General features: G+C 37.5%; 1 protein-coding gene across 4 annotated transcripts; it reads right to left on the reverse strand.

Moving 5' to 3' along the window:
- Positions 1–955: 955 nt before the first annotated feature.
- Positions 956–58996, reverse strand: CYRIA (CYFIP related Rac1 interactor A). 4 transcript variants are annotated; one of them, XM_061989702.1, is made up of 13 exons: positions 58852–58996; positions 41756–41806; positions 39904–39969; positions 21962–22041; positions 11520–11641; positions 10522–10627; positions 9455–9591; positions 9292–9369; positions 8399–8515; positions 8224–8303; positions 6872–6998; positions 4269–4339; positions 956–3021 (listed from the first exon to the last, which is right to left on the reverse strand). In XM_061989702.1, exons 4-13 carry the CDS (start codon positions 22029–22031, stop codon positions 2958–2960), a joined length of 972 nt encoding a protein of 323 aa, XP_061845686.1. In that variant the 5' UTR covers positions 22032–22041; positions 39904–39969; positions 41756–41806; positions 58852–58996; the 3' UTR covers positions 956–2957. The 4 variants fall into 4 exon arrangements, with proteins under 4 accessions (XP_061845686.1, XP_061845687.1, XP_061845688.1 ...); XM_061989703.1 differs by lacking the exon at positions 39904–39969; XM_061989704.1 differs by lacking the exon at positions 21962–22041.
- Positions 58997–72089: the final 13093 nt, after the last annotated feature.

Consider the following 72089-nt stretch of genomic DNA (forward strand, 5'->3'; position numbering starts at 1 on the left):
GGTGAAATATAACACAGAAAGCAACACTGAGAAGACTTTTTTGTTGGTTTGTACATTTTAGTAGATATGGAAAACATGAGATAATTTATCTGAGTGATGCGGTCTATAACATATCGGGAAATACAATCTTAGTAACTATCCTTCATGACAGCCACCTCTTATCAGCGGAAAGTTTAGAAGTCAAATTATGTTTCAAACCCATCCATTTGTTTGTAGAAACAAATTCTAGTCTTTCAAATTCATACCACCCTAAAATAATATTTTCCTCCACCACAAAACAAGGAAATTTTTTAGGGCTCTTCTGACCTAAACTAGTCCCACTCATTCATGTATAATCTGAAATGCTGTCATTACAAGGCTCAAATACTTAAACTACAAACATGTATTCTCACCTAATGAGGAGCCAAAATAAGAAGAAACACTGACAAAGTGGAGATCAATACCTGTGACACTTAGTCTATATACCTCTTCTTCTGAGAGCAATTTATTTGCACTTATCTTAAGATTAAATGAATCATCCACTGGTGACCTTACTGATGATATATACAACTGGGAATGGCCTCTGTAGCCTAGAAGGACTAATGGGAAGATAAAGAAGTCACATATGGGATTTTTGCCTTCTACACTGTAAAGCAGCATCAACAATCTTCCCAGATCAAAATGCCAGACTTGTGCCAAGAATTGTCAGGAATACTTAGGAATTGTTTAAGTGATGTGAGGTTACGTTGTTGGGGCATACAGGTAAACATTTTAATCTATGATTCTGTGATTTTAAATGCTTTTTAAATAAATTGGTTACATAAAGGTGAGCTTACTATATCTCAGATCCAAAACTTTAAATGAGATATTTTTCAAGCTGTTTATGTTGTCTCTAAATATAGACAGTCTCATTGCTTACTGTACCAAACTTTTTATTATTTCAAACAGACTTCTGTACAAAAACATCAAAGTAGGCAAAGAAATTCAGTGACTTCAGCAAACAGCACATGACAACGCACAGAATACTTTAAGGTTCACATTTTTATTATACAAGTGACAAATAGCTTTCCTCTGGGCTACTTAAAGATAAGACTTCATTGTTTGACAAAGAATCGCAAGTAAGCATGTATTAACTTCAGTTACCAGAATGACCTGTCATCCACCTAGATTACCTAACTGGAAGTGACTATGAGCAAAGCAGGACCTTCCCTTACATATATTTTTAGGTGTCTCTCCTTGTAAACAGTGAATTTACTACTGTGAATAAGCAGTGATTCCTGCTTCCAGAAAACCAAAATAACCCCCTAGTGTGATTTCTAACTTCCTGACAACAACATAGCAAACCGCAGCTACAACTGCAGATGTGTGGCATGAAAGCTGGAGTTGTGGTGCTGTCCAGTATCACAACACTTGTGTACAATTTTGGCATCTGTGGGTTCTGATCAGGCTTGGGGAACCTCATAGTGGTTGGCCTGCTCAGAAATTAAGGTAATCCCTACTCCAAAGAATTTATGATATTACTACTGCTTAAGAAATGAGTTCAATGACTCAATGTGTCACAGCCAAGTTTCAGCAACCAAATGTATCTTCAAAGTCTTAAGGTAATGTTTTCACAAGTGATATGCGTGAAAATCCTAATGGAGGCACACAAACCCTGATTCACATACACAGGAATTAGCAAATACAAATCTGAGTCTGTGCACAGCATTGGAATTTTCACACATACATGCAAGCAAAATACACAAAATTGAACACATTTTCAGAACATGACCTTTGCAAGAATATGTACAGCAACTGCTGACCACCCAGAAGACACACTTAACAGAGCATGAGCACTTTACTGTTTTTGGCAAAGTATTTATATTTCCATTTAGTGAAAAAATTACTTGAAAGTAAGAACAAACAACTCAGCAAGGAACAAAACTCCTTGAAGCATTAATCACATCTCAAAAACCAATGAAGAGCAGTCAGCTGATATATATTTCTGTGTTGATTCTGAATCACCTAATGAATAATACTATCAAGGAACTTGATGGAGTGCCTAAGAACAGCTCAGGTCTTAATTATATCAACTCTAGTTTGATGAGGCTAATTTGACAGTAGGGAAGTTTGCTGCTACAGAAGAGAGTTCTGCTTTAGACTGGCTTATATCAGCAAAAAAATTACTTACTGGGTATAGCTGTCTGAGAGATAATGTTCATCATGATATATTTACACTGACAAACCCCTTCTAGTTAAGTCAAAGCATTAGTATTTTATCTTTCCTTTCTAAATCTAATATAATCTTAGAGATTTTTCAAAATCTAGCAATGGTCTTAAAAACTGTTAATTTAGACCGAATCTGAAAAAGGATATTAATTTCCTCAACTGATGAAAGGTACAGGTTACACTTAATAAAAATGAAAAATTACCTCTTTGCAATATATTTTTGGGTGTCAGTCACCACATAATCCTTAAAAATTAGGTGGAGCTCCACTTATTACAGGAAAGACAATGTATTTTATGACAGTAATGAACATTAAGGTATTCTATTCACACAAGTTTGAGTAGATCCTAAAACTAACTGAAAAACTGTGCACACGTTCTCAAAACATACCCAATGAATTTTACTTTCTCTTATATGAACTTTCTCCTTTAAAGTTTCTTTTCTGTAGTATCTTTGACGTTTCAGTTTACTTCCATTATGTCTTTACTACTACTTACTTCTCTATTAGAGAAGGTGTTTAAGGATTAAAATGCACAGAAAAATTGTAGCTGAAGTATCTAAGTAAAAAAGGATTTTTAAAAGATAAAGGCTAGCATAAAAACTTAGGCTGCACTATATAAAGTCAGTCAGGTTATAAACAGATTCATATATTTTGGCAATGTGAAGAAAATGGTTATGTAAATACACACAAGTATTAACATCAAACTGTATTAAATTATGTAAACATACACATCTTCTGTGATCAATACAAACTTCTACTCGTCTCTGAATCCTACTGCAGCATAGCTCGAATTTGTTTTGAAGTAGATTCATCGTTCAGGTGTTTTGTAGTGAACCTAGAAGTTACAAGTTAAATCAACATTATTTTATAAAATAAATAGGTATAAGAAAAGTCTGAAAACTGCAGTGCTTGTATTTGAGATCAGTGCAATTCAGTTACGCCAGGGAGCAATTTACATGTTCCTTTAGTCATCAATCACTGGAATTGAACTGCTAATACTCTGGTGCTTTTTATACAATGGTAGAATCTTCTAAATACCCCTTGCAATAAATTATTCCCTGTTACTAGGCAGAAAATTGTGGCTACATCCTGGATAAATAGTTTGCCATCTGTCTATGACATTTTTGTAATTTTGGGCCAACATTGTATCTTGTTTTTCCAGCTCAAAGCCTAAATAGTAAAAAAATAAAATCATAGAAAGACATAAGAAATGGGTAAATGCTAAAAGGATTTAGGAATCCAGATTGAGTTTTGGCATAATCTATAAACCTAATTTTAAGCAGCTTTCTTAAATGTCCCAGGAATACTGAAGAGCTATACTGTGGGATTTTTTTCCCACTTAAGCCCATATATTCTCCACTGCTTATGTTCACAGGGAGATCAATTACCACATAAGCTGAAAATATTCTTGATACTCATAGAATTTAACTTCACATCAATTTTACTTCAAAAGACATGAGAAACAAATATGGAGGTGGCTATGGCTGCAGTTCTTGCTCTCTGCAAGCATTCAACAGCAAGAGAATTCAATATAGCTCTGAAAAACTTGGTACTAAGACACCTTTCCCAGCTTCCGACAAGTGTCAGACTACTGCACCTTGCTTCCCAAGATAGAACATTAAACATTTAGCTACAGGACTGGGATTCAGATTGGTGGCTTCAGGTTGTATTATGTAGCAAAACTGTGAAAAAAGTCTTATTACAAGGAAGACAAAAGTAATCAAGAGTTTGAAAAATCCAAATTCTACTCTTCCCTTCTAAAATGTTGTGGCTGTTGAGGTATTTTACATAAAAAAACTTTAGCTTAGATATATTGTTAACCTTTGATGTATCATTTACTTTTTAGATGGCTAAGTTTTAGATAGTAAAACAAACCCTAAGTGTCTCTGAAGAGGGACATTATGACTGCCAATATTAGTAGTCATCGCTTATCAAGAAATGAGTATTATTTAAGGAAACCCAAATTATGAAGGCAAACTTGACAATTTTTTTATAAATCAAAATTCTAAGGTGAGAAGTCTTAAATATAAAGACCTTGGGAGAAAAACAAAGAGGAGTTTGTTACAGCTGAACCAAACATACCTGAGAGCATTCAGAAGTCCTTCCACAGTGTCAGGTGGTTGTTCTTTTAAAACTTTTATGCATCCCTTCATCTGGGAATAGAAGCATGCCACTATTGAATAATAATATATGAATTGCACTAGCTGAAAACAAGGAAAAATTTCACCACAGATGGACAAGTTGCTTTTCCTACTGAGTGTTAACACTGCTTTATTTGATACAATAAAAGATTGTAACTTACTAAAAGTTAAAACCCTAACCTTTGATAAAACAACATCTACTTTAATAAGCTTTTGTTGATAATAAACTACATGTTTATATTTTATCTGGCACATGATTTCTTCACTTCTAACTTTAAAAATAGCAAAATTGGCTGATACAAACACACAAAAAAAATCTCAGGCTCATGTCATTGCCATTAGCAACTATCAGAAGAGATGTTTCAACTTTGTCTTATTTTTATGCTTAAAAACAAGAAGTGATTTCTAGTATTCAGTTTTCAATCGTAAACCTAACTCTTAGTAACTTATGACTTGTTTCGTAGCTAGTGGTTATGAATTTAATCTAAGAAGTCCATACTGTTGATTTTAAACATCACACTGAACAACTATCTTTACGGAGCCTGCAAAAAAAAACCAGGATGAAACTCTGTCCAAATTTATAAAAGGGGAAAAGAAGCAGGAAAGCAGAAGTAGAACTCATTTGACCCACTATGCAGACTCCCTATCTAGTCAATAGTGAGAAATAAGAAAGTCCTCTAACCTATTCAGAATATACCTCAATATGTAATGAATCATGCTCCAGAAGTATCTATTTCTTCCCACAGCAATGAAGATATCTAGCAACCATCCAGAAGTTAGTCTACATTAATTCCAACTTATTTAAAATGACAGATAAAAGATATGGCATAGTTTGAACCTTCAAAGTCATCTTACAGTGCTAAATCTACATGTCATTATATTCTTGGCAGCTAAAGAGCAACTTTGCCTTTTTATTAAGTGGACAACAAGTCAGTGTCCATGTACTTGCCAATATAAATTATTTGAAAACCTTAGCTTGGCCTCCTGAACAATGTCCAGCATAAGTCACTGATCATTGCTCAGTTGGCTCAATTCTACCTGAAAGTAAAACTAGCTTTGCAAATAGCATATCAGAGGAAATTTTCAGGGGAGTAGTACATGTTTTGAAGTGGCCCAGTTACCTTTCCTGAACTAGAGAAATTCAAGACTATATTCACACCACTCGGTACAGATTTATGTGCCCCATCAGATCAGATAAACTCAAAGGGGAAAATTCAAACTATTCTTCTCCATTTTTGTTAGAATCAGAAACCCTAAAACAGTAAAAAACCCCAGCTGTTAAGATGTGTAAGCTAGGAGCCTGTAATCAGCAGTCTGAAACACAGTCTCAAGTCTTGAAAGAGCAAGGAAAGGGCAATTTGTTCTACTGTCACTGATATTTTCTTGAAATAGCTCCCAAGAAGTGATTAGTTTGGTGAAAACAATAATTTTTTTATAGTAAAGCAAGCTCCTCATCGGAAATATTAGAAGACTTTTTTTTTTTTTTAAATTAGAGAAGAATCACTAATTAGGCAATTAAGGTTTAGGACCATGGACTCATTTTAAAAGATGGAGTCATACATCTCCTGCCTCTCATTTTTGTCTAGCTAACCTTCCTGTAAGATTACAGGTCTTTATGGTAAATGTGACAAACAAAGTACACACATCGTGTATTTGGTCCTGTCAAAATTTCACTTGTCTCTGCAAGAAAGAGACTGAATTAGCAGTCAGGAAGTCTGCATTCAATTGCTGCGCTCTATCTGCTGCACGACCTTGAGCTAATCAGTTCACCTCTTTGTGACATATCTTTCCCTGTGTAAAACAGAGTCAACGAGGAGATGTACTAAAATACTGATATATGCAAATGAAAAATGCTAACGCACAATAATATATTTTTTCTTTTGAAGTAGGCTTTCTTCTAAAGGGAAAGAGCATCTTTTTTCATGAATTACTGCTTATTTCTGCTGAAGCATGCAGTGCATGACATCAAGGTTTGTAAAAACAGGTTGAAAAAATATGAGTACTTTTTTTTGTGCATGCTTGCAATATCTCAGATGAAAAAATAAAGTTGATTTCCCCATGACTGGTCATACCGAAGCTACAGCTGAAGACTCATTATCAATGTTAAAACAGTAACATTTCAGTTCTGCTACTACACATCCCAGACAAAGCAGAGAACATGTCAAATATCTGCTTACTTACAACAGCACTACTGTCAAAGATGAACTTTTTAGCATAACTAAAGTATATGATTAGCATAACTAAATATAACCCTAGAACTTATTCCAGAGTAGGTGTAATATGAACTGTAACCATACAGTTAGCAGGAAAGTGTAGCTAAGACAAATGTGTATCTGTGTCTGGAAGAAAAGATAAAGAAAAGAAAACCCTGATCCTTATTTTAATTTCAAACAAGCTGAGATATTAAAGTACATAGGTAAAGATAAATTTAACCTTGTGGCATTCAAATGTAATTAAAATGACTTCTACAAAGTCTTAAGCATGTCCTGAAAAAAGCTACAGACTACTATTCTAAAACCTACAGAGTATTAAAGTCACTCTTACATCAATCTTTGATGTCTTTGAGAAAGCTCCCACAGGATGAACATGATCATACAGAATAATAACTCCCACCATTACTCGCATGCAGAACATGAGAGTCTCTTCACTGGTGAACCTACTTCTGTACTCTCTGGAAAAGAAAACAAAAGAAATAAACAGTCTTGACTTTTTATTGGGTGATTTTGCAAACTAGACTGACTGCATGCAGTCTGAACTAAAATAGTCTTTTAAGGCTAAAGATGCATCTTAGTAAGATTTTAAAGAACTCTGAATTGCGTAACTTCCTGTCAATTTACAAAAACAGTTAGAAAGCAAATAGAGATATATAAGTCCCTTTTAATGCCCCTTCACAGTTTAGATCCTCAATTCAGCAAAATGTCTACGATGATGACTGCAAAGAAGGCTTCCACAGTTCATTAAATATGATGGGAGACTGATCGTACTTCTGTTTAATCTTAGAAATACAGCATATCAGGACCTCAAAGGCAAGCTACTCTTTTTGCTTAAATTCCTACCAGTTAAGTTCTAGGTGGATCATAAGTCATTGCATTCTCTATTTCTGATCATCTTCTAGTAGATGACTTGCCAAAAAAATGAGTTAACACATAAGGTTACTTCTCAATTACTACACCTGTGATGTCCTGGGATCGCAAGATGAGTCCCACCTCCTGCTTACACTCCTCAAGGATAAACGAACATAGTAACGTCAGGAGTTCTTTACATGTCACCATGAACACACAACCCTAAGACAGGATGACTACCATGACTTGAATGTGTTTTCCACTCAAGGAGAACTAACTTCTAACCTCAAAAATACTCAATGAAATGCATAGCTGAACAATAGTAACACCATTGGCTATACCTACACTAGCAGAACACAACTGTACAGGTTCCATATAGCTGCACTTTCTCAAATCCAGAAAAAGAATCTACTAAAATGACCCTCAAAATTGTCCCTGTGTATCATTTGTGAAAGCATCCCTTAGAAAAGCCAAAATCTTGCCCTTAAATCCACTAATTACTGAACAATATGGGCAGTCAAGACAGTAGTTGGCCTATGGTCCTGGTTAGACATTGAAACTTATGTGCTTAAGATTTCACTTGGTACAGGCTGACCATGTAAGATTGCCTAAAAAAACTGCAATGCTTATTCACTGAAAATATCATAAAGGGGTTGAAATAAGAGGCAAAGCTTTTTCATACTATGTCATACTTTGTATACAAAAGTGCTAACAACTTAAGGCAAACCTACAGTAATTCATTTGGAAAAAAAGATATCTTTACTTCAGGTGGCTACTTAAAATACCATAACAAATCTTTCATACAAGAAAAACAAGACTTAAAATAAAACTTACGGTGTTTCCAACATGACTTTACATACACTGGCCATAGTACTTAGACAGTCCGTCGTATTTTCAATTGGTAACGTTTTGTTCTAGAAGGGTTAAAAATAGCCAATGTTAAATAAATCATCCAGTAAAATTAAAATCAAGAGTGTTTACATTAGACGTTTTCTACCCCATTACCTACTTCTGATACAAAATGCGTAGTTGCATTACTGAGAGTTTTCAGCATTGGTGTGGCTTCTGCATAGAACAGGGACATCCTATTGGCCATTTCATTGTTCACTTCATTCTCAATGTCTAGCTGATGAGAACATGAGAGAAAATAGTCAGTAGAACTCTTTAAAAATCTTGTCAGCAGAAAGAAAAAGATAACAGACATGCCAGCAAGTTAGACTGTTGCATTCCCTCTACTCTGCCCTGGTGAAGCCTCATCTGAAGTCCTGTGTCCAGTTCTGGGCTCCCCAGCTCAAGAGGGACAGAGAACTTCGATGACTCCAGTGCAGGGCCACCAGGATGATCAGAGGACTGGAACATCTTCCTTATGAGGAAAGGCTGTGGGAACTGCGGCTGTTTAGTCTAGAGAAGTGGAGACTGAGGGGGATCTCATTAATATTTACAAATATCTAAATGGTGGATGTCAGGAAGTCGGGGCTTCATTATGTTGTATCTAGTGACAGGATAATGGAAAGAAGATAGAACACAAAAATTTTCCATTTAAACATAAGGAAAAGCTACTTTACTGTGAAGGTAAGGGAGCCCTGGCACAGGCTGCCCAGAGGGGTTGTGGAGTCTCCTTCCCTGGAGGTCTTCAAAACCTGCTTGGACGTGTTCCTGTGTGACCTGATCTAGGTGGACCTGCTTTATCAGGGGCTTGGACTAGGTGATCTCTAAAGGTCCCTTTCAACCTATGATTCTATGATTAATAGTTCCACTTTAGTCAGTTCATCCGGACTGCTGATTAACTCTCAGTGTGAAGGAGAGAACATGACAGCTAACAAATCAAAACACTACCACAAATGAATAAATCCATACTGATAAATACCTTGGTGAGTAGCTGATCGTATTTTATTGACTTACATGCATGTTGTTTATTCTATTACGACTTATTGTCCGCCTATAATAGCTGAAGTCATTCTGAATTGCTGGGTTTCTCATCTTTGAGGAAAACAAATAGGAAATAATCAGTTTTGGTTCAAAATACATGGAAAACAAATAGCATGTATTGAAAGACTTTATTAACCTTAAGTTCATCAAAACGAAGAGTAAAATGTAAGATTTCTGCGAACTCTTTTGCTAGAGCCTGTTCTCGCTCCAGGTGCTGAGTTGGAGTATAAGGTGGGCATGTCAAGGATTCCAATAAGCTCTGCAGGGCTTTCTCTGAATAAAAATCAGAAGCACAAATTCTATTCAGTTCACATTATGACGAAGTTTTAAGTCAGTATCTAAATATACTTTGTTTGAAGGGAAGGAACCCTCCAAACATGCAGCATCCTAACAGAATTTTTTTTTTCTTACTATTCTAAAGCAAGAAACATTAGACAGACACCTGCCTCTTCAAGCTGTCTGTCACTTTCTCTCCATCTTGTACCACCTGTCTCTCTTTCCTTGTTATCACCCTTTACCTGGTATCAGTATGGAAAATTCTGAGGAAAGAGTTTTTCCTGAATTCAGATATTCAGCTCTTTCATCTTCCCCAATTAGCCATCAGCTCAGTATAGAGATTATTCCGGCATCTCTGATACTAAAAGTGTACTCTTAGGCATTGACAGCAGTGTAATTCAGGTCCTGCGGCTACAATTACCAGTATAACTCAAAAAGTGAAAGACTTAGTAAGCAGGATGTTGTTGAAGAATTCCCCTGCACTGGGAGCTCTCCCACTTCATACATGCATTTTTGCACACTGGTTCTCTTTCCAAGTCTTAAATCAAAGAGTAATTACATCAGTTTTGGTGTTTGTAAGGATAACAAAGTCAGTGTAAATCATGCCTAACTTTGAATTTTCACCCTGTGAAAGTTTATTCACATCCACCTCCCCGTTATCCACGCTTTTTAAAAGTAAAAAATAATGGTTTACATTCCTTTTAAAACTCTGAAGGATTCAAATTGCGAAAAAATAAATTGCACTAGTATAATATGGCCTAGTGAAGTGCAGAAGAGTGGCAGGCATCAGAGAAAACACTTTATGCAGGTTTATCACATTCTTTGCTTGTACTCTATTCAGATAATACAGACTTAACCGTGGAAGACGAAACTTCCAACGTCTTTATATATAAAGTAGCCTAATAGACATACTAAAACAGGGCTCACCTAATCTGAGTGAAAACTCATAAAAGCGCTTCAGCCTTACAACCAGAGGGCAGACTGAATTCCATGCTTTTTCTTGCAACTGGATATCATTAGGATTTTGTATTGCCTGCAATTAAAATATTATCGTAAAGAACTGTGATATATCAGTAACATGCAAAGGTGACTTGGAATTTTTCCACTACATTATTTTAGAAAGTACTGTAAAATATAGAACAATTATGAGAAATTACAAGAACAAGAAATTAGTAAATCCAAAAACTCCTATGCTTTCCACTTTCCCTCTCCCCCTATAACGTACTGATTTAACATTATCCATTCCAATGCACCACTAACATCCAGAAATATATTTTAATACATTCTTTGGGGGACAAAACTATTGTAGAAACATCAGGTAAGACCTTTTATATGACTATTGTTTGCAGAAATAGCTTTTTAAAAATTTTGATGCTTTTGAAACCATCAACATATTCAGGTTCTTAAGTAACCAAAAGCTCATACTAACAGTAACTGCAAAATTAATGCAGGAAAAGGCTTGGTCAAGCTGAGAAAAAATTAAATTACAGCTCAGAATTGTACTTTGGGACAAGAATAAGATGCTTGTGAAGTGTATGTAAGGTTACAATTTACTGTTGTTCATTATTTTCAACTTTTTTTACAGTGTATTTCTGACATCTGAATATTACTTCTTCCATGCCTCTAACTTTGACTTCTACCATGAGATATATGAAATAAGGTACATGAAATGTTGTTTCTTAAAAGTGAAAAATACTTACTAATTATTAATAATAAGATTAAAAGAACTTGCAACAGTCATCTAATAGTTTCACATTAGAGCTTTATATTTAACATTACATATAATCTGTAACATATTTTCTAATTACAAATTTAATGAAGATTTCCCTATCACAAGAATGTGCTTCGATATGGAAGAGAAAACAGAACACACTTAAGTTTTGCTTCATTTTCCAAAGAACTATCATTAACATTTACAAACATACATCTCTAATTTCTTGTCCAGCTCCTTTGTAAGCCTGAAGGTCTGCAAGCATACTTTCCGAGTCCTGTAAAACAGCACTGATCTGATTCCATACCTCCCTCTCTCCGTCTGTGGGCTGTGCATCTGAGAAATAGAAAAGCAAAATGCACAAAGTCAAAAGGTAGCTGCAATATATATGGCAAGATTACTCATTTCTACTTAACAACATTATATCCAGCTTGACTACATGATACTCTATTCTGATATGTTTTCTTAAAATACACAATTATAGTCTGCAGCCATTCTAAGATCAAAGTTTCTGCTTTCTGTATCAGGGAAGAAAAAACAGTACAGTTTTTGTATGCTCTGGCTCATAATTCCTATTCTCAAAATACAGCATTTTCAAGTGAAGCACTGTCATAAAGCAACGTTATTAGAAAATAGGATAATGCAATGCCTCGGTCCTTCAGTAAAAATGTCCCTCTCTTCTCCACAGCTTGGTTACAAAGAAGTGTTCACTTTTCTTGCAGCTTGGGGATAAAATCAGACCTTTTAGTGAATGTAGCAGTGGGTATTACACCATTTTGCCTTTCCTCTAGGCTTAACTAGGGTAATTTATTTCTCCCTTTGTTAAACACAGATGCAGTACTGTTAAAAATAAATATTTTTCTTTTGTATGCCAGAGATTATTTCTACTACTAAAATAAATCAAGTTCTGTCAACGATCAGTTTTCATGGTGGGAGTGACCTGCAGACCTTTATTGTTCTGAGAAATGAAATTTGGATGAAGATCAATTTTTCCATTCAAATCCCATCCGATGGGACTTTAGGAACAGTGTGACACCAGGGAATGGTGCTACCCCTAGAACACAGACATGTTAAACACAGAGCCAACAGGCAGCGACTGAAGACTGGAAGACCCATATACAGAATTTTAGTTAGTATTTCTAAAAACAATTACATTATCCCAGCAGAGCCCTACACAGGTGCATCTTTCTATTTTAGTATTTAAAATTAGATTGTAAAGATAGATTTGTATTTTTTCTAAAAGAAAAACACACTTGAAGGTGAATCTTAGGACGTAAGAACTACTTGTTTTAATTAAAAGCACTGAAACACCTTCAGTTCAAAACAATGATTAGGAAGACGTACGCTAGTAGATAAGAAAGATAAAACCCATTTTTTCTATTTAATCTTCTCAGACTCCCTAAGAAGTAACACAGTTTTCCACCCATGTATCAGGAAAAGACTAATTTAACCACTCTTCATTAGAAGCAAATGAACCAGTGTCTCCATGACATTTCAGGTTAATAAAAATTTGTTTCAACGTGTTATCTATGGATCTTGCATGAAAAAGACACAAATGGCTGAGATTAACACGTCTGTTGTTCTGAAGGAATTAATACTTAAAATCTTTCTTATATTCCTATATGAGTCCCATGAGACTGGGCACATGAAAGAATATCAATTTGACTTTGCTTTTATTGTAGAAGTTTTCTTTGATCTGATTTAAAAGACAGAACAAGTTGAAGTGAACATAAGCTGGGCTTTCTTAGATGGGTTTTATATACAAAATATGTCACATAACTGAAAAATTTCACTATCCTTCAAAAAGCGATTTCCAAAGAGGAAAAAAAAACCCATCCCAAACTGGAAAATCCCAGCTGAGATATGGTTTATGAACTGACCTATTAGTCACATTCAGTTTACACTGTTACTGACTGGTTCTTTTCCCCAAGCTGCAAGAAATCTCAGGTATACACCTTAAGGGGTCTGTCACCTTGTGGTAAAGAAACAAGCAAGTAAACATTCTTGAGTTTAACAAAGAGAGCAGTAATTTTGCAAAACATTTAAATACTGTAGAACAACAGAGTAGGGGGAAGGTATGAGTCACCTATAAATCATTATCTCTACTTTAACAGTTAAACAAAAGTTAATTAAGATAACATTTTCAGTGACTACTAAGACACAAAAGAGGGTAATGTATTTGTACAGTTCATGAATGTAAAATTAGCAGGTTCAGGTCATCTGAAGCACGGGTTGGTTAACAAGGTATTTCTGTTACTATTTATGAAGTGTTAGCCTCTACTAGAAATGTGAACACTAAGTATTGCTTGGCATTTGGAACTTAAAAATGGCCTTTAGTAACACCCTTTATTGTTAAGTCTTTCTTCAGATTTTCCCAACTCATCTTTTGGAAGCTTGGAGAAGGCTGAATATTTGAAACCCATTGGGCTTTCTGTAGTATCCCAGCACCTGGGAAAGTAGAAGTAGGAGGAAGGTAGGTGCGTAAAAGATGGAAAGAAAAGGAAGGGAGAGGAAGAGGGCTGCAAAGGCTACAAAGCAACAGGCTTAGCTTGCTTTTGCAGAAGCAGTTTATGCTTATGCTGAAAGTGTTTAGCTTAAAAATAAAGGTAGGGAGGATGACTAAGGCTTTTTTAAAACAAAACAAACATGCATCTTATTTATGAAATATATGTTATGCAAACAGATGTTCTGATAACACCATGGCCATGTTTCAAAAAGGGATTTTACACAAAAATTTTTCCAAAAATGGTCAGCTAAAGTACTGTAATTGATCACTTTGAAAAATATTTCATCTGCTGTCAACAACAGTAAGAACAGCAACAACAACTAAAAGGAATACAGACTTTTTCATGACTGATTTTGGCTTCCAAAATTGGGTTACAATACCAAAGCTTGTTTCTCTGTTCTAAGTGGAAAAAAAAATGCCACTCTTGAATCATAGTGTGGAATCACTGCTTGGCAGTCCTCACCTCTTCTCCCCATACCACCAGTAAACCAACATGCACTTAAGAAATTTGAGCCAATTTGTAAATAAAACCATAACCACTGACTAATCCACATTCAATGCAAGCCCTCTCAAGTCACTGCATTTCAAGTCTGAGGTTCTACAGTACCCATGATTAACATTCAGAGTATGTTGTCTTTAAAAAGGCAAAACAGGAGACTCGCCACCCTTTGCCCAACTGTTTCTAGTGTGAATCCCAAACCTGACCACTACATGAATCCTCTATCAGGTTAATTCAAGAGTCAGATCAGGCTTGACTCTTCCACATACAGATTCTACTAGTAAACTTTAATTTAGAAAGCAAGAATATTCGCTGTGAAGAGAAATGTAATTCCATCGGCTCCACCAGAAATAACCAGGAGATAAATCATCTATTACATGAACAAATACTTTCTTTCATCTTTACACATGGTCTAGTTCTTGTTTAGGATGGGGCTTCAGATTTTATAAAAAAGGGAGGAAAGCTGGACTCACTATAATCCATCCCATTTGCAGATGCATTAAATATTTCAGGTGTATCGTGAGGTGTGAAGGTGGGATCATTCCTTAGATATTTTTCCTTAGGAAAACACCACTCAATTGTTTTTAAAAAAAATAAAATCCTAACAGTGCAACGTAACCACCTCATTCTTCATCAAGTGTGCAGTAGAAAAAACATAGAAACTGCTACATAGGTAAGACATTAGTACTCATAGGATAAGTATAAATATAAAAAGAATAAATATGAAGCCTTTACAAATATAAAATCAAGTATAACAATATCTAGATAGTTATTTTTTATGAAGAGATAACAAGACAGTACTAAAAAAAGTGTTTCCAACCCACACATTTATTCTCTATCTGAAATGCAGACCAAAATCACAGAACTTTCTTTCACCCTCCAGCCAAACTGGTTGCCGGTTAAGAGAATTCCCACTGACACTGGTCAGTGCTTGCATTTGAGTGAATGTGGAATATTTGCGAAAAAAACAAGATACCCTTCTGGCCTTGACAGCCTGTCTTACAGACTCTGCTTTCAGCTTTTTGTCCTGTCCACTGCTGAAGGTGGTCAATAACTCCTCCAGTCACCAACAGCAAGTAAGATAGCAGTTACACAGATTTTACTGTATAATGCTGAAGTCTTATTTCAGTTTGTCAGCATGATAATTTTTCCTACTCCAATCTGAGGGAAAAAAAAATAGATGAAGAGATAGCTGATGTCCTTAAAAAAGACAAATAACACATTTTAGAGGTATCTATACTCCCGCTATACTCCATAAATTAAAAAGAACAATATTAGGTAGAATCAGTACTCTATCCAGTCTACACTGGATTTTTGAATTTCATCCTTTCTAAATTAACTAGAATAAACTGAAGGTCCCTAAGTTAACACTTGCTGAGGGCACAGTACTGTGCCAGGGATGCCAGTACCAGGGCAGCCTCCAAAACATGGGAGCTGAGTTTAACCTCCTGCAGGCTGGACAGAGATCGTATCTCCAGCTTTGCTGCCTTTGGAGGAAGGATATTAATTAATGTCCTGTTATAAGTGGACAGTTGCTCTGCTGCCAGACGTGTTCTAATAACAGACACTTTTAATCACATATAAGCAATGACAATGATTCTTTCTGGGGTGGGCAGGGTGGAATCTTATAAAAGAAGCATCACAGAACCAGAGAGAATGGTAGGGGTTGTAAGGGACCTTTAGAGATCATCTAGTCCAACCCCCTGTTAAAGCAGGTCCACCTAGATCAGGTAAACACAGGAATGTATTCAGGTGGGTTTTGAAGACCTCCAAGGAAGGAGACTCCCTGGGCAGCCTGTGCCAAGTCTCTCTCATCTGAACAGTAAAATAGCTTTTCCTTAGGTTTAATGGAACTTTTTTGTGTTCCAACTTCTTTACATTACCTCTTGTCCTGTCATTACATACAACAGAAAAAAGCCTCCTGACATCCATCCTTTAGATATTCGTAAATATTAATGAGATCCCCCCCTCAGTCTCCTCTGCTCTAAAGTCCCAGTTCCTGTACCCTTTCCTGATAAGAAAGATGCTCCAGTCCCCTGATCATCTTAGTGTCCTTGATTCTTAAAATTAAATTAGGATCAGGTAATATGCCCACATAGCTAACCGGGAAAAAAAAGGTTACGAATAGAGAGTTTGGTCTTATAAAAGGCATTTGTATTTGAGGAGAGGATGAGACTGAAGGTGTCACTTAAAGATATCTCCTCCCAGTAACTGTTAATCTTTAGTCTTTTTAGGTTTAAAAGAAACTGTTAGCTCAACCTCCAAAATATTCCCAAGAATTCGTGTGCAATCATTTCTTTACTTTGCTTTAAAAAGGCCCTCCATGGGCAGCAGTAATTTCACGACAGATTTTCTGCAAAAAAGAGCACTCATAAGCTGCTATGGAAAGAGCTTCAAATACCTAAAATTCATTTACCTGTGACTAATTTAAATAAGGTCAACATCCAAAGAACAGAACAGTTCTTTTAAGTAACAGAATCAATTTCAGTAGAATTTGTCCTGTGGGCTTGTGAAATCCTGAAATCCACAGACTCTCAAGATTTGCCATACACTCATTCTTCCTAACATTATTTTTGAGTTGAGAGCTAAGAAGGAATTAAAGTGAAGTGGTATATAATAAAATCCAATGCACAGCAGTTTGATTAAAAATACCTACACTGAGATACAAGTGTAAAACAGCAGTACAGTTCACTGTCTGGGAATGAGAAGATTCTTTTTCTTTATGTAAACCTTTCAGCAACCCTTAAAAAAGAATAATGTACATAGTTGGTGTATCACATCAAAAAGAAGGTTTTTTCACCTGTATAGGTGAACCCTATTCTCCATATCACCTGCAGAAGTTAGCACATCTCCCATTTGTTCCTGTTTACTTTCAAGGCCACACTAAATGGACCTACAAATTGCTTTTCCTTGCACAGATACAGAGTAACTGTCTAACTTAAAATGATTAAGTGAGAGCATGCAGAATTGCTTTTGCTATATGATATCAACTGAAATTGATGCTGGATTAAAGCTTTTGCAGGTATGACCATGGAGTTACAAGAGCTGGCTCCCAGTTTGGAATAGAGAATAATGACAGTAAAAGGTGTCGTAAGAATCACAACTGATTATATTTTGACAGGTGCAAAAAAAGAGGGAAAAAGAGCAGATTGTAGACAATTTTTTTCTTTTGTAGCCTAAAGTTTTCTAGGGAAAAAAAGAAAATGGCTATTAAAAAAAGTCAAAGAACTGGAAGTTGTAATTTTGAAACTTCCGTTTCTTTCATGGTTCTTTCCCACTTTCAAATATAGCACAAGGCAGAATTAAAAAAAAAAAAAAACACAATATAGAAAAATTAAGCTTTCCCACCTAATTCAAAGTATTCCTGTCTCTACTTGTCCATTTTTCAAGACCTCAGGAACTGTACAGAAGAAGTGTATTTGAGGGACTACAGTTAAATATTAAAAAATCAGGTTGGTGAAAAAATATATAAGAGAAAAGTGAAAAGCAGACAACTGATAAAAAGAAAGCTGTAATTAAATGTATTGTAAACTAATCAAATATCCATAATCAAATTTTTCAAATGACACAAGATTGTCCTCCTCATTTTTTTGATCAAAAGAGAATTCTGCTCTGGACAACAATAATTCCAAGACAATAAACTCCTTTCTGTTGCACAGAACAACTCATCCTTACAACATATTGCCTAAAAAAAGGTGTATTAATTAAAGATAATAAGGGAAAACAATACAATAAAGCCCCACTATGCTGACCTTACCATGTAGCTTCATGACTGACATTAATATATCTAAATCTGTGCAACTTCTTGCCACCCTCTCCTGCATTTCTGTTTCCATTCATGTGCCACTGCTGGGGCTGTTCCAAGCCATGCTATCACCCACAGCACTCCGATCAATCAGGAAGAGTACTTCTGTAGGTGGGAGATAGCACTAAGGTGGTGCCTAGGTGAGTTTTTTTTAAACAGATAATTCTTAACAAGTTCATTTTCCTATACTACTATCATGAAGGATGGGCACAATCACGTGTTTCTACATTTCAATTCTAGCATAAGGATGTAAGACTACATGTCAAAGCATCACCCATGGGATGAACAGCTTTGGAGCTGCTCAGATTAAGACAACTGTTAAATGGACTTAACATGTTAATGTCCTTTTACCACTTTCTTTATACAATTACTGTTGCCCATAAAACCCTCTGATTTTTGAGGCATGGAGACAGATTGTATCTGTTCTTTTCCTGCATGCAAGGAAAAAGGCTGTTCCTGTTTTTTTTTTAAAATAGTATTTGTATGGCACATTGTAGGCTTAGCAGGAAGAAGTATTGTCACACATCCTCCTTTCAGGTACAATATACACCAAATGAAGAGCAGCAAAAAATGAGAGTATTCCAAAACTCTGTAAACATTAAGTAGTGCTGACAGTTTTACTTTCAGGTTTCAGCTCACCACTAATGAAAAAGTGCACAGAAACTAGAAAATACTATGCTGATGCAAATAACAAAATACAGTGAACACAGCAACTGAACTTCACCATCATCCTCTAAATGGCCAACTGTAGTGACCATTTCCATCCATGAACTCAAACTGAAAAACTCAGGCCACAGGAAATCTAACATCCAGGGAGCAGGCAAGCAGGCTCTTATCTGTGTCCACTAAGGGTGTCCTTTTGCATCATTCGATGGCCAATTAAAGGAGAACAAAGGATACAAATAGAGGTGTCTTCAATCACATCTCTTCTACATAATATAAGATTTCCTGCCATAAAAGCCTCCAGGACTTAATTTCACAAGTAAAACATTTTAACCTTTCACTCATGAGTGTCAAACTTACTGAAATTTGGAGATGACAGTTTTGTTCCTCTCTAGGTAGATGTGCCTGACTAGGATGCCCATGCGCCCTAACCACTGGTCACGTGCCATAGGAGAGGGTTCTTCATCCTGTTCAGTTCTTGGCAATGCACTTATGGGGAAATAAAACCAAACCAAAACTCCACATCTTTGCTGCCAAGGCAATAAAACCACCAAGGCTTCCCACTGCCAGACCACCTGTTTTCGACTAAGTCTGCAGCCCAGATCAGGAGAACTCTGTTACCATTCAGGACATGATGGGGCTGATTAAACCTGGAAGCTTAGAGCCCCTGTGTTCTGGTTCAGCAAGGAGCAGCTTTTGGCTTAGTAACAGGGGGAGCGGGTTGCAGTGAAGACCCGGTAAAGAGTTTGCGGACCCTCCCCCGGCTCCTGGGTTCACACCCACCTCCGGCCTGGCTGGGCCAATCTGGCGCCTCTGCGATCACTATTTAGGGGACGGGAATTTGAAATGCGAGTCAGGAGGTGTAAGAGGGATACAAGATGGAGGCGACCACGCGGACCCTTCGGCCAGAGAAGGAGGAAGGAAGGAGAAGCAGTAGACCGGAGACCCTTCTGCAGGCCGTGGCGAGAATGCAAGCTGTGCCCCTGAAACTTATGGAGATCCGTGGCAGGACTGAGAGCCACCAGCAGCTCCATGTGAGTGAGCCCGGACGGGCGAGGGACTGTGTGGGGAGACGGCCATGGCCCAGGCCGTGTTGGAGAGCCTGCACGTCGCAGAGCAGCCCCACACGAGAGGCAGAGAGGAGCTGCAGCCTTTGGAATGGGTGCACGTCGGAGCAGCCCGTGCAGGGCTGCCATGTGTGTGAGCTACCCCACGGACTTGCAGGGAGGACTGGTGTGGAGTTGGCCCGTCCTGAGGAGGGACAAACGGCAGAAGCTATTGGGAGCAGACTGACTGAGACCCCCACTGCCTGCCCCTCCGAACCGTTCAGGGAGGGGCAAGGTAAAAACCCCGGGATCAGGGCTCTGAGCCCGGGAAGAGGGGAGGTGTGGCGGGAAGGTGTTCTTAAAAAGGCTGGTTGGACTCTTCATTGACGTATTCCTCTGTGTTGTTTCGTTTTGGTTATGTTTTGGGTTTTGGGGGTATGTTTTAGTTGATGTTGCATTAAATTGTTTTCTGTTTTCTTCCCCAAACCGAGTAGCCTGGTCTGTTTTGTCCTGAACCTTAAGCGGCAATTAAGCCCTCCCTGCCCTTGAGCAATTCTCAGCCTCTTCGGTACTTGAGGCTAATCGTGGTCTTTGTTCCCTGATGGGCCTAAACCACGACACCCTGAAAACCTTACTAGCAGTTTAGCAAAATGACAGAGTACTACCAAAGCCATTGAAAGTTTTGATTAAAAAAAAAAAAAAGTTACATGGTGGTCTGGATAAGAGTTTTACATCCTGGATTTACAATCAAATCCTCAAATGCTACAGATCAAAGAGGAAAAATACACGGCTTGCAGTACTTTCTCCTAAATTCAAACCACCCATGAACATTTTTTCATTATTAAAACTGATTCTCCATAATGAGGTAAGTTCTAAATGAGAAATGCTAAGTTATAGGCACACATTCTAGCTCTCATCCAAGAAAACATGTTTGACCAACTTAATGAGATTTAATGAGATTTAAGTATCTGTTTAAATGACATTTTGAACAAGTGCTTCAGACAATAAATGATTCAAGAAAAGAGTTTCAAGGTGACAAAATGTCTAATCACCTGAAATTCTCTCTGAAATCATACTACAAAATAAAGTTATTGTAAAAATACTGGCTTCTTTCAAAACTGTTTTTCTTTTAGAATAAAAGTATTGAGAGACAAAATATCACACACTGTTATTAGCATTTTAAATAAAACACATTGCATCTAAGTAGTGAAGTAAGATTAATTCCATATTTAAGAATCTGATGACCAATTTTCAGGGCAATGTCCAGAAGTACATGCAAGGGAATTGTAATCAGCAACAGTAAAATAGCTTGGAATCAGGTATAGATGTGACAAGGAAGTTAGAATGCGAAACATTGTTTTGCAAACTGATAACCATGCAATTAAGAGAGATGCAATCAAGCACATACACTTTAACCACTTCACTACTTTTTTAGAAATAATAATAATCCCAGTTAAATCATCACTGACCCAGGCAAAAATAGTGCCATCTCCACTGCTTATACTTTTTCAGTTTTATATTTCCAATATGTTATTTCCATTCATACAAACATCATAATATTTTTTACCCCTTATTTGTTAAAGCAAGCTGAAGTCAGGTTCATTCTTACATAAACTTAAAAACGCTTCATAAAGGTTTTGAAACTAATTCAAAGTAAGGTTTTACTTTTGTATCTATCTTTCTGCCCCCTTCTCTGCTCAGAATGAATTTAAGTAACTTCATATGGTTTTCTAAATATTAAAAAAGCAATAATCAACTGAAGTGTAACTTGATTTGTTTGCAAATCCCTTTTGAATTGCTTTATGATGCATAAGCGCATGCAGTTTATTAGGAAATAATAAGCAAAGAATGCAAGCCAGGCAAGAAGCTTTGCTCACTTTCAAAGTCAAGGAAAAAATTTGGCCCCTGATCAAGCTCTGTGCAAGTGAGAACTTTTAAAAGATTTCCCATTTGGTTCCTGAAAAATAGAAAAGGAAGAGAAAAGGAGTTCTGAGTGAACAAATTCTTTCAGAGACAAGGACTTGGACAGATTGATTGTGCTGGAAAATACACACTACAAGTAATCAGATTTTAAGTTTTCCTCAGTTCGCTGTCAAGGGAAAGATTCTCTCATTATCTTGTAATTGTTTGAACTTACTTTCAAAATCCAGGAAAAAATGTGGATAGTTTTCAATTTCCCTGGTAAGGACCTTAAGAAGATTACCCATCCCAGCAAACCTAGTAAATGCAACAAAATCGTAAACAGTTATATACGTAAACTTAGATTATTACAACTAAGGGCTTGACACAGTCTGCATCATCATATTTTGAACATTTTGATGGTCAATTCTGTGATATTTAGGGCAAGAGAACGGGGACCTTGGATAAATACAGACATAATTCTATTCAACAAATTTGAATTTAAAGATCAGTATAATACCACAGAGCACAGACAGAGCTTTATGAGTTTGCTTAGCAAGAGAAGCAAACTCGGAACTGTATTTTTATTTGTAAATCTTCTAAATTGATGCACTCAAGACTACTGGTTCCAGGGTAAAAACTGAGGTCTTAACCCTTGGTTTGGATACTTTGGCAAAAATCAATTTTATTTTATAAAAATAACTCCATGTAAGGAAAAAATTAATGTGATTGTTTCTCATCAGTAAGATTTTATAAAATATTACTATAAAAATCTATCAGAAAGAAAAGCTAAAAAGCTTGTGCTCTTTAACTTTTAAAAATGTATGTATGCATTTTTTAGGGAAAAAAAAAAGAAAGGGGTTCAAAATCTTTTTATCTGTCATTCTCATCTTTTGTGATCTTGGAAAATTTTGCATTTCAAGTTATGAAAAACTCCCAAAAGGGAAAGTGACTAGTTGTCAAGAAATAGCAGATCTCTATGTATGAGAAAAAGGAAGCAGATTTGAAAAAAAAGTTTTTTACTAGTGTAGTACTTATGAAGATACATTCTTCTAAAACTATGTAAAAATACAAATTTCTTGGGCAAATTTAAACTTCTTCTCAGAAGAGAGAAAAATTAAACCATGAAAAACGCATATGAAGAGGTCTGCCAGCAGGGTTGCAGAAAAATGTAATTTTAGATTTAAAACTCAGACTGGAAGCTATTATAAATATCTTCAGTACTCTAAACCATGGATCTTGGGACTCACATCTGATGCTCATCTATTTTTCAGTTTATTTTTATTCCCACTTAACAAATCAGACCACAAAAAAAATATTCTAAGCATGTACCTGTCTGATATTCCATATGAGGAGACTAAAGGTTTTTTTAAAAATTCTCCCCCAAGTATTACAGAAGAAAAAGGATGAAACCTCCTAATTTCTAGATGTACATAAGGGTTACATTTCTATATCAGGAAAATCTAGGAATGTACTGTAAGGCTTGGAGATTTCAAAGCAGCCACAGTCATTCCATAAAATTATATAAATATCATCAATAATCCCTTCGCAGCACACAGCTTCATATAAAACAGGTTTTTGTTAGACAAATCACTTTGTTTTGCATTAAACACTTCAAAATTTTCTCTCTAGAACAAATCCAGTGAGCAGACTGTCAAGCCCTTTACAGTTAGCAACATCTTGCACATACAATATTGAAACATGAAGAAATCTTTTCCATTATTCATAAAGTTATGTCCATTTCTCTGCAGGAAAAAAAAATTACAGTTTGACTTTCAGAACAAGATCTACAACTCTTATGAACTGAGTCTAACTTTCTGATTAGTCTACAACCATGCAAACAGGGCAAAATAGATTTTATACAATATTAAAACGTGTATTTTCAATAATATAACATTTCCATCATGCTAGTATAATACATTTTATCAGCATTAGGTAAGAGAAACAAGGTAATGTACATACACTTATTTTCCTTTTCATAACCGTGAAAGAAACAAATTATATTTTTACAAAATACCATCACAATCTAAATTGATTCAGTTTGGACTCTTCACTTGCAACTCATTTTAATCTGTATCTTACCTCATTGCCTTCAATCTTCAGAGAGTATCCAAACATTTCTTCTACTGACAAAGTTAGCACTGCATCCAGACACTGGGTTAGCTGATAGCATGCTTGGAAAAATGAGGAAGCCTTTTTGCCAAAAACCTGAGGATATGTTCCCTCATTTGCATTGAGCAGCTTCAGGTCATGTGCCCAAGCTCTGCTTTCTGATCGCTCTTACAGAAAGAAGCACAACACATCACAACTCTAGAGATTTCTGATTTTTTCCCTGAACTTCTACTGTATTTCTTAGCTTCCTTTTCATTTTATTCTCCTCTCCTTCATTCTCTTTGTAGGAACTGATTCAGCTATTTAGGCCACAAGTATGAAACAAGAACTTTGCCCATAAACTTTATATCCATTTTCATGGTCATCTGCATTTTTCAGTGATCTTGAAGGCACTGGTTTGATTTCCAATGTATATCAATCCCCAAAATAGTGACATTCAACACCAATATCTATACGACACAGTTCAGACAGCTACTAAAACATGCTTTACTTCTTCATAATCTAAAGCAATTTCTTTATAGCTTCCTAAAAAACACAAAACTAAAAGCAAGATCCAGTTCCAAGAAACTTTCACTTTTAACTGTAACTAATCATTCAACACTAAGTTTTTAACTCTGTATTAAAAAGTCAACCTTCACCTTAATGGAAGTGCTAATAAACATTGTTTCTTGTCTCAAATGGAATAATTTTATTCTGTATAGCCTGCTGCTTCCCAGTACTTGTATCTTCCAAACTGTTTTTCCCTGAAAATGCTAGTAATGTATTTGGAACCTCAGGAACTGAAAGTGACTTCCAGGGCAATTGTTCATGAGGATTTTAAAGTAACTAATGGCATAAATTCTGAGCAGATCAGTATATAAACTGTGGTTACAAAAGAAATTAAAATAAAGAGCTGATACACAGAAGCAAATCAGGAAGGCTTACCTTCCATACTCAATGCATATATAAAAATATCTTTCCCATCACTTCTAAATGATAGCAGCTTTGCTTTAGTGTCAAAATCCCTTAAAATCCCAACTTTTTAGCAGTACTTAAAAATGATGACATGTTGACATGTTTGCATTTTCATGTTTTTTTCTGTTTTCCAAACCCTTAAACTTATCCTGAGATTACATAAGCATATAGAAAAAATTTTCTAAGCTACTGCTTGCTGAGAGTTTAAAGCTCATTACTAAATTTTTCTACTCAGCATTTAATTAGTGCATTTAGCATTTTGTGGTTTATATCACATTATCTAGTAGCACATTTTAAAATGCTGAGTTTTGAACAACACTGACTCATTTTATAATACATCACTTTGTTACTGAAATGTCGTTAATTTAGTTTTGGCATTCTAAAGCCATTATCTAGGATGAGAAAATAAATTCCTTCTCCCGCATTAAACTAATCAGTTTATTTTTGAACTGTGATAAACAAAATACTATCTCTCTAAAACATATAAAAATGCAACTCTAAAATCTGTCATGGACTTTATATGCATATACTGAAAAAATATATATATATATTTTTTTAATACTGAAATCCAGTTTTGAAAATTTAGTAAATGTTCATAAACTGGGTATTATCAACTAATTATTGCATGTCCAAAGCTAAGTATCATGTTATTTAGCTGTTCTTTAAAATATTTGTTTACACACTGTTATAAGCAATTACATAATTTTGAAGTGTGGTGTTTCGTACTGCTTTGAGATGATAGCTACAGTACTATATAAATTGCTAGACAAGTATTAATTTATTTCTTCTTCCTTTACGGGACTAATTTAATCAGTACCAACTCAAACCCATCAGTGCCCTGTAGCTGCACTGAAGGTGTAACAGACAGACAAAGCAATTAAACCTTATGTCAGTGAAAAACGACATATTCATCAGCTCCTCTTTGCTGCTCATCAGTGCTCCTTTGCCAGAGACTGTTTCTGAAATCTGACTGCTTACATAAACAGTCTAAAAGTCTTTTGTCAAAATGAGCTGGATCAGCAAATATCTACTGGTTAAACTCATTTAGATAATCCTAACAAAGCAGGGCTGGGAGCATTCTCCTGAGCAGCTCCATTGGGACTTTCAGGAGAAATAGAGGCTCCCAAGTTCAGGAGTGGCAATGAATAAGAATCATAAATTCTAATGGTACATCTACGTGGGTAGACAGGCAGATGCCTGTCATCTGCAGTCAGAGAGAACTGTCATCTGCAGTCTGAGAGAACTGTACCATACTGAGCATGTTGGCATCATTACAACAGCAGAACTGATCTTACTATGTGAATGATTAACTGTAGTATCAAAAACCATCAAAATCTGAACTCAACATCTCTCAGATCAAAAGTATGGTTCTAAATGGTTCTGATATTTACCTATGAAGTTTGCTGAGCTGCTTGTAAGGAACTAGTAGAAGTGCAAGACTGAAAACAGTTTTTTATTCTACTGAGGAATAAAATAAAAATTAATAAAGATTAAAAAAATGCAGAAGTTTCTTAACAATGGTAGCCTACTTTTCTGCAAGAAACCCTCTGTTTCACTATTTTTTGTATGGGAGCAGGAGGAAGATATAAAAACTCACATCAATTGCATTTGCCAACTCTACTATCCATATTTTTTACTTTATTCCTACGCAATAATTTAAAAATCACCTAATCTCTGAAAGTATTTGTGTAAGACTAGCCGCAAGAAAACTGGAATGCTGCAATGCTCAGAATCATCCATGGAGTAAATGTACAGGCAGAGACTGGAGCACTTTCGCATGGGTATCCCCTCCACATCCCCTCCTTGCCCCTCTCACCATCAGCACCCATTGATTGGAGTTCTGCAAGGCTTAGGCAACACAATGGGTTTTAACATAGGTAAGAAATTGGGAATACTAGTGCTCAAGGAAGGCTTTTGATTTATGTTCACAACAATGTCAATAAAATCATTGGAGTTAGGGATGGGGTTACCTAGAGCTATCCAGACCCCAACCAGGAATGACAGCAAGGCATCCAAATTCCAGTGGGCCACTCCAGGTACAGTGGTCTAAATATATCCAACGATGGTGCCAAATACAATGAAGGAATTGTGCTCTGTTTTACACAGCTCTCTAATATTACTTGCATAACTGTATTTTACCTATTGCTTTCCCTTCTGCATTTTGGCAATTTATTAGCCTTGCTTCTACAGAGCACCTTATATTTATACCCAAACTCCACAGCAGGGAGGGGTTTTTATAATCTCTCCAATTTTATTATAGTTGATAATATTTTCACTGATACAGAAGTATCGTTATCTTCAGGTTTTTTATGTTTAAATTTTACAAAAGTTGCATCAATGAGAAATAAAACAATTGATTTTTTATAGTATCAGTCGTGCAAATAGATATGAGTTTAAAAAAGCAGTATCCGTCTATGGACATTATTTTAGAAATACGCATTAATACTGTATTGTTAAAAAAAGGTTTAAAATAAAGTGTTTGAGATGCTGTTGGCAAACAAAACAAAAACCAAAGATGTTTCACAGTGAAGTACTTACAGTGTTCTCTAGCAAGGTACAAATAAAGGGAAAACACATCTAGGTTCTTTTCATAAGGCAAGGTGTATATATATATATATATAAATAAAAATTTATATTGTAGGAAAAAAAAGTATTTGCAATGTTGGATATTAAAAACTATATTTATAAGACCTTCATAACCTACTCATATAAAAAGATGCACCAAGAAGCAACCTACAGACACAAGCAAAGAATAAACATTGCCACACATATGTTATGCAGGTGAAGCACAAGAAGACAAAAAACTCCTCCAACAAAACTCAAACCCAAAAAACATAGACGTAAAGATGTGAAAATTGGAATAAGAAAATAAAGTTGCTCAAGGTGAAAGTGATCTAAGATAAAAGAATCATTCCTGCTTTGAACAATTTTATTACAATTCCTAGATAAGCAACACTTCAAGCCAAGACCTTTTGCTGTTAACTGATATGCAGAATGCAGGACACAACTAAAATCTAAAAAAAAAGGTGAGGCAAGTCAAATAGAGTTAAATAGTTCCCAATGACAAATACATTTTTCAGTAATAATAAAATGTTAGAAGAGTTGGCCAACAACACTAGTATCTATAGCCCCAAGGACTAAAGAGCTTGGCTTGTAGTTTCACTGAACTCAAAAGGTAAAAAAAGAAGAAAGGATTACCTCAGATGAACTTACAAATTACTCAATGGGAGATTTTTCTACATACCAACACTCACACCTGAACACACTTTGACTAGAGCTCCTATACATTTTCAAAGTGCATAATGTCAGAAGTCATCAAGAAAAGATGAAAACCCAGCAACCAAAATATCTGATTCAGATTCACAGCTCACAATTAAAAAAAATAACCTCCCAAAAAATTTAGAATAAAAGACAATTAATTTATTAGAATAAGATTATATCTGAAATTAAGAAAACACTCTTGGACTTTGATCTTTCCACCTGAGTGTATAGTAACTACAGTAATGCTATTTGAATATGGCATGGCATGCACCGATGCTTATACATAGAACAGGCACACAATTTCCTTGTACACAATAAATGAAGCCTCTATCAATTAACTCTGTTAGGTAAGCAAAGCAGGTTACCAAACGAATACACACAGGAAGGAGATGCCCTCACTAGAAGAGCAGCGACATCCTCTTCTGCTTGAAATTTCCTTGTCCTTGCCCTCTCTCACCAAAACCACAACAAAAAGGGAAACAAAACACTTTGGAACACACTCAATTTTGGAAATCTAAGGATTGAAGAATTTGAAATGGTTTTCTGGTTTCCACAACTTTTAATAAAGAAGTAAAAAAAAAAAAAATCTATTATTGACCATATACATTTTTACATATGGACTCAGAAACAGGACTATCAGATGAAATATCACAAATAGAAAAAAATATTGCTGCTCCTTTCTGTCTGTTAATATCTGACTATGCCACAGAGTATTTTTGCATGATGCCCATGGAAAATCCAGTGCAAGTGTCTGAAAAACCCAAAGATAAAAATTCTAATATTCATGTTCTTTGTGCAACTATAGTAAAGACTTTCCCCAGTGTGATTTTATTTTCAAGATATTTCTTGTGCTAGTTGATATTGGGAGTAAGTCTTGGCATGTTACCTTTGTTCTTTATTTTACTACTCTTTTTAATAATGAAATTCCAAAACAGTACATCTAATCTCGGTCAAGTCAGACATAAAGCCTACAGTGACTGGATTTTTTAATGCATATTTGCTAGGAATCTACTGTGAATGTGTCAGTATGTAGGACATAAGGCATTTTGCTAGCTAAATTTGGATTTCTGATTTGGAGGCTAATAATCTGTCAGATATGGATCAGAAGTTTTCTTTACAAGTGTTCTTTTCTGGAAAAAGGGAGAGAAGTCAAACAATATCTTAAAATATTAAGCAGACAATTCTGATTAAAGAAACATTAACATTATTGGAATTAAGACAGCTGTGGCTGACTATGTATCAAGAGCTCAAGATTAGAGGAATTAAAGATGAAATGTGGATCTTCATAGTGATTAGTTCAAAACACTTTCATTTATGTACAATTGGTCTTACTTAATATCTTATTACACTAAAGACAATCAATTCGTGTTACGAAGCTGTTGATAGAAATAATAAAGAGTTCAACTAGGAAAAAAAACTTTCAAACACTTTAAACAGACTGGAAGATAATATATATTTAAAATTTCAGAAAAAGGTAACAGAAAAAAACTTAAGAGTCCCTGGGTGAAGGCAAAGGAGAAAAGAACACATCATCCAAAACAGTAATGTGAGAGACTACTTAATCCCAAGAAGATGATAAAGAAGGATTTGCTGAACTATGGAGATATTCGAGTAACATAATCAGGCAAAAAGTTTCAGGAGCTTCAGGCATGTATCCTTACAAGTTCCTGGAATGATAAACGTTCTTTCTAGAACACAGAGGAGTTTGCCAGGAGAATGGGTATTTCAGACTTGTTCAATAATTACAGGGAGAATTAACTGAATCTAAGGATGGAAATACAGGAGAAGTTAATCAAAAGCAGCAGAGGTTACTAAACAAGGAGAAAAAAGCAAACTAAAGATCAAAAAAGTAGTTTCAGTAATCTGAGATATCTGAAAAAAATAGGTCTCTTGGAAAGTTGATTTACAGGATAAGAGAGTGCAGGAAACTCAACAATTAAGAAAATACACAAGTTAGCCCAGTAAACAAAACAGATATAGAAATCTGCCTGTATAAGTATATGGAAAAATTTAATGAAGTACAGAAACATATAAAGATGGAGTTTTGACAAATGACTGGATATGAGAAAAGAGAATATGTTACTTAGTACTGCAAATTTGCTGCAACACTGAAAACCTGAGAAAGTAGTTGTCAGTGGCTTACTGGCAAAAAAGAAGATGGTAGTTTTGAACAGTATCTGGTATCCATTGTACAGATCTAGTTTTATTCAATACTTTTAATTGGTGACAGAGAAGAAGAAAGTATCTTTAAAAATATGCACTAATATAAAAGGGAACTAAAATATTCTGGAAAACAGGATAATTCAAAGCCACTCCAATAAAGTGAAGACACTATCCAGAAGAAATCTAGTAAATACAAATGTAAAATACTAAAAAAAAAACCAGTCCTGCAAATGCAAATGGATTAGTAAGCAGAAAGATGGAGGGGAAAAAAAATAAATAATTATATCGGACTATAAATTCAACACAGAGCGGGTAAGAATGCTGCTAAACTCCAGAATTTTTCAAAGACTGCTCTCACAGTCAAGGGACAAGGGGACTAAGTATCAAACAGGAACATAATTTCTTCAGAAGATTAGTCTCAACTGTAACTAAGCAGAAAAGCATAAATTCCAATAAAACACCTCCTTATTTTCTTAATTAGTTTTGTGTCATTTTTTAATCCCTTCTGGTATTATTTTATTAACTCCTATTCTTTCACATTAGACACTCAATTCATTAAAACATACAGGCGCAGACTGGGTCTAGGGCACTGGGTCTAGGGCACTCTTCTGCAAAACAGCCTGCCTTGTAAATTCCATTTAGTTAATGGGCAAGCATATTAGCCCTCTTAATGATATCAAGAGATTCTTAATTTTGCATTGTGCCTAATACTTTAAGTGCACTCCCTAGTAAATCTGTTTTCAAATACCATTTTACTTATGCTGGAATGCAAAACAAGGTTTTGTGCCCGAATGTGAGCTACAACTTTTTGGGGTCTATTAACAAGTCTGCTGTTTGCCTAAGGTTTCAAACAAGGATGGAGCACTTCAAATAGTGTTGAATTAAAACCCTTCTTTTAATTAAAAATTGGATTTCTAGTTTTTCTAAACGAAAATTAAAATAACATGCTGACCCTGACAGGCTTCACAATAATTAACTCAAATGAAGCTACTGCTAATTTAGCAATGAAATTCGCACAATAACGTTTTATTAAGACAATAACGCTGATGCACAGTGGTGAGCTTGTGCCCTGCTCATACTTTACTATAAAACCTATTTTTTGGCTGACGAATGTGGATGGCGATTAATCACAAGCCCATTAGACACCGCTCGCTCCCCTCCCTATTGCAAGGCGCAGAAGCCCTGCGAGGGCCACGATACGATGACGGGAGGACGTCATCCCTTTTCCACGGCGCACTCGCGGACACCGCACCGGCACGGTCCCGCTCCCCGAGGAGATCCCGCAAGGCGGCCCGCACAGGCGCGCGGCCCGGGCGGTACGGGGCGGGGCGGGGGCGCCCTCTACTGCCCCACGGCCTCCCGCGCGTAGCCACCGCAGCCCGTGGGCCGGGAACGGGCGAGCCGGGGAATGAGCCGACGCGACACCGCAGGAAAACTTACGGCCTAAGTCAAAAAAAACCGGTTAACTCATCAAAACGCCAACTCCCCTTAGCGACTAAGTTAAAGGCTGAGCCTAGAGCTGGCCTGACAGTCATCGGCGCTGACTCGCTCTGCAGGAGACACACGCATCCAGTGGGCCCTTTGCAGGGGCTACAGCTCGCCTATCAGTGGCGACGCGGTCCTCCTCTCTTTTCAAACTAAAACCAAACTAATCTAGATAATATTTTTAATAACCTCATTGCAGAACAAGTACCTATATTTAAAAAAAAAATAGATTGCATTCATTTTCCTCCCACTGAAATTCACGATTTGGTTAAAAATAATTGTAAGTGCATCTAAGACTATGAAAACTGTTACTTCTACTGAAACGTTAAACAGAGAGCAAAGTCCTGAGGCTGGTGAACGTTCTTTGCAAGGCATCCCAGCTCTGCATCTAACACATGCTCCATCAGCCCCTGCCAGTAGTCCTGTTTTCTCCATTTTTATGGAGAAAGAAAATAACATCTTTATTTACACTTGTCATAGAATCATAGTTTTGATTAGCATTTTCTCTTTTGAAGTTACAAAGCAAACTACAATTGAGAAAGAAAAAACCCGGTCTTCCCTTTGTAGTCCTCAACTAAAACTCAGGTACATGGGACAAGATACGCTAACTTTAAAATGCCAGTCATCCACAACAAAAAAAAGGAGGGATGTAGTTACATTCAAGATTTTCTCACTGCCTTTGTTGAATACTCTCATTTGAAGGCAAATCATGCTTTTAGAAGTGGAAACTACGGCAAATACACTATATTTAGGTTTAGAGCAAAAATTATTAAGTTTTATCTTTGCATAAAAATGATCCAAGAACTTTCTCTCACTTTGAATTGTAACTAACTCTCCATTCACACTTAGAAGTGACCCAACTCACTTGTTAAATGAAATTCATCCTTGCAAAGACAAACATTCATTAGTTTCTAAGAAAAATTCAAATTATTAACAGCTATTTAAATAGTTCACTTGAAAATATTTTTAGAACCTTGCTGAAAATCTGGAGTTATGTAAAGACTACACATGAACATACACAAATGCACATGACACAAGTACATATATCCATGTACATAGACAGCTGCAAAGCAGCCTGTTTAACTCAGGCCTGAGAATTAGTTGCTTGTTACAAGAAAAAAAAAATAGATACATCAAGATCAAAAACTGTAACAAAATGAAGACTAATTTACTAAACCAAAGTTTTGCTGACTCAAGTCCATCTACTCTACCTATCCAGAGATACAAGCAGTTGTACAACAGCGCAGTGTATAGGTATGAGAAGAATAACTTTGTGTGATTTCAGCACTAATGGAGTTGTAAAACTCTTGGTCCTCTTAGGTCACAACTTGGATGATGTGAGTTCCTTGGAAGATAGAATGAGGCAGAAAAATCCACTATTACTCTCAATTTTATGATAATCAAATGTACGACAGATTTTCTGAAAAATGTTGTTACTTAAGCCAACAAAGGTCTTTCAGACTTCATCATCAATAGAGTCAGCGTGTAACACAACACTGAAACGTGTCTTAATTATATGTTCTTTCTTCTCTTCTGTGCCAATCATTATTTTAGTTGCAATTTATTCAACTAACTTACTAGTAAAGCCAATGTAACTGAAAACTTCAGAAAAGCCTAAGAGATTAAGTAAAAAACTCTCAGTGAAGGAAGATTATCAGGGTTGATGGGAAGTAGTGGAAATCTACTCAAGGAAAAAAAGTTCAAAGAACACAGTTTAAAGACTGAAAAGGCATGGAAAGACCTAAATACGTTTCAGTACTGCAAACCTTTTCCATAAAAAAAATCATTAAAACTGTAGAAGATAGCATTCTCTTCTTATGGAAGGGTTTGTTTGGGAAGGACTGGCTGATTCATCAGAAGGCTGTGCTGCCATTCACTGAGATTTCAACTGGCTTGAGAGTTGGGCAGAGAGGAACCTCATGAGGTTCAACAAGGACAAGTGCAGAGTCCACTTGGGGAGGAAAAACCCCACCACCAGTACAGGATGAGGATAGACCTGCTGGAAAGCAGCTCCACAGTGAGAGACCTGGGAGTCCTGATTGATAATAAACTAACCATGAGCCAGCAATGTGCCCTTGTGGCCAAGAAGGCCAATGGCATCCTGGGATGCATCAAGAAGAGTGTGGCCAGCAGGTCAAGGGAGGTTCTTCTCCCTCTCTACTCTGCCCTGGTGAGGCCTCATCTGGAGTCCTGTGTCCAGTTCTGGGCTACTCAGCTCAAGGGGGACATGGAACTTCTTGACAGAGTCCTGCACAGGGCCACCAAGATGATCAGGGGACTGCAGCATCTTCCTTGTAATGAAAGACTGTGGGATCTGGGACTGTTCAGTCTGGAGGAGACTGAGGGGGGAAGTCATTAATACTTCCAAGTATTTAAAAGGTGTATGTCAAGGGGATGGGGCAGCACTTTTTTCTGTAGGGTTCAGTGACGAGACTAGGGGTAATGGACAAAAGCTGGAACACAGAAAGTTTTACTTATACGTAAGGAAACACTTCTTTCCTCTGAGGGTGATAGAGCCCTGGCACAGGCTGCCCAGGGAAGATGTGGAGTCACCTTCTCTGGTGGTTTTCAAAACCTGCCTGGACACATTCCTGTGTGACCTGTGACCTGATCAAGGTGAACCTGCTTGAGCAGGGGCTGGAGTGAATGATCTCTCGAGGTCCCTTCCAATGCCTACCATTGTATGATTTGGTGTGATACTGTCTTGTGGTGTTTTTTTTTTCTTTTAAATAAAGAAAAAAACAAGAAAAAAACCCCACAGATATATACAATATAAACTATGTAAACACATACACTGATCTCAGATTAAAAGTTTCTATTTTTATACGTTTGAATTTTACAAATACACCAAGCTATTAATACTATGATCCAAACTATTTAACAAAGTGTCTTTATGAAAAGAATATATTCAAGTAATAATAATTATAAAGGACAGTGGTGGAAAAGACATTTGGCATCTATCTTATCTTTCTGGTCTTCTAAAGAATTATTATTTTGAGTCTTAAAAGTCCAACTAAAGCAGTACCATGCCCAGTTCTATACTCCCCTTTTGTGTATACCCTCCACAGTCATCCAAGAAGAGGCACTAACTACTTTCAGTCAGATGTTCTTCAATTAATTTCTGGAAGAATCAGCTTGTTCTAGTTTTTCCATCCATAAAGGCTGAAGAAAAGCATTTCCTAAACCACCAAAATGATCACCACACTACCAATTACATTTCATTAGTCTCAAGAACTAGTACAAGACCATGACTGTTGTTTAATCTTTCCAATAAAATTAAATATGCAAGTTAGAAGATCTTATTTTCATATAAGTAATTTATAATTCTCTAATTAACGATTCCTACATTTTAACCCACTTCATACAAAAACTGAATTGGCTATCAGCAGCTTCCTAAAATAGCACTGATGGTGTGTTTGAAAACACACTAAGATCATCATATTTTAGTCAGGAGGAAAACTCCAGCAAAAAGATAGCTATCTGCCACCTGATTTGGTTTGGAAAAAAACCTGCAGTAATGCTGCTGTCCACTAAGTGGCAATATGAACCCATACACCTAAATTTGACAAAAAGTAATCAGTAACAGGGCCTTTTACTTCCTACAGACATTGATAAAAGACACTTTCTTTGGATGAATCGTTTTATCGAAGGTTGGCATAAATTTAGGCATTGTTGCAAACAGTCAAATGTATTAGTAAACCAGTGTTACCATTATTACTTTTCACATCAAGACATTTGCAAATATTTAGCAGGAAGGACTGGTTAGAAATAAAGCTATTTTGATAGACATATTAAAGTAATCAAAATATTTCATTGATACAAGCCCAATTTAGACACATAAAGCAATAATGTTATTTTAAAAGTAACTGAAGTTTCACAAGTGCTGTACATCAACAATTCTAGTATTTCCTGTTATGAAGTGTAAAAGTACCAAAAGTCACAGTAAATGTTTACTTTAGATAAAACTTCAAAAAAAAAGCAAGTCTAATACATGGGATGAACTGATGCTACCTAAAGCTAGAGGGCACTAAAAAAAACCTACAATACTTAGGAAAGCAGGAAAAGTACTGCATTTCACTAATTATTTAAGGATTCATTTTCAAAATGTTACTTAAGTATTAATGTCTGTGAATACAGATTTTTGAGAAATGTTTATGGAAAAAATCATTTAGGAATTGTATAAATACAAGAAAGAAGTATGAGAACAGAACTGTCATTTTAAAGTATTTATTTTTTCACCCTATTCTTCTTGTTTGTCTCTGATCTTTTACCACTGTCAATTTCTTCATACCTTAACAGCTACTGAAAATAAAAGGGGAAAAAAAAAGAGTACTATTTTATATGGGAGTATAGGAAAATGAAGTTAACAAAGCATATATTTTAAGCTTGTGAGGTGTCCTACACATGCAACTCAAAATTCTGGGCATATTTCAATGCTACAAGGATGAAGATATCCCTTTTTTTTTTTTTTTAAGTGATATTTTTCCCCCACTGGTCACAGAGAAATTGCATTAGAACATAATCTTTTTTTCCTCTACATCCGCCTACGACAAACATTTGCTGCAAGTCAGCGACTCCAAAACCAAATTGTTTACAATTAACTGAAAAAGCCATTAAAAAAATTGTTTCTTTGTTCCAGTTGGAAAGAGAGACAGCCAGCTGTGTGGCTTGTTGATGGAGCTCTTTTCTGACCCCTGAGTGTAGGAAGAACTGGAGCTGAGGAAGGAAGTCAGCAAGTTGTATAAATGAAGGTGAACATTGTGAAAAAAATGTGCAATTTTTTCATGAAAGAAAAATCTATTTGAAAAAAAAAATAAAAGCCTTACTTTTTGCTACTGTTGAAAAATTAAGAGCCTTTGTTCCTGAAGAATTCAATACAGCCTGTGTCTTTTGCAACTTTTGAAAAATTCTACCCTTAATTTCAAGAACTTCTTGAAGGTTCACTGCTGTAAATTAGCAAACACTTCATCATTAACACCTGCTGGGAAACATTCCTCCTTTAAGGATGCAAAATTCAGGAATAGCATTTTAGTTTTAGGCTCCAACTGAGTCACAGTCTATTACTACAGACAAAAATCAGGCCTAAAGCTGAATTCCAGATTGAAGAGTAGACCCATTTTACTTTCAAACACACATCTGGCCAACAATGCAAAGCATCCAACTATCCTTATCACAGTACCTTTTTTCACATTTCTTCCTGAAACACATTTAAGCGTTATATCTGTAAAACACCTGGCAATGAACCAATGTTTGATGTTGCTCTCCCTTAATCACTAACTTCATCTTATCAGCTCACACTGGTTTTGGTAGAAAATGATGCCTAATTCTTGCCTACCAGTTACTATTTTAAAGACATTTACCAAAGACCTGAATAATATCATCATAGTTCATCTTTCGACTTCTGTTTACTATCATTTAAGTAAGAAACTTTCCTATGTATTCTTAGAAATAGGAAATTGAAAACTAGTTTGGTCACTTCCCACACCATGTCCTCCTGCCTCTTAAGGTCATTTAAAATTCAACATGAATAGATTCCTGTACACATGCATATGTACACACAAAACCATTTCTGCAAACATATATAGAAGTCTGATAAGAAAAAAATCCTATTCTGAAGAATTAAAACAATATTTCACGTCTTTTTTAAAAATAGTTGCATAGGATACTGGTCATTTTAAAAACAGGCCACATGACTCAACCTTTCTCTCTGCGCTAAGAGAAATGAAAAATCTGACCATGTAAGACTTTCAACACAGCTCAAATGGCTCACACATACAGGTGAAAATAATTCCTTCTGCTGCATTTCTACTTAGAAATTACTATTGGCCCGTCACCATCATATTAAGATTTTATTCTCAGAACCTTTTCTTTTAGAAGAAATTTACTAGATGCTTCTGCAAGCTGTATTTTGTCAGTCTTCTGAAAGACTAAATCTTTAAAGTCATTAAAGGCATATTGAATAGCTTAATTTTGAAAAAATAATTTATAATAGTATCTGTATAGAAGGTCTCTAATAGCAAACAGTTAGGACTTCAAAAAATTATTAAGTAAAAAAAATACTGATTTTTTTTTTTCCTACCAGTTGTAGTTCCTCTCTGTTTATTATTTGCTACTAATGAAATAAATAAAAGCAGTGAACACTGTAGTAATATTAACTTTCTATGGACTAAATTTAAAAGAATCCATAATTTAGCAAATGTTTCCTCATTTTACACTCCTTGTTTCTCATAATTTCCTCTTTCTTCTGACATGTTAAAGTGTTCATCTACATTATAACCATTTTTATTTTTCCTTTTCATTTTACTTGACCTGTCTCTATGGTCTCCTTTCAGCTCATCTCAATACCACCCATTAGGGTGGATAAGCCCATGCAGTGCACTCACTTTTGTGATCCTCTCCAGCTCGCATAATTGTCCATCATTTAGAAAGTAGGCTGGGCCTTAAATTTTAGTTGAAATGCTGTCTTTATAAAATTGGACAAGTATGTCATATACATAATTCCTATTTTGAATTCCATACTACTGTAACAAAACAGAAGGCTAGAAGGCCTTTTAAAAGAGAAAATTAGGTGCAAAAATAAAATACACAAAGTAGCTTCACTGGTTAAGTATACAGTTCTCACAAGTATCATATCAGTAGTTTACAAGGCAGAGAAGACTAATTTCCTGTACTGCAGAAATTGTCAAAGCTATGATTATAGCCTTTTATCTTCATAAGTCTTTCCTTCCACCCCTCACATACATTTGCTCCCTTGGACCTGGGTTTGTTTGTCCATACAGTGAAATGAAACAGAAATATTGCCATCTTACAACTATGCCCGTTCTGCGTTCACTGGAATCCTTTGTGGCCTTAAATAATTTCTACACCTTCCTCTGCAGGTGGCTTTATTTATTTTAACAAAACATCCACGTGATCAGCAAACACCTTTACTTTGATAGACAGCCACTGAGATCCCAGAGTTCACTTCGGTACTGCAAACTTGTTCTGACAGAAAGCCAGTTGGGCTGCTGTCATGCTGGCCTTGTTTTTACCTGCAACAAATTTAAGTTTTTGTGGTCATTTGCCCACAGCATTGCTTGTTGGATGCCTCTCACAGTAGCTGAGTTAATGACATCAAGCACTGTTACTAAAGTAGGGTAAGCTTAAAGAATCCTCTCTGTACTCCACAGTTTGCATCTCTCAGAGAAACCACTGGATAAAAGCTACCATCTCACACTGACATATTTACCACAATAAAGTAAGATGTTATTCCCTTTCAAATGTTAAGTGTAACATGCTGCAACCATCCAGCTCAAATGTCAGATGCGTTTCACATTTCCCAGCAGTCCAGAAAGGGCTGGCAAACAGCAGCATGTTTGGAACAGAACTACCACCACAGTCAGTGTTTGCAACTTGTAGCCCTGGAATCCCGACTCGGTGCTGGTTACAACTCAGCTGCATGTTAAGTGTGAACTAAGATCTCTCTTCTGTTCCCTATAATCTATGTGGTAAGCACGAGGAGCCAAATTGGCATGACCTCTAGGATTTCACTAAGATGAGGAAGGTAATCTTCAGTGCCGAATTCTCTTGTAATTACATCTACAAATCAAAATTTTCTAGCTTGTCTCTATCACTGCTTCCTCCTCAGATATTGAAGTTTGCAGCTGTTGACAACCCTTTTGTAGTCTTCCACGTGTAGCAAACCTCTTATTGGAGCAGAAATAAGCAAGGTTTAAAGCCAATAAAATAACTTGTTGCTCCAAGTACTGACACCAATTTCTTTCTGTCGACACCAATACTTAGTTTGAGTCCACAACGAGCTGATGCAGAGGTCTAAACTGACAAATCCTCCAAGAAGTCTTGGCCATCTTGTAGATTTTCAGCAGCAAACTCCCTAAACCAGCACATCTTGGATGAGTACAGATGTTGATGCAAAAGAAGGGGCAAACAAAACTGGACTAATCACTTTGAATGGCAACAAGCTAATAAAAATACGCACCCAAAATAAAATTAAATGGCATACACAGACTATGCAGAGTTGCTGGTGTGATTTCTCTCAGGGAATATAAACATTTAGGTCAACTCAACTATTATTATCTAAAATCTTAAATAAATTGGACTCATTCAACAAAGACATAAACACTCTGTACAAAGTCCAGCACATTGCACTCTTTAGCTTTCTCACAATTCATGCATAAATAAAGGAGGTAATTGGTTACATCTTACCTAGAAATACAGTGTTCCAATTCACATTCAAAAATCCAAACAGGATGCTAAACATTCAACGTCTGTCTGTTATGAAAAACATTCAAGGTTATACTTGGGATCATTGTGCTTTTCCCTCCTCTCAATTTTCAGATGAAACTTTCTAGCTTAAAAAGGAAATCAATGGAGTATTCAAAGTGAAATCCGTACATCCAAAAATTTTTGAAGCAATACCATTCAAAAATGCTGCTGTGTTGAAATGATCAGGTACTAAATCAGATAACTAAATTTTATCCCATATTATTCTGTAAAATACATTTAATTTAATTTGGATTTTATAATAAGCTGTTGCCAATTCAAAGGAAAAGGAAAAATAACATCCACTGGTACTGGTGTGCATTATATTAAGAATGAAAAGAAATAATAATGAAATAATGATCGTGTTAATATATCTCCAAAACATTTAGAAAATTATAAAGGCTGTATTTATCTAAAATAGTATTTACCTTGAAAGAAATATGGTTAAAGCTGTTCTAAGTTCAGAAATTAATTTTCCAATTTTTGGAAACTACTGAAATAAATAATGTAATTTAAATGTCTAATGCTGATCATTTCATTCTGCAAGTGGTTAGGGGGAAGCAGAGAGGAGGCTGAGAGGAAAAACAAGAGGACCAGGCCCTTCATAAGGATCTACAGGGAGTCATGCTACTTTTTGAACTCTCTAAATAAAATAAAGTACAGAGATGAAAAGTTTGCTCCCAAAACAAAGGTGAAATCAACTTAAGAAAAAGAAATCCGCTACAGAGAAGCTTGGAAGAGAACTTTCACTTCAACCATAGCTTTCACAACACTAATATAACCCTACACTCCTCCCAGATATTCTGGTTCACTATCCTCATGACTCCAGAAAAGCAGAGGCCAAGTCATAAGGTCCATAAATCAGTTGAATTAAGTTTTGGCTTTGAAAAAAACATAGTTATGTTTCATCATCTCTGTTTATGAAAATAGCACTAAAAACTGGTTCTAATCTAATAATGGATTTTTATTCATTAAATAGTAAGAGTGTTCAATCACTGCCTAAAGAGGAATTATCCTTTGAAACTCTGGGATGGTGTAGTGTGGATATTTTTTTTCTTCTAAAAATATGTTCCTTACTGCAAATGATAACAATTCATTATAAAAGCAGATCAAATTAAATCAGAATGTAACACTAATTTCCCAAGTAGAGCACCCACACAGGGAGCTAACTAGGAATAGCTCCTCTGTGTAAACAAACCTTTGTACCAATTAGTAGCTGGTCAAGTCAGAGAACTCACTTTTTCTAGGGAAAAAAGTCTACTTTCAGCCTTGCTTTATTTTGCTGCTGGCTGCAAATTCTGTCCAGTTCTGTAGCAACAGAGGATGTTTTAGCACTTATATTTTAGAGAGTTTGATGGGAACCTGGTCAAGATTTGGGAGGAAAAAAAAATGGCAGTAGAAGGACTAAAAAAACCCCAAATTAAACAATTAGGACTTCAAAGGGTATGAGAACAAATCTAGTTCTCTGCCTAAGCCAATTCTGTCCCAAGGGTTTAACACAGACCAGAACAATAACAGTGAAATGATTCAAAACAAACTGGGGAGTAAATAAAAAAGTACATGGGAAGAAGAATTCTCAGTTTTTGTTCTATAATAAGAAAAGCAAACAAATAAAAACATCAAGGCGACAATATTATACCCAGATAGCATTTTGAAAGTATCAGTTAGGTGCAACATTAAAACTACAAAACAGGATGCCATTCAGGGCAGAATGAATATTCATTTATCATTTACAACATTTAAATCTGCTAGACAGGTGTTCTGTGCAAGACAAAGTACTGGAGTTGACTCTTACCTTGTTGAAGTTGATCCAGAGGCTTCTCGATAATTAGACAGAGGCTGCAATCTGTCAAATTTAAAATTTGTTTAAAAGAAACATTATTATTAAAACTACTTTAATTAGTAAGTAAAAATCAGAAAAGTTACTTCAATGCCTTCAAAACATCTTCATTTCCCCCTCCTCCCCTTTTCTTTTAAACTGCAGGTAATGTTGCAAGGCAGCTTCTACACTGTGTTAGACCCAGAGAAAAAGGTCAATTAATCTCATAGTACAGTGCATCAGGACAGTAGACTACTGTTACTGTGTTTAAGACAGTTAACTCCAGAGAGTGATGCAGCTTACATGGGAAGAAAGCTGGGAAGGAGGCATCAGAGAACCGGCAAAGCAGGAACACCTCAGGACAGGGAAAGGACTGGAAGTGCCTCACAGAACCCAGAAAATCACCATTTCCTGTGGAGCAGTGATGTAGTAAGACAGAACTTCTGACCCTCAGGCCCTACTGGGTTGCAAAAGCCATCGTTTTCTACAGCATTTACTGGTTGAAGATATATGAAAATATGATTCTTTCCCGCTTGACCCAGCAAGCCAGCAGTAATTAAATGAGCATCTGTGGGAAAGTTTCAAAGAAGATATCCACTTATTGGACCATATTAACTTCAAATTACTAAGCATTTAGGTATTTTGCAAGCTTCATGCAATTAAGCTTAAGTGGAAAGAGTGGTTAAGCAACAATGAGGTAGGATTAATGTTAAGCAGAAACTAAAGCAGATTTATTACCAGAAATGAGAGAAAGCAAAGGTGGTAGAACATAGTGGATGAAAATTATGAGAAAGGATTACAGGCAGGAAGAAGAAACTGAACTTGATCTATATATTTGAGCTGCCCCAGAAGTTTGTCAGTGCGAAAAGATCAGTTTTAAGTCACTGAAGCCACAGCCAACACAGTTTAATTAAATTTACAACCCATTAACACATGAAAGAAAAGTAAAAAGAGGTCAGTAAAGGAAAAAAGGTACTAAATTTCTGTTTCTTTCTGGAAGTATTAAATTGAAATATGACTACAAAGATCATAATTTGAGAGTGAACAACTACTTCATCTCCTTCACACAGAACATATTTCACCAAATTCTACAGAAGTATTTAGACAGAAATATTCTTTAGGAAAATTAATTCTAGAACAAGACTTACAAGTTAAATTATAGTAAAAATTTGCCAGAACTCCTTAAACTGCTTGCCAAGTGATACAGAAAAAAACCCAAAACAGGCTAAACCTCATTGGAATAAAGATAAAAGATTGCTGTAAGAAATAAAATAGCATAAAAGCTGTGAAGTAGATGCAAGAACAGATGATATAAGATATTTCACTTTAGAATCTGTACACTGCAAAACAAGACAATTGGATTGTTTTAATAAACCGTATGTTCAGAGCATATAAGCCTAATAAGCCAATTAAAAATCTTGAGATCTAACACAGACCAAAATAAAAGTAAATGAGAATTTTCTTGAATTATAGTCATCATTTCTATATTTTTATGTTAGACCAATTTGTTTTGTTACAAAACTTGGCTTATTTGGAGAAAACAGTGCTGGCAACAAGCAGCTCTCATGTAACAGCAGCGAAATATATTCATAAAAAGGTTACACACTGTGACTGGGAAGTTGACTATAGCACGGTTATTTTGTATTTTTATTTGGAAAAACTAAATTCTGGAAACAAAACCCCAGCAACTATCAATGTATATCTCTTGTTCAGTTTAATCATAAAATGACAAAAACTTTCCAACTTAACAGAGTAGCATTGCTAAGCACAACTGAAGTAGTAGCTAGCACTGAATGTTATTTTTAACAAAATACGTATTACATTCCGGAAGTCTGCTTTTTAACCTTTTAAAAACTTTATCCTAGATATCCAAATTTCTTTTAGTCTAAGCCAAAATCAAACTAAAACAATCTCAAGCGGGATGTAAAAACACTGCCAATCCAATTCACATATAATACCATGAACGCTGTGAAATGGGAATGAAAAGGAAGACTATGAACAGATGCCAGGAAGCACTACTTGTTCTGCAGGCAATAACTGTGTGGAACATGCTGCAAGGCAAGTTCACTAAGGTAAGACATTTTGACATTCCGAGTGATGACATCAAGTGGGAAAGCAAGTGTCATGGGAGAGAAAGATGATAAACTACTCTGACTGAAAGAGCTTCAAATTTTCACATTGGGATTTTTTAAAAATTAATATTCCTTTAAAAATGGAGATAAACAGTCCAAGATTGGTATCAGAGTCTTTCATAAGAAAGCCAGAGGGAATGAAGAGGGACAACATTTTAACATGTTAATAAAATACCTAAGGATCAATATACTCCTTATAACACATAAACATAACATAAACATGGGGTGAAGACACATGTTTATGAGCAACTGCTCTTCTCGGGAAAATTTGGGAGTTGGGAAGAAAGGAAAGTGGCCATTTCTTAGAGATATCTGCATGACAAACAGAAACAGAAATAAACAGACACTCTGGAAACCTTATAAAAAAACCTTAATGCTGCTTTAAGGGAAAGATGTCAGCAAGGAGGCAAGCCATCACATATTAATGCAGAGGAGAAAATTCTCTTTTATTGGTTTGGTAACACCCAGTATAGTCAAGTCAATCTACCCCTAGTTAAAATGCATTTATACAATGAGAAATAGAAATCAGTTTGGTACCCTCAGCATAGTAGTCTGGAAGACCTGCTGGGTGTAAAGTTTATTATGCACTCAGGGATTTGAACAGTTGTAGTCCACAACCAATTTGACTTAAAGCAAAACACAGCTGCTACTTTGAAAGTTTCCTGCTGTGTAAGAAATAATTAAGGCTGTATGATCAGTATTCAACAAAGCATAAATAGCAAAGATGCTAAATTAATTCTACTTGCAAATAAAGAGGTAAGTGAATTTGCATCACAGAATGGACTACATAATGTCATAGTTCAAAGGCAAAACAGAAAAGTTAAATAAGGCGAAATGTGCATCAGAGGCTGAATCTGTATTTTGATTTAAGATATAAAAAGGAGTAGCAGCAGAACACATTTATCAATGTAATGTACAGAAAAAGCATAGCCTCATTAAAGCATTTACAACAAAGCTGATACTATTTAGATAGAGGACTGGGAGCTCAGTTTCTGGTTGCTGGACCACTGTCAGGTGGAAGGATGTGTCCAGTACTGTCACCAGGCAGCCTATGCCATTCCAGCAGCTCTTCTTCATCTCCTATAGAAAAGAGATAGTGAGACAGCTGGAAGTGCTTCATGGACTGAAGTCAACTGGGAAGTTGTCTGTTGGACCAGACTCTGATAAGTCATTAGGATGCTGATAGCTTTAATAATGCTTTAAAAACCCATGCCCTGCAGTTTTTGCTAACTATAAAGTTAGATTTGCATCTTCTTGACAGGAAGCAATCAGACAATTAGAAGAGGGCTGAAACATCTGCTTGAGGCAGGAATTCCCTAGGGAAAACTGCAAGCTCATGCCAACTCAGGTTTGCACTAGCAGGTTGCTACTGCTCCTTCAGTTAGAAAGGCAAAGCTTAGGACAGGGATAAATTTTACACTGCTGTCAGTATATATATCCCCTGGTTGATGACACTGTAGATGCCATCTGCTTGTATTTCATTTATTCATTTTGATTTAAAATGCCAGACCATAATTCTTCATAGATTTTTTTTTCTAATAGCACTTTCAAAATGGCTAATTACACCTGTGAATTCCCTGGGGCTTTTCTTATGAAAACAATATGAAACTTATTTATTCTATGATTTTACGTTGTTCTGGATTATTTTTATAGCCTTCCAGACACTGCTTCTCATTTCAGGTTTGATAGAATTTCTTGTCCTCTTCCCAACATACAACGATAATCCTGCCATTGCCTTCCCAAAGAAGCTGCTGAATCCTAGCTTCTTGGAAAGCCAGATCTGTGGCCACATACATGCCAGAAAATAAAGCAGACCAGGCCACATAGCCATGCTCTGGGCTTGGAATGAGTGCGCATGGTACCGCTCATGGCTGTACAACTGAAAACCTATTCCTCCAAAACAGCCTGGCCAAATCTAAACAGCTTTTTGGAAATGGTCCATTGTCTCTTCTAAGCCCAGAACTATGCTTGGGCATTATCTGGGAGAGTGTTAGTTGGCACACAGCAAAACTGTGTCACGAACAGTACTAAAAATGTAACAGTACAGTTGTGTGCCATATCCATTCCTTATTTAGTTTCTACTATGAACATGCATCACAATTATAGTATCCACTTGCTTCTGGAAAACATCATTTTTAGAAGTTAATTCCATAAGTAGCCAATGCATTTCAGAATTAACAGGTCACCTTTTCCAGGCATAATAGCTTCTGGCTTTAATATCACATCCTCACCTAGGTGGTTACTGCTTTCAAACCAAAACAACAGAACCAAAATGAACACGTAACAGTTGAGCATTTCTGTTCTACGTGCATTATATGTAGCACAGGTGAAAATTAGGACTCTCTAGGTTTTGCATTTTTTAAATGTGTTCAGACAGAATGAAGATGAGTACCTATCTTCTTAATTTCAGCAAGCCTGAATTGCTGCCACAAAAACATTAGTCCTGTTAGTTGGTATAAAACGGGCTAACTCTACTGACAGCATCCCAGTGCACAGCAACTAAGGCTCTGTTTCTCCAAACTTGACTTATGTAGGGGTGGTGGACAAGGAAGAAATTCACTTTTTATTAGCATCAGGAAAAAAAACTATAGTGTTTTCAGTATATTGAAAATTTAGATACATCTTCACAAATTTGTTTCTGAGTCAGAAATTCCAACATATTTACTTAAAAAAATTTTGTGCAAACCTGAATGAAAAACAGTTACTTTTATTTTGCACTAAAAGAAACACAATCTAAAAGTCTTTGTAAGCACAGCAGAGGCATATAAAAATTTTCCAGAGGAAAATACAACTACCATGGTACAAATATGGATATAAATATAATACTTAGCAAAATCACTGTTTAAAACTTTGTATACATACAGGTAATTATGCAGTGTCACAGTACTAACAAATTACACTGAAAGTACAAAAACACACACCCCTTTCAAAAGTGCTTATCTATAAGAGCATCTCACTACATGCTTCTCCATTCCCAACTCCCATTACTTTGAAGTAGTCTTAAAAAACGTAATAGCATTGTGTATTAGGCTTGTGTGCCAAGGTTTTGGTAGAGGGGAGCTGCAGACCCCTGGCCAAGGCCAAGCCCAGCAGTGATGGTGGTAGTGTTTCTGGGATAATTTGTTTAAACGGAGGAAAAAAATATGCAACTGCAGTCAGAGAGAAGATTGAGAATGCATGACAGAAACAACCCTGTAGATATCAAGAAGAAGGAGGAGAGGAGGTGCTCCAGGTCCAGAACAAACATTGCCCTGCAGCTCATGATGCAGCCCATGGTGAGGCCCTTCCCTTACAGTCATGGAGGCCACGGGGTAGCACAAGATCCACTTGCAGCCTGAGGAGGGACCCCATGCTAGACCAAGTGGATGCCAAAAGGAGACTATGACCCCTTGGGATGCTTGCGCTGGAGAGGGGTCCTGGCAGGACCTGAGACCCCATGGACACAGAGAAGCCCATGCTGGAGCAGTCTGTTCCTGAAAGACTGCAGCCTATGGAAGAGACCCACACTGGAGCAGTTTGTGAACTGCAGCCCAAGGGAAGGACTCACATTAAAGTAGTTCATGAAGGGCTGTCTCCCATGGGAGGCACTCCATGCTGGAGCAAGGCAACAGCATGAGGAGGAAGGAGCGGCACAGACAATGTATGATAAACTGAGCACAATCCCCATTCCCTGGCCGCCTGTGCTGCTCAAGGGGAAGAGGCAGAGAAATAGGGAGTGTGAAGTTAAGCCAAGGAAGGAGGCAGGGTTGGGGGGAAGGTGTTTGTTTTTCTCATTATCCTGCTCTTATTTGCCCATGGGCTCTGTTTTGCCCATGATGGTACTAAGTGATGATCTAGGCATGTAAGCCCATAGTTAAGTCTTCTCCCACCTGTCCAGTTGAGAAGGTGGAGTGACAGAGTGGCTTGGTGGGCACCTGAACATCCAGTCAAAGCCAATTCACCACGACACTGACAAAATTGCATACCATTCTATAAAAACCTTGATCAACCATTTATAACTGTTAAGAGTATTGGCTGCCAATCTGCTCCATTGAGACTACCTAATAGTCTACCTAATAACCACCTGCTCCAACCTAATAGTTGGAGATGATGAATTCCCACATCCTGACTTACCTGGGAATAGTTTAATTGAACTACAGGTATAACTTGTCTTTAAAAAAGACTGAAAGATAACACACCTACCACAACACTGACACAAACGTTTGACTAAAATGTATTTAAGTGTAATGGACAAAAGCTGGAACACAGAAAGTTCAACTTAAACTGAAGGAAAAACTTCATTACTGTAAGGGTGACAGCACTGGAACAGGCTGCTGGGGAGGTTTTGGAGTCTCCTTCTCTGGAGGTTTTCAAAATCCCTCCAGACGCATTCCTATATGACCTGGTCTAGGTGGACCTGCTTTAGTAAGGGGGTTGGACTAGATGAGAGGTCACCTCCAACCCCTCCCATTCTGTGATTCTGTGACTACAGACCATCACTCCAGTTAAGCAAAAAGCTCACTATCAGAACTTCCAAGAAAAACAACTACAAACGTACAACACAACAGAAATCTTCCCACATAAGCAAAGTAACAAATTTATTAAATCCCAGCAATGATAACACTGCTGGCATGAGACAGACATCTGCTTCTCACAGATCTTGGCCTACATCCTAGTTCTGATGCAGAAAAAAAAATAAAAATAAATCAGCTTGGAAGAAAAAGTGACTTTAGATTCAGAATTAGTATGGTTCTGTTGCTCTGTTCCCAAGATTTTTACAGTGACAGTAGAAAAGGATGATGCTAATGACTGCTCATTAATAAACCTTTCATTTTCTCCAGTTTTCTTTGGACTCCTCGACAAAACCTTAGGTTCTTAAAAAAGTAAATGTTTGGGTCAAAGATCTCCACTTTTCACAGTTCTAAAAGTAAAAAGTCTGGTTTCAACAGGTAGATCCATTCTGCTGTGATTTCTGAAAAAGAGAGTTGATTTACATGACCCCATGTCAAGTCATTTCCCAGCATTATTAAGTAAAGGAAACATACACAGCTGACTAAACCCAAGCTGATCAATACTGTGAATCATTCAGAGATGGCTTCAAACACACGTGAAGGACATCAGCAGGCAGCACAATTGAAGCTGACACCTTGAGACCATCCTGGTGCTGGCTATACACTGATGCCAAACCAGGAGCCCACCAAACACCACACAGTAAACCATGGCAGAAGCTGAGTGAAATTTACTTAATGTCATTGGTTTGTGTGGAGCTGTTTTGCGCTTGGTAACAGGAGGAGGGAGCTGCAGTGCTGGTCCCAGTAAGCAGTTCTGGCTCAGAACACTCCCAAGGCTCTGAGGTGAAAGCTGAGCCAAAAGAGAAGGTGTAGGAGTGATAAAGACCGAGGCAGCCATGCAGACCCCCCAGTCAAAAAAGGAGGAAGGAAAGAGGAGCACTGGACCACAGAACCCGCTGCAACCTGTGGCGAGAACATGCAGTTCCTCTCCACCTCCTGTGTGTGTGTCTGCGGCCCACAAGCCACTCACAGGTGGAGGAGATAAAACCACCAGGATCAGGGCTCTGAGCCTGGGAAGAGGGGAGGGGTAGGGAGAAGGTGGTCTTAAAGAGCTGGTTGTGCTCTTCATCACTGTACCACTCAGAGTTGTTTTCTGTTATGTTTTTGAGGTTTATGAGGGTTTTTTTGTTGGTGGTGGATTAATTTCTGTTTTCTTCCCCAAGCTGAGTAGTCTTGCCTCTTTTGCCTGGGACCACAAGTGGCAACTGTGCCCTCTCTGTCCTTAGGGCATTCCAGAGGCCCTCAGTACTTATAGTTAACTTGGTCCTTGGCTCCTTGATAGGCCTAACCCACCACAAGCTGTTAATTGCCTTTTCTCTATGTGACCCTCATGAAGTAGGAGAGCTCCGCCTTTTGTCAGAATATGTCAAAGGAATTCAGGCAACTCTTGCTTTACTGTACACTGAAAGTCATTGTTAAGACTGCAGAGCAAGTGGGCTTAAGGACTTCTTCAGTCACAGAAAGGTACCAAGATATGCAGATTTAATTTCTGAGCAAGTATTCAGAGAATCACCTGAATAGTCTTTTTTTTTTTTTAAACTGGAGATAAGAGTTTTTAATAGTGCAAAATTAATACTGCCACATACTGTGCTCGTAATGTCACATTATACACAAAGCAGAACGTCTTGTACCCTGTACAAGAAAAAAAACTACCTGAATAACCTCCTCCCCCCTCCATGCTCGTCTTGTGATTCTCTCTGAAGCGAGTCATATGGCAGCACTTTTCTCCTTTTATGGGCAAAAAAAAAAGAAGAAAGGAAGTTAGCACCCAGAGCAGGCCTGCATTGCCACATGAATCAAGAAGCTCAGAGCTGTACTATTCACTCATCTCTACCTCAATGCGTTAAAATTATATACCCAGAGAAGGGGGATACCATGAGCCAAGTGCCATTTACTTAATGCATATATAATTACATGCCACCAAGTGTTTCACGCTGAACTCATCACTAGAGAATGTATTAAAAAAGTAAAGGATAAAACACGTGTGATAAATTTGCATTTGCTTATCCACCATATCCTTTAAGTGAATGTCCTATCAATAGTATTCAAACCTGTTCTTTGGGAAACAGCTGTAGTGCAAGTATGAAACACAGCAGCAATTAAAGTGGTAATACTTTCTGCCACATGCCTTTCCATGTATGTCCCACACTGCTCTAGGGCCCCCTGCCCACATCCCGCTCAGTCCACCCTCCTTTACCCAAGACAGAGTGGGGGAAAGTTACTAATTTGACTTACCCAATTTGGCCTTTTTTGAGACAATGTGAAGATTTTACTAGCTCAACACAAGGGAAAGGTAAATAACGTTCAAAATTTCCTACATATCAGGCAAAAAATGAAAAAAAGCCTTGCTGTTCTTATATCAATAGGAAGAAATCATTGTTTCTGCTTCAATAACCAATATTACAGTTAAAAGCCTCAATTATGAGGACTCCTACCCGTAAATAGCTAAAGAATTGAGAACTTAGAAGGAAACACATCTCCTCTCCGTGTACAGGCGATAAAGAATTTGTAAGAACTCCCATCTCTCACCCAAGCGTACACAATAGTGTAGCACAGCCACCCACAGGACACCTGCACACATTTTCTGTACAGTCAGGGAACATCTTTGTCAACCTTGATTCAGAACCACCTTGCTTTCCTTCAGCTGTCATTCTGAGTTTCATTTTAATATTGCAACTCAATATTTTACTGCTTGCTTTGGGAGTGATCCTGAAAAAACTGAATTCAATTACATGAGTTATGCTTGCTGGGTCACAGCCCACACATCAGAGTTAAAACACAGATAAGAATTTCCAGGGTCAGAGTTGTTGTCCTTAAAACTTTTTTTTTTCCTTTTTTTTTTCTTTTTGTTAAGGAAGGAAATGGTCTCCTTGGTTATCAGATCTTTATCAGGTTAGATCAGATGGCCACAACAGCAGAGTTCAGTATCGAGTTTAATATCATCATTTTAAAAAATATCTAATATTGCTCTTACACAGCAAATGTAATTTGTTAAATATACAAGTGTATATATAATTTCTTATTGTTAGAGGTTACCATTTGCTCCTTGGAAGATATGAAGCATTATCAGTGTCTGTTTAGTTCTCTTTCAACAAACGTTATGTCAGTATAAACAGGGAATATTTCTTTAAGAAGCTGGATGTTAACCTGTAGGTGTCCCTTTCCCTTATGAATAAATTAGAAGACACTGAATAACAGCAACCGCAAAAGTACAAACACTATATTACGATTGTGTGACTCAGACTGCCAGCATTTGGCAGCCCACAGTGTTCCTCAGCAGCAGAACAAAAGAGGATTTTTTTTTTTTGCAGATTTACTTTTAGTTCAGTAAAGGACAACATGATACTGTCTGTGCCATAATGAATCAAAAACTCACGGAAACAACAGTGTAAGTAGACAGATCTCAATAATTTTTTGTCTCACAGTATAAAAATGGACAAGAAGATTATCTACACTTCTAAGACATCTTAACATGTGCTTTCTCTCTGGCTTTTAGGAAAAAGTAAAAATAGTGAGATTATCTATTTGCAGAAATACGAATCAGTTCTACAAACAATATATTCCCAAAATACTTTGAGATCAGGAAATACTTTCTATTTTCTTCTTGTATACAAGAGACGTTGATACAAAATAGTGATTTTTTTAACACCTTCTCTAATTAAAAACATAAATCCTATAAAATTAAGTATTGCACTCTTAACAAAATCTCTCAAGTATTCAGGGCATGAAACACATTTTGAGAGAGATGAATTTTCTAGCATCCCCATCATGATCTCATTTGGAACAGCAAACTGTCCCCGCAGTAACTGGCACTGCAAAGCTCTGCTGCAGCACAGTCTTATGAGAGGGTGAGGGAAGTGTTCCAGTTTTACAGGGCATTTATGCTTTAATAATAAAAACACAAGAAAAATGGTTGCAGAGTATGAGCTCCTGTTTCCTCTGCTGCCGTCAATTATTAGTGAAATGATGATAGACTTATTTCCAGAAGCTTCTAAAGATGCCAATGTCTGCCATTAAATCTCTGCCATCAAATCTTTACCTGAAGGAGTCACCAACAGTCTACAGATGATCCTTCAAACAAAACAGCAATTACAAAACAATACTGTACAAGGAGTCAGACCATGTATAGTATTCAGAAAGTATAACTGAGGCATAAACAGACTGTTTATGGAAATAAAATGTAACAAATTTAACAACCTAGCCTTCTAAAATCTAAAAAGGTTTGAACAATTGAGGAATATTACTATAAAATTTCCCCCTCCCTATTGCCTCGTTCCCCCAATTTCCACAGCATTAAATGAACGCCTTCTGAAAATATTAGGGCCAGCAAATCATCTGTACCAAATAAATACCACTGCACATCTGTCATGGAGGCTATTTAAACACAATTCTGGAATCAATTTACTGGAGATAGGATCATATGGATCAGTTACCAGAGAGAAATGTTCCTTCTTTTCCAAAACCAATTCAGCTCCGTAAGTGGCACCATCACTCAGTATTTCCATACCAGATAACAACCAACTGTAATGAATTTTTGCCCCACATCACTATTAATATGCATGAGAGAAACCAGAAGATGAACTTTTTCTCCCTCTTGCCAGAAAGCCATTAACTCAAGCTAACCTTCCAGATTTAATCTGGGGCAACGGCAACACGAAAATTATAAGGATCAGGCTAGGTACCAAATACACTCATAATAAAGAAAACAAAACAGAAAGCAGGTTTTCTTTGAAATATCTTTGAAAAACAAGAAAAGAAACCCTTCCTCCCTCTCCTCAGTCTAACCACACTCAGCCTGGATAACAACAGTCTTAGGACACTACTGGGCTCAGTGCAGTTGCAGGGGCAAATAGTACCATGCTGTCTTAAAATATCCTGCCTTCCCAGTAGGTGCTAGTCCAAGCAGGACATGGATCTTCTGGCCATCCTGCATCTGCTAGCCAAGCGTAGATGCAGTGGATGCCCTAAAGCATCTCAGCAAGGATGAGATGGCTGTGCTGGACAACTGAATCAACCAGGTTCAAATTGTGTTCTAATGACAAAATACTTTCTCCTGAAGGGAAGAACCCCAAGTATTAACAAATTCTGTCCTTCATCCCCAAAAAATGTATACCTACATTTATAAGACCATATGAGACTAAAAGGACAAAATGGACTCTCTGACTAATTTTTAGCATCGCTACAATAAATTTGGGTATATAATGAAAATTAAGATAACTAGCACAGTAAGTAGAAAACTATCTAACCTATAGGAAACAGAGCTGTGAAGGTTGTACCCTAATTATCACCTATGTTTTGAAGAGGTACCTATGTTATTAAAAAGGGTTGTAAAACCCTCAGGCCTCCCCAGGATCGAGATACAAAGTCATCCCTTTCACAAGTTGATCAGGAAAGGAGCCATGTAACGTTGAGTTTCAGATGAGAAGGCAGTAGCATGCCTCTGAACACTATTGAGCAATTTAAACTCATCAGGAAAGCTACCACAGAGGAAGTAAAATTGGGTGGTAGGCTCTTTCCAGGTTGATAGGCTGGCTCACAACCACATCTCTGCATGCCACAGTAGTGCCCTAACCCATAAACTAGAGCCTGTCCTATACAGACTCCTGCTGAAGATATGAAATGCAAAAGTATTTACTGGATGAAAGAACAAAACACCCATGAAAACCAGACGTCCCTCACTTTAATGCCTTAATCACAGGGCAGCAGTCACACTCTGACCTAATTATTTTTTTCTCTATGTAACACAGATGCAGGTGAAATAAAGGACAGTGTATGACATGCTGCTTGTCAGACTCTTTTGGGAAGAGGAAGATGTGAGTTCAAGTTACTTCAAGCTGAAAAGAGGCCAGAGACTTCATGAGTAACAAATGTAACTAGTGCACCATCAAATACAAGGAAAAGAAGGAGCAACATCATTGCAAATGTGGCTTCTTAAAGTTTGAGTGAATACTTATTTCTTAGCAAAACAAGCTTCAAATCCTGAGGGAGCATTCCCATCTCAGGATGCCAAAGGCAGTTAGGCTAAATGGATGCCACTCTCCAGAACAGTCACAGTGGTAGCATCTCTGGATAGATGAAGAAAGGAAGCCCTGTGCATCTGATTTTTTTTCACAGTAAAAAATACAGTTAACAGTGTGCTTTCAGACTTAAGTTTTAAGATCATCAACCTTAGCTTCTGGCATCTAATTGTAAAATAGGCCACTCAATTTATGAATTAAAGCTGTAATACAACATGGAGAAGGATTTCCCCTCCAAAATCCCATAAATAATATATCTATAAAAAGCTTCTAACAACTACTTAAATTTTAAGTTAAACCTATGTGTATCAGAAAGCTAGAGGAGAGTACAGAAAGGCTTTTGTCTAAGACAGCAATGTAAATCTACACATTGCCTTAAAGACACCAAACAACCTCCACTCGGTTACTACATTGTGTGAATTCCAATGCCCATCTACAATTTTGTCATCCATAGCTCACCAAAATCAAACAAGGGTTCAAACTCCAGATCCCAGTATGCTCCACACCGTATTCTAGGCATGATAGGTTCCATCTCATATCAGTGTTACTCATCAGGTTTGAGGGACATAACCACAGTTATTAACATTAATCAAACTAGACCAGCACTTCTGGTGTTATGTGCTTATTACAAGTCACATTGCTACTTGAACGTGCAAAATCAACTTTTGCTACTTTAGAAACTTTACAAATTCCTTACACATATTTACTCAACAATAAGCTTCGGATGTAGGTATTAGCTTCATTGTTTGCACTGCCAATCATCCAAATCGTGATGTTAAGAGTCAACCTATCCATTGCCAGTACAAATAGTCCTACAGAAGTATTATCATAGACAGGAAAAAAAGGGATAAAATTAACACCTAGAGAGCACTGGTTTTTCAGTCTACTGACAAATTAATAAATTAGAGAAGAATATTTCAGCATGCAGAAGTAATTATTCCTGAATTACGGTAAGAATGACAGATATTTAACTTAATGTCAACATCATGATATCAAGCATGAGATTATTTCTAAACATTTAAAATCCAGAATGCTAAATGAAAATCTGTCAAGAACCTGTGTGTCAGTGCTGCTCTGGGTCATATCTGTCCTAAAAGGTATTTGTCCTACATCTCTTACTGTTATTTTTCCTGTAGAGGCAACTACTGCTATCAGTTTCAATCAAGAACTGATATCAAGCAGTACATAAAGACAGAAAATAAGACATGTTTCTCATTTTAATTGGATGTGTGAATTGGAATTCTGTGAAAGCAGAAAAATTGAAAATTCAGTACTTCACAAGAATTAGGACCTGTACATCTCACATCATTCACATCACTCTCATCATCATTCACACGAGTGCATAGCAGCTTCTATTACAATTTTAATTTAAACAACAAAATTCACATTCATGACTGCATTTTTTCAACTCTCAAGATGTTCTATATATTAAATATTTTAATTAATGCCTTTCAAACTGTTTCCTCTGATTTAATGTTACTGTTTTGCATTCCTAGATAACACAAGTAGAAAGCACTGCAAAAAGAATGATTGATAATACTGAAACAGATCCAAATACACATTGAATTCAGTAAAGAGGAAACACTAGGAGGTTTTGGCTCCTTCAAATCAACATATATTATTAGTATGCAAATTCTCCTGCCCACTGGTGTTACAGGTTACATTGACATACTCAATTTCTGTCTCCAAGGATTTAATAGGAGACCTAATGGTGTCTGGATTGCATACAAGTTTTGCATATGGAAGAATATTTTTCTGTCTTGTACAAAATATGAACTGAATGATGAAGTTCATGTGCTACTGCATGCATCAAGCACTTAGTGCTATAGGTCAGTGACTCTACAAAACTCTTTCAGAGTTTATCCAAAAGTTTTAATGAAAAGGGTATTTGGAAATATATATAAATATGACCTGTTAAAGTGGTCTTACGTATAGTATCTGTAAATGTATGTAATGCGGTTTCTGTTAAAAGTATGGCAAATGTGTTTTGTGTAACACATAACATAGAAAGCTGCAACATACTGCACATGCAAATCCTCAGTGTCTTTGTGAGACTACCATACTGCTGAGGACAAAATATTTCAGCCTGACAAAACAGTGTCAAAAAATGATGTCATGAAGACAAGCTAAGCACACTAACAATGAGATATCTTCCCAGCACTGCAAAATTCACTAATAGACTATTACAACAAAATGACATCTGCTGACAGTAACTATGCAGTAGTATCCAAGATGATCACTATTTTTCCTTTGTGAATTAACCAAGTATTTTTTATTCTAATTAATGGCATACATTGCTTTTTTAATTACTCATGGTTTATTTTCTGTTTTTAACAAACTACAGAAGTACATGGAAAAGAAATGAAGCGTCACTGCAAAAAACAGCACAAGAAGGTAGTGAAAAAAATACAGAGCAAGATACAATAAAATACTGGGCAGTCATTAAGGAACCATATAAATAACCCTGAGAGCCTTGCTTACATTTGCCATAGTTTATGCGAAAGCTCGAAGACCAGATATACTACACTGCATTGGTTCAAAAGTTGAAGAATTTTATTCTTTATTGCTAGTTTACACTTCTAATGACTTTAAGCCAAACCCCTCATGCTGTTCCCATAATCTGTAATTTAATTTCATTGAACATTGTTTTTAAAGTTTACCATAGGTAAGCTAAATTCATGAGCAGCAGGCCTGTACCATTAGTTTTTCCATTCAGGCCTGGTGAGGTGTAGCGGTATTACAGGGGAGTGGAAAAGAGAGTCAAACATGAGAAATTATAAAATTTATTCCTTAAAAAAAAAAAAATCAAAACAACACAACCACAAACCAACTAGTACATTGCTCATGTATAAGACTTCTTTACATGTTCTAAAAATATAAAAGCATGCCTAAGAAAGAAAAAGGAAGTATTAGCTTGGTTCTTCCCTCTGTAATTTGAGTTGGGGTATTTTTGCAGAGCAGTGCTGAGCATGTGAAATTCTTTGCCCACAAGGCAACCTCAAGTCATAACAGCATTTCATTCCAGATCTCCCCACCAAAGAGTTCACAGCCAAAGTCGTTTTCACTTTTTTTCCCCCTGACCTTGCAAATGGCAAGAACGGGAGAAGCAAAGCAGAAACATCCCTGTCTCCCTTAACTTACCCTTTCTCCCTGCACATATAAACTGCCTTTAGGAGCTGGTAAACAAAAAAAGTGTAAAGACAGTCTGTATGGCAATTAAAGACTACCAGGAACCGGCTGGAAACCAACCCAAATCACCACCCTCGGCAAGTTATTAGCAATACCACTGAAAGCATGTAAAGTTAAGAGCCTTGCTGTGTTGCCAGCGAATAAGTGGTGTCATGTATTATCAAGACTTGGGCATAACAATACCCAGATAAATAAAATTAAAGCTAAACGGTCTTGAAATTCAATCAGGAAAAAAAATAATACTAGGAAGAACAGATGCAAGCGTGGTATCTGCTCACTGTAACATATCTCAACATGGACAGAGATTCCAACAACGGGATGAATGCAGTATTACAGATCGTGTTTTCCATCTCATGCCTATGCCTTTATAGCACCCTGCATCCAACAACCACCCGCAGCTGGAGTAGGAAGTTTTCGGTGGAGCCCAAGTTGTGAGCTCAATGCTCCTCTCTCCCCAGACCACTGCAGAGCCGTACGTACTCCAGTCAGGCACTACGACGCGGCGCTGGACTGATGTCCTCCGCCCGTGGCCGTTAGCCAGCCTTCCCCAGGCCTGGGGGCGGCCGGGGGCCGGTCCCGCACCAGCGCTACTCTCCCCGGCAGCCGCGGCGACTGCGGCATCCACCGTCCGGCTACGGAAATCCAGCCGTTTCCACCCTGGAGCGCTGGTGCCAGGGAGAAGCCTCTCCCCCACGCTGGGGCAAAGCCAAGTGGGGGATCTCCGTGGAGGCTCGCATCACGACCTATGCCTTTCCCGACACTGCCGGTAGCAAGGCGAAGCGAGCCCTCCCAGTGCTCACCGCCGCGGTGCTACAGGAGCCGGCAACGGTCTGGGGCCGACGCTTTCCCAGGCAACAGTTGGCTGTATCCCCAGGCGTCCCCCCCCGCCACCGCCTGTCTGCCCCGGGCCCCGCCACCAGGCCGCCCCCGGGTCCGATGGGGGTGACCCTGAGCCGACGAGGGGCACAAAGGCGGCTGCGATGGCTCCAGGCAGAGGAAAGGGCAGGGGCGAGTGCACCCTCGGGTGAAGAAAGCTAAGGGGCTGCCAAGACCCGTCCCCACCCTGCTTCTGGCAGGCTAATACGGGGGGGCGCTGCGGGAAGGAGCGTTTGAGGCGGCTCATGCCCGCCCGCCCCCGCGCAGCCCTCGGGCGGGCGGCGGCACCCGGCCCCGCCGCCGCTTACCTGAACTGCCCGTCGCTGCTCGCCGCTCCGGGACACCGTGTCCATCCCCCGTGCCTCCGATGCAGCTGCCGGCGCTGCGCGACGTGACCCGGCCCGGCCCCGCGCGACGCTGGCAGGCAGGCCCGCCCCGCGGTGGCTGCGTGCGGCTCCCGCCGGCGGACGGCCCCGGGCGGGCGAGCGGGCGGGGGCGGCTGCCTCGGACCCGCCTCCCGCCGACCGGGCTGGGGCGGGGAGCGCCGGGCGAGGCAGGGGGGGACGGCAGGAGGGGGTGGAGGGTCGCGGAGGTGGTGGAGGATGAGGAAGGGCAAGTGCGGCTCTGAAAAGGGAAACGGGGAGAAGAGATGGACGGGGGGGGGGTTCCCACCTCCGCGCAGACTGTACGCGAGGGCCGACCCTTAGGCTTCCCCAGCTCAGCGGGGGCGGCGTGGAAGGGGGGGTCTGCTTAGAAACAAGGGCAGGGAAATGCGAGGCTGATAGTTGTGCTGCACCCCCGCCTGGAGGCATCAGCAATGACCCAAACCCGCCCCGTTCTTCAGAGATACCCTCCCGTCACGGGCGGTAGCTCTGTCTTAGGGGAGAGAGGGAACGCGACTGTGTGTTTAAATGAGTGAGTTCAGGGGGACTGCAAATACGTCTTTCTGCGTTTCTGGCTTTGCAGAAGGCAGCACTTCCTCGAGACGTCAAAAGCAGATCTGAGTCCATTCACAGCTCGTGAAAATACTTTGTACTTCCTCTTGCTCTTTTCAAGGGTTAAATAAGGTTAAAGTTGCAAGAGTGGCCACGCAGCACTTAGTTTCCCCCTTCCCCAAAAGCCACCATTTACAGGAAGAAAGGAAAAAGAAAAGAAGCCTACAAGTAACAATATTGGAAGAACAGCACAGAACTATCTTGTTATTTGTTCATACCAGGGATTTGCTTGCCCAGCCTTTTTAAATGTGAGAAGCCATGATGCCGACCACAAAGCCATTACAGCACTGTGGCAGAGAACCTGAGAGTTCACAGCTGCATTCTGCCTGGGGCAGACGCATCAAGAAAGGGCCTGTGCTCCCGGAGAGGTGTGATTCTCATGAATAAGGCAAGTTTTGAAGCATTGTGAAGCCGAGCCGCTTGGTAGAACTGCAAGCAGGTAGGATCTGCTGCAGACTTGACCCTCTGGCCTGTCACTCCCACTGAGCCAGGGTCCCATAGCAGCATTGCTTACATGCTTTAACTTCATGCCTTTACCCAGGCTGTATCCAGATGCCCTTGAGTTGTTCTCCTTTGGTCTGAAAATTCCGATTTTTCTAGTTAAAAAATAAGTAAAATGACATAGTCTATTAAAAGGTTTGGTGTCTGTTACTGTAGCACACATTTAATGTAGCTACCCTTACAGCACCCAGCTTAGTAGAACACTAAGCTGCTGGCTTGCATTTTTTTATCCACAAGTCTCAAAGTACCTTTTAAAAGAAGTAAATAGCATTGCTCCACTTTCAAGCAGGAAGAACAGTCACATGGAAAACTTGAACCAGGAGAGAGAACTGTACCTCAGATTCCCAGCTAGCAGCTTAATGTCCTCTTTTACTTATTTTTCTAGGGCATGCCATCTGACTGCTGTATAATGGACATGTCTTTAAAAGAAGAGGCAGCTGTCACGCATCATTTGGAAATATTCTCACTCAGTGCATGTTATGTGTGCTTTCAGATTGTCTGATCTGAATGCATTAGGGACTTAGCCAGAAAAACATTTTTGTTCTGGACACAGATGTTAGATGTGTTTAGAAGTTAGAAAAGTCTGACTTTTAAATCCTGCCAAAACAAAGGGACCGTTATATATTGATATACTCTGGACCATCTACATAGCTTTAGTGTCACATACTGCCACAAGACTGAAGTTGAACAGCCTGTGGGGGAAATGGCAGGCAAGTGATAGATTTCAGATTTTCAGCATTGGACAATGACGTTAGAGACCGGGAAACAATTATTTAACCAGATACTTGCATATTAGCCAAGCCACAGTAACTGCCTGTGTGAAACTGTTATCCCCGTACTGGTGTGAGACAAATTGTTTGAGGCACATTGGTAGCATTAGGATTCCTCAATAAAATAATCTCTTATCACTTGTGCTTCATGGGGGATCTCACTCAGTGCCCAGTTTTTGCTTTGAAGAGGTGCAAGATTCCCATAAAGTTCTATTTCATCTGTACCAGCCCCAACCCAGTATCTCAAATAGCCTTGAATTTCACATATGAAAGGATGTACTTGCGCTTACACAGGTAAATTGTGTCTGTAAATTTAGGTATATAGACACCTGAATATTCTTAGACATTACTTATGTGTTTAATCTCCCATTACAGTCAGTAGTAGGGTCCAGGCCTAGTGCTTTCACAGAGTTGTCCCACATATCACAAGAAGGTAGGTGCCTACAGTCAGCGAACAATGCAGTGCAATGGACCAGCCATTAAGAAGCTGTATTATCACAGCTCAAAGCTACTCAGATTCTATGGAACCAGATCCATATCCATGGGTGGGATAAGCAGAAACAGTCAGGGATTTTAAAGATGCCCATGTTTTCTACTGCTCTTCCAGAAGCACCAGGTCTCATATGAGTCCTGTGATCCACAGAGAGCTCAGAATGCTCGTTGCTGCACAAGTGAATCTGTCTTAACTACAGTGGAATCTTAGACACCTGCACACAGACACCTAAAATTTAGGAATCTGAATCTCATGCTGAATCCCATCCAAATCAATTTAACAATCTTCAAATCTCAGGATAATTTAACACATCCTATTTCTCAGTTATGACAACATATACACTGCCAGTTGTCATGGCTCAGATGGGACATTGCAGCATAACAGCAATCTCTCATTTTGTTTTTTAGATGGTGGCCTTATAATGCCTGCTATAATTTGAATAGTGACATAGTTTTTTTTTAAAAAATGAGTGACTCATAGTCATATATGATATTGGAAAATACTTAAATTTTTATTTATCTGGAACAGTGTTGTCTAGTCTTTTGTAGAGTATGATGCCTTCCAAGTCTTGAAACTCATAGCCTCATGCAGAACTGCTCTAATAATCTGGATGCAACCAGCAGTCTCAGAACATACGGGAACATGAGTTTTCAGCTTTTGTTGTTTGATTTGCTAAGCAGAACTAATGTATTTATCTAGCATTTTTCTAAAGTATTACATGTAGGAGTTGATTTGTGGAGTAAAATGACATCTTTCTTAATGCTCAATTTAGTTCTCTGCAGGCTGAAATAAAGGTTAGTACAAAGAACATTTTCAGGAATGGTTTAGAGCCCAGCTCAGAGACCAACGAATTCAAAGGAAACAATCTTCAATTTCAGTGGCCATTGAATCAGCCCCTTAATCATCTTCTCAGTCTGGAAGTATTTATTTTTGTGGTTAACTTAGAAAAAAAGAGATAATGTTAATATACTGCACGAAGTAAATTGTATGAATATTCAGTATGATCCTGTCATCACTTGCATAATTCACAGCACTACTGATATTGTTTGGAATTGTATCTGTTCATCATTTGTGAAGACAAACCTCAGTGTTATTTTGGAATACAGAGACATTATTTTCTTTAGTTATACCACTGAAAATTAAGAGTAAAGCCAGTAATTTTTGAGATATAACAATCCAAAAGAGGAGAGAAGGGAGTTAATCTGTCATTTTACAACTCTGAATTATGGCTGTAATTGTTTCCTATGAGAGAATTCTGATGCTGTGGAGAATTCTGATGCTCCTCTTGAAGGGAATAGAGAAAATTTCTGCATCACAACTATAATCTTCAGTTTGAAAAGCTTGCTTTCTCGGCATACATTGAGCTTTTATTGCACTAAGCCTCCAGTTTATTTCTTGTATCAACCAATGCATGACATTGGAAAAATGGGCATGGACAGGCAGCCCTTTGCTGGCAAGAGATCAGCCATGGCAGATTAGAGCAGCTACACCACTCACCAAAACCATAGGAGTCTCAACTGAACACAGCAGGAAATCTGACTTATGTTTGTCTACCTGTTTGGAAATCAAAATATAAAAAATATGATCCTCTTAAAAATGCATGTCCATACCTTGTAAAAATGTATTTATTTTATACGTTATTTATCTTCATTAGGCAGTCAGTGCAGACTGATTTTTATCATCAGTCTTACACAAATTAAACAACTTCACTCAGGAAACAGATATGATTAAGCTTCTGATGTAGGCTTTTAAACATATTGATCCTCATACATCCATCTTAAAAATAACTGAGATTTATAAAACATATTGCTTACATTAAAAATAAACTATTTGTCATTTTTTAGCAAGTCAGAATAATATACATTAAATAATGTGACTTTGTCTGTGGAATTGTATAGGAATATGATTAGGCCCAAGGATTTTTTGGGGGTATGGTTCCTGCTGTAACTACCTTATCCACGTTCACATGAACAAAGCATAATAATAGTGTTCTTGTAGACTAATAGATGTTTGTAGTTAATCCTGGAGCACTGAAAATCATAAAAACAATTAACAGGAATCTTACCTTTTGAATTAAAAATTTTATCAAGACGCAAACATAGTATATTTATTCATTCCATATGCTGGTTCTGTAATGACACTGCAGGGTATTTTAATGGAATTATATTGTAAAAAAAGTTCAGGTTTGCTTGAAGTAATATTCCTATTGTAAAATAAATAGAAATAATTTCAATATCCCACTGGGTATGTAATATTTCATTTATCACTATTAATAAGAAAATGTGTAAGTACCAAACTATTTTAAGCTGATCAGCACAAACCCATTTTCATTTGCATCTAGCTAGATGTATCCTGGCAACCGTATATTTTTGGATTTGTAACAATTTATTCTATTCATTTTATGCAAATGAAGTAACCAATTCTGCAAGAATCATGAGAATTCAAGATGTATAACTTCCATCGTTCAGAGCTATAGATAGATGACTAGGAATCTATGAGAGTAATTATTTTTTTTTTAAATAACCTATTAAACATTTCCTTCAATGTATCTGCCCAGCTAAAATGTTTATCTGACATGATTCACATACTTTTGCTGCAAAATGGAAAGCAGTAGCAACACAAACTGTGTCTTGTGAAGTAATGATTATTTTACACCACAGCCCTGCTTCTGCTTTGTTATTTTCTGAGGTGAAAATACTGCATTTTCCCCCAAACTTGCATAGAACTTACGGAGCAAAGAGGAAGAGCAGAGCCTCCAAACATTGACTGCGTCTATACATGCTGTCTTGATAACTCAATCATCCACAGCAGTATCTATAGCAAATCCTAAATTTAAGTAATATGTATGGGGTTTCTATCATATTGTGTGTAAATGTCATTGAAAGGACATTTTTCAGAAAGCTGTCTTCTGTCTTTGGTGGGTATTTGTGAATAATTTGGTTTTGTTTGCTATAGAGGAAGGTTTACAGAAACCTATGCATCTTTAGTATTTTTTTATTATTATCAAAACCTTTTTCGTTTGTTTTGCGAAGATCTAAGAAATTCAGCTGGGACAAAGCTCTGTTTGTAGAAACATACTGAGGACAATCACAATATCACAGAATGGTAGGAGTTGGAAGGGACCTCTAGAGATCACCCAGTCCAACCCTCTGCTAAAGCAGGTTCATCTCAGTCAGGTCACACAGGAATGTGTCCAGGCAGGTTTTGAAAACTTTCAGAGACAGAGACTCCATAACCCATCTGCATAGCCCTGTGCCAGGGCTTCCTTACTCTCACAGGAAAGTTTCTTCTGGTTCAAGTGGGGCTTCTTGTGTTCCAGTTTGTATCCCCTTACTCCTTATCCTGTCACTATAGGCACTACAGAAAAAAGTTTGTCCTCATCCTCTTGACACCATTCATTTAGATATTTATAAGCATTCTTAAAGGTCTCCCTTCAGTCTTCTCCAGGCTAAATAGCCCTAGGTCTTGTAGCCTTTTCCCATAAGAGAGACATTCTAGTCCTCTGATTATCTTTTTAGCCTGTTGCTGGACTCTCTCCAGAAATTCTCTATCACTGTTGAACTGGGGAGCCCTTTTAAAGCAACAATAAATTAAGCTTTCTGTTGGAGCATAGCTGGTAGACCAAACAAGAACTATACCAGCTAATCCTCAGTGAACATGATAGCTGTTGTTCCATCCTAAGACAGTAATCTTCCACTCCTGACCAGTTATGCTCAGTTATACTCAGAGAATTCAAATTGAACAACTGAAATGGTCCTCGGTCAATTTACCTGTCCTTGTATCAGAGCTAAGCATATAGCAAGAGTGATTGAACAGCTTCTGAAGAAACTCCTGGGCTGTTGAAGTTTTCAGGCTTCAGCACAATATTCAGAATATTCTTCATCAGATAATTAGTATCACCTTCTTTGAGTATAACGGGCTCTGTCAAAGGAGGCAGAGCTGACAAGAATGGAAATTCCTGCCATCTAATTTTGCCCCATTGCTATAGGGCAGCCAGTGAACTTCAGTTTGACTGAAGTCTTTGTTAGAGAGTTAAAAGGTAAGGACTCCAATTTCATGATGTACGAAGTGATGAACAGTTGTTACAGGAAATTACACAAGTGTGTTAAAGTAATGGTTGGGTTGCTAAATTAGATCCTTAGCTTTTGTAATAGAAAAAGCCAGGATTTGAATTGCCCATACGATCTCTGTGGTTCCCAATACATATACATCATGGTATTTTTGCACACTCCTTATACATGAATGCTTGAATGTTTATAAACCAAAACACAATTAGCGTCTGACTCAGCCAGAAAGCAGAATAGATGCCCAACTGGATTACAGGAAAGTTATATTAAAATCTTGATTCTGATATTTCCTATTTCTTGAAATCTTAACTTTGCAGCTTTAAGTGGTGTATTTAACACATTTTAAGTATGCAGCACAATTGTTTAAGGAATACATCAAACCAAGTAAGATCTAATACCATGTCTTGCATAGACTATTTGGAAAGGATATGCAGGATCCAGGCTCTCCTTTGTAGGAGCATTAAGTTGTAAGTGGGTATTATCTTCTTAGTTCCACTGCACTAGTAAAGAACAATAACACTCCAAGCTGTTTGTCAACTTCTTCCTTGTGTTTGTTTTCTCCAAAGATTTGCTGGCATGATTTGCTAGTACAATATGAATGAGAGGGATTAAATTAAACATTCTAAGTAGTAGGTCTTTCCTGGATCAGATCGTTTTGACTGAACAGTATTATGATATGCTCGGCCTGTCAACTCTGCAAGAAAACATAGGTAAATGTGATAACTTCTAATGCAATGAGGAGAGAGCCAAACAAGTTGTTCCTGCTCTCTTTTAGTCAAAAGTTCAACAAAAACTTACGTGTAACAGCACTCTTAAAGACTCCATTTGAGATGGTGCCAAGATGAAAACAATTTAAGTTCTCTAGAGTCTAGGCATTCCAAGCATAGACTATCATTTGTCTAGTTTGTAATACAAACAGTACAGCAACAGAAGTGTTACATTGTGATTGTGCTTTCTTCACTTACCAAAAGTTCTCTCTTATTAGAATTGGAGTAGTTGTAGCCCATATACCATCCTCCTGCTAGATGATGTTAAAACTATTTAGAAAAATGTAAATATACTTGCTATTAGTAAACTATCTGTTCCTTTTCTGGCATGTAAACTAGAAATGCATTCTCTTGATTTCTCTAAATAACCTTATATCTCCTCTCACAAGCATTATTTATTCTATATGTAAATAAAATAGTATATATATGTCTATGTGTAAGTGAAATAAAATATTACTAATCTGAAACATAAATACAGTAGTAATCATGACAATACAGTAGTAATTGTGAAAAGTCAATAGTCAGCCATCAAGCAGATGTTTGTAATGCACAGTAATTAATGCCTAGTCAATGATAAGGGTAAATGAAGAGTTCATTTTATGAGTGGAAAAAGACCCATTTCAACAATAAACTGAGTAAGAAGATAAATCATAAAATAATTCCTGTTGAAAGGGACCTCAGGCAGTTTCTAGTCCAACTTTGTGCTCAAAGCAGGGTCATCTCCAACCCTTAAGATTCTGTGATTTGTGGTATCAGACCATGTGACACCAGTATTTATCCAATTGGGTCCTGAAAACTCCCAAGAATGGGAACTGCAAAAAACTCTAGCCAAGCTGTTTTACTGCTGACTGTCCTCAGGTTGGAAAGACTTTTCCTTACTTCCAGTCTGAGGCTCCTCTTTCTTCAATGTACGTGTATTTTGTGTCCTTCTCGTGCCTCCTCCCTGAAGAGCCTGGCCCTGTCTTCACAGAATCACAGAATGGTAGGGGCTGGAAGGTACCTCTAGAGATCTTCTAGTCCAACTCTGCAGCTAAAGCAGGTCCACCTAGATCAGGTTACACAGGGAGGTGTCCAGGAGGGTTTTGAAGACCTCCATAGAAGGAGATTCCACAGCCTCCCTGGGCAGCCCATTCCAGGGCTCCATCACCCTCACATTAAAGAAGTTTTTCCTTAAGTGTAAATGGAACTTTTTGTGTTCCAGCTTTTGTCCTTTACCCCTAGTCCTATCACTGGACTCTACATTAAAAAATGCTGTCCCATCATCTTGACATACACCTCTTAAATACTTCTAAGTATTAATGAGGTCTCCTGCCTGTTTTCTGAAGTTCAAGATGAGGAGATGAATTTCCTTTCTATGTGTTTTGTTTGTGCGACCTATGATTACAGGTGATATTTTCTTTATCCCGAGAGTTCAGCAGTAATAGGGAAAGCTATGCAATGAACAACACATAACGTGCCATTAGAATTTTTCCTTCCCAAGCATTAGTTTATGTGACATTTTGTACTGAACTGTACTGGCTCCTTCTCTCCAAGTAGAGCACAGTTTAAGGAGGAGGCTTAATGCAAAAGAGTCAGTGAGGTAATTAGTGTTTTATTTAAACAACCAGGTTCAATTTATGCAGTACCAAATAAGCATTTCCAGCTCTACTTCCCTGACAATCTGAGCACGTTCAGCTTGTAGTTTGCTAAATAGCATAAAGATGATGACATGGGCCCTGTTGCTACTTCTCATGATTTGCAGTCACATTTGCTTACCCTACAGCAAATGGAGAAAAAAGGGAGAAAGTTACAAGTTGTGTTTTAACCTCTTTGTGGCTATGAAACCTACTGACTTTAGTGTCTGGTTCAGGATTTTAGTGTCTCCAGTCAGCAACTTTCAGATCTCTAAAGGGTTCCTCTCTCTCTGAGGGAAACTGCAGTGTGAAGCTGAGTGAGAAGAAGCACAGATATGCGTATTCAGTTCTGGGTACAATAGCTCCATTTTCACTGTCAGGTCAGCAGTCAAGTTCAGTGTAACTCCTCCTTCTGTATCTGAATCGGGACTTTATGGAAATGCTGAGGATTTTTAATAAAGCAACTCTGCTGTGAAACAAATCTGCCCTTCGTGACAACTCTTTGCTAAGCAGCACCAATGCAGAGCTTATTAAGTCAAAATTTTAAAGTTCAAAGGCAGCATGAGGTTTCAGTAGGCGTCTCTCCTCATCTGCTCTTCACAGCAATATAATTTGTTACCACCCATATTTTTACTTCACAAGTAACGTCTACATGCTCTTAGTGTTGTAACACTTGCGCTATTTTAGTAACTAGTGAACCATTCACACCTTTTTTTTTTTCTCAAAAGCTAAAACTTTAGATCTTTAAACTGTTTCTCAGCCTTTTTGTACGAAAATTCAGTTGCGCTTTGTGATTTGTAATCAGCAGCAAGCTCTTCAATAACCCTGGAAGTGGTCATTTTCAGTGATCCGTATCACTGTGCAAAATTAAATTCATGCATCACAGAGCAGAGAAGAATATTATTCTATGACTCTCACTTCAATCATTCATATGAACTGACTTATGATCAAATCTCACTTCACAGAATATATTTTCTCATGTGGGTAAATTCCATCCTTTTAAATTTTAGTGTTATAGCCTTTACAAAAGAACTGTTGCAAGTGATTATAATCTTGAGTGAAATCAGCATCCAAAATATTTCACTTTAAAAACAAAAATACAAAGCATGCCATTTCTGACACTGAAATCAACACTTTTTCATCATTATTGTTTTAGAAATCCTAAAAATATGTATATATCTTTGCACCAATCCATAGGAATTTCTCCCAGTTTCATACTAGTTTCAGTGCTTTCAGTTGCAATCATGTGAGGCGCAGTTTTTAAATGCAGAGGGCTTGTGGTAGTGCTAAGTACATGGAAAATTATTTCCATTTTCCATGTGGTGCCCACCTTTAGACAGAGCATCAGTTTCCCCATCCAGCCCTTGTCTTGGATGTATTATTTCTAACGCAGTGACTGAGTCTCTGGGTCTATTTTTTTTAGAATGTATGAATGCAAACCTACTCCTTTCCTCCGTTATCCCACGGTAATCATATCGATAGATGCTGAGGATGATTGTCCAATCTCTCTGGATGTTTTTCTGCTGACTAGAAATCCTTCCCTATCCGCTACCAGAAGAATTAAACTTCACTCATAATTAAAATATTTTGAAAAACAGTTTTGAAGGAAGGCGTCTCAGTGAGTGGAAATTTATTTAAATTTTTTATTAAACCAAATAATTCAGTATCATATTCTGAGATCAATTTCATATGTGACCAGTGAACTCAATGGAAGCTGGATGGGTGTATCTGAGGAAAGAGTCTAACTGATACATTATTTTCCAGGGTAAACTCAGGCATATCTTTTTTTGTTATTGTTGGGGTTTTTTTTTTGTCAAAGTTTCCATTTTCTGTGCAGGAAATTTTCACCAAAAGAACTTTGGTGTCTGAAATGGAATGCAGCATTTCATGTGATGTGACAGTAGAGTAAATGGGATGCCTGGTAATGAAAGTTAATTTCCTTCTACACCGTCATTACTTTTGTCATGCTAACCTTTCATATCCTGTAAATATGAACCTCACTTTGAGCAGGAAACATATGTGTGCACATTTTTGTTACTGAAAAATATGATAGAAGACAAAGTTAGCTGGCATTGGGCTTTTAGACTGCAGTGTTTGTGAAAAGTTGCAAACGTACTAGGAATCTTATATAGAAAACATGAAGTTGTAAAATTAGAGCTGAAAATGATCTGATATGATATTTATCACATTTTCTTAAATAAACCCAAGCATTCTGATTTCCTTTCCTTCAGGCTGAAGTCTTTTATTGTACATATAATAGAATCTAAAAACCCTGCTAAAGGTGAGAATTCATCTTGAAAGTCTTAAAAAGTTTATAACAGTATATCTGCATAGTCCTAAAGTTGTCAAGAGTCTGTTTATGTTAGAATGAGCTGATATAGCTCAAACTGCTTAGGAAGTACTCGCATGCGTAAAATAACCTGTATTCATGTATATACAGAAGTGTTAGGACTATTTTACAGTGCAACAAAACCCCATCACTTCACAAACAATTGTTCTCAAGGGAGGCTTTATATACCTTGCAGAGAAAAACATTGCACAGACAGAGTTTTAATGAAGTTAGTGGTTGGAACTTGGGGGAGCTAAGGGAGAACCCGATGAAGAAAGTCTCTGATAGATTTAATTACAGAGAGGTTACCTGCATGCACTAAGGAAAAATGTGACTTATCATCGCTGTTTTCCCCTTCACAGCTGGACACATTAGGATTATGCTGCACCATGTGCACTTCAGTAAGCTACAAAGGCAATATCGGCCTGGATAAATTGCTAAAAACAGCAGTAATAGGCCAGGAATATTGGCATAGCTGTAGTAATGATACAGGTTATGAAGGAAAGACAAAGAATCTTCCAAAAATGTGACATGATCATAGAAATTTACCTTTTAAAGCAGTTGTCATCTCAAAACATATAGGTAATGACTGTATTGATGAATGCAAGTTGTGGTAATTAGGTCTGAGATTGAAATTTGGGGGCTTGATTTGGAAAGCGGTTTTCAAAATCACAAATTTCTTTCACAGATACCTCAACACTTCATCAGTTGCGTTGCCTATGGTGTTGATTCAAGCAGTTGCTTAAAATTACTGCCATTTCAGAGTGAGCATCTACACTCTTATTTCACAAATTAAGCCCATTCTAGGAAGCTTCAGCCATGTGAGAGGCACAAACTGTCAACAAAGTCTTGATGCACGCTGAGGGCAAGGCACAAGAGCAGAGCTCTACTTTCCAGCCTGGCTGCTCCTTGCAATCAAAGCTGCCATTGGAGGTTCCATGCAAAGGATATAGAGTATTGAGCTTTTGCCATTCATTTTCTGCAGAAGATGCCTTAGGAAGGGATGGGAATTCCTGTGATTCAAATGATAGGTCAGGGAGCAGTAGTGTGCTGGGCAGGGGCAGGAGTGTGGAGAGCTCCCAACTCCCCCAGTACAGATCCCCAGTGCCAGAGCCCAGGGTGAGGGACTGGAGCCCCTTCCATAATGCAGCAGGGCCAAGGCCTGCAAAATTGGGTCCTGATATAATTATTTTATAGATCTACATCTGTAAGAAATATGGATTTTAATGTAAAATGGGATATCCAAGGTTTGAGAAAAATGTTTTCTAAGAAAACTAAAGCTCCTAAGTTCTATCTTCTCACTGGTTGCCAGAAAATAGTAATACTTTTCCTTGATAGTTAAAAATCCAGTGACCCTTTATAGTATAGGCCTGTTTTGAATTTTTATCAGAGGCCAGTGTTTCTGGTGGCCCTGCAATGTCTGCTGCGGCATTTCATTGTGTTCTGCTTCAGAGACCCGTATGTGTCACTACAGATATGGGGCCTATCACAAGTGAAACATTTGTAGACATTTGTAAACATACGAATAAATTCTTGATCAAGCCTTGTATGACTTTTTTTTTTCTTTATAGATATATACTTTCAGTTAGCTTTTGTTTATAAGCATGCTAAAAGAAAAGTAAAAATGTGTAGGGCTGGTGTCCCAGCAGGTACCAGAGAGGTCACCTGAGGGAAGACTTAACTCTCCAAAGAACTGGCAAATACTGGTCTTGACAGCTTCTATATAACCAGTTCTAAAAACTCCTTAAAATCAATTGAGTGAATTAGGATCTTCTTTTAAAAAAACATTAAAAAATATACTGCACATACTGCAGTACTGATTTGAGATATTGATTTGAGGAAGTGATGCTAGGACCATTAGATGTTATTTTGTCATAGTCAATGACTACAGCCCTTAAGACTCATCTCACATCTTTAAAATGTTGCTACTTTTTTTTTTTTTTCCTTCTATTGGGATGCCTTGTAACAAAGTCAGACCAGTTATGGTAGCAGGCTTATGTTGCAGGAGGTA

This window comes from Colius striatus, chromosome 2 (genome assembly GCF_028858725.1).
Source record: "Colius striatus isolate bColStr4 chromosome 2, bColStr4.1.hap1, whole genome shotgun sequence".
NCBI lineage: Eukaryota > Metazoa > Chordata > Aves > Coliiformes > Coliidae > Colius > Colius striatus.

Coding starts and splice junctions, on each gene's coding strand:
- CYRIA (XM_061989701.1), bottom strand. Junction 8,304..8,398: donor CTACGCATTTTGTATCAGAA/GTAGGTAATGGG, acceptor TAACCCTTCTAG/AACAAAACGTTACCAATTGA. Junction 6,999..8,223: donor AAAGTCATGTTGGAAACACC/GTAAGTTTTATT, acceptor TTTCTTTTCCAG/AGAGTACAGAAGTAGGTTCA.